At 37.7% G+C, this 72,089-nt stretch overlaps 3 protein-coding genes and 1 non-coding gene across 17 annotated transcripts; 1 reads left to right on the forward strand and 3 right to left on the reverse strand.

Annotated features, from left to right (window-relative positions):
* Window positions 1-16,363: 16,363 nt before the first annotated feature.
* Window positions 16,364-27,486, reverse strand: LOC113742316 (DEAD-box ATP-dependent RNA helicase 35-like). 13 transcript variants are annotated; one of them, XM_072047816.1, is made up of 6 exons: window positions 27,339-27,485; window positions 26,692-26,754; window positions 26,543-26,594; window positions 22,412-22,501; window positions 19,211-20,133; window positions 16,364-17,379 (listed from the first exon to the last, which is right to left on the reverse strand). In XM_072047816.1, the coding sequence occupies exons 5-6, from the start codon at window positions 20,116-20,118 to the stop codon at window positions 16,515-16,517; spliced, it is 1,773 nt and encodes a 590-aa protein (XP_071903917.1). In that variant the 5' UTR covers window positions 20,119-20,133; window positions 22,412-22,501; window positions 26,543-26,594; window positions 26,692-26,754; window positions 27,339-27,485; the 3' UTR covers window positions 16,364-16,514. The 13 variants fall into 13 exon arrangements, with proteins under 13 accessions (XP_071903917.1, XP_071903923.1, XP_071903921.1 ...); XM_072047822.1 differs by lacking the exon at window positions 22,412-22,501 and having other exon boundaries at window positions 19,211-20,124; window positions 27,339-27,486; XM_072047820.1 differs by lacking the exon at window positions 22,412-22,501 and having other exon boundaries at window positions 27,339-27,486.
* Window positions 27,487-27,936: 450 nt separating this feature from the next.
* LOC140005557 (uncharacterized) lies at window positions 27,937-30,035 on the reverse strand. The gene is made up of 3 exons (XM_072046564.1): window positions 29,652-30,035; window positions 29,113-29,240; window positions 27,937-28,892 (listed from the first exon to the last, which is right to left on the reverse strand). Exons 2-3 carry the CDS (start codon window positions 29,225-29,227, stop codon window positions 27,937-27,939), a joined length of 1,071 nt encoding a protein of 356 aa, XP_071902665.1. The 5' UTR covers window positions 29,228-29,240; window positions 29,652-30,035.
* Window positions 30,036-33,788: 3,753 nt separating this feature from the next.
* On the reverse strand, window positions 33,789-40,801 carry LOC113742551 (phytochrome-associated serine/threonine-protein phosphatase). 2 transcript variants are annotated; one of them, XM_027270406.2, is made up of 10 exons: window positions 40,495-40,801; window positions 39,053-39,199; window positions 38,889-38,956; window positions 37,920-37,977; window positions 36,980-37,090; window positions 36,818-36,868; window positions 35,496-35,639; window positions 35,335-35,430; window positions 35,170-35,241; window positions 33,789-34,185 (listed from the first exon to the last, which is right to left on the reverse strand). In XM_027270406.2, exons 1-10 carry the CDS (start codon window positions 40,582-40,584, stop codon window positions 34,102-34,104), a joined length of 921 nt encoding a protein of 306 aa, XP_027126207.1. In that variant the 5' UTR covers window positions 40,585-40,801; the 3' UTR covers window positions 33,789-34,101. The 2 variants fall into 2 exon arrangements, with proteins under 2 accessions (XP_027126207.1, XP_027126208.2); XM_027270407.2 differs by lacking the exons at window positions 33,789-34,185; window positions 35,170-35,241; window positions 35,335-35,430; window positions 35,496-35,639 and adding an exon at window positions 36,103-36,467 and having other exon boundaries at window positions 40,495-40,721.
* Window positions 40,802-62,534: 21,733 nt separating this feature from the next.
* LOC113743102 (small nucleolar RNA R71) lies at window positions 62,535-62,641 on the forward strand. Its single transcript, XR_003460988.1, has one exon. It is a non-coding gene; the product is annotated as a small nucleolar RNA R71 (small nucleolar RNA).
* Window positions 62,642-72,089: the final 9,448 nt, after the last annotated feature.

A 72,089-nucleotide genomic window follows, 5' to 3' on the forward strand; every position in this document is an offset into this window, starting at 1 on the left:
TAAATAATTATGAAATAATTATTTTAGAAATAAAACATAAGTTCTCACAAATATTACTTCCTCAAGTCTCCAATTTGTCACGCGGTACGACTTTTGAGAAACCATCGACGCACGAGCAATAAGAGCTTTAATTAACTTAATCACATCGAATCTCTCAATTAACTCTTCTTAGTCCACTATTGCTCATCCTTATTCTCTAAGGTAATTACACTCTCGAATCGAAGTTTATCTCAAAAAATGTATACTCGTTATTCCTTACTAAACGAGCTTTCGAAAAATAAAATTTTCTAACGAAACGTTTAAAAACACAAGGAAGACATTGTTCCATACAAATGGACTTAAAATAGTTGAAATAAATTATTAGGGGTAAACGGGTGAATAAATAATTAATTAATCCGGTAAAATAACATTAAAATAAGTAAAATTTCGGGTCCTCACTGTGAGAACCCGTGGATTTTCTTATTTTCTAGACTTTATTTTATTTAATTGCATGCCTTTTCAATATTTTCTTTATTAGAAAAATTTTTTAGATAATTTTTATGAGTAAATATAGTTCTAAAATTATTTTCCTAGTATTAGTTAGTTTTTGAGAAATTAAGAGTGTATACCGGACGTGGGACCCGCTAGAGCGAAAAGTTCGGTAAAATTCGGCCAATTAGGTTAAGTTTGGGATACTGGAATTGATTGACTAGGTGCTAAGAGATAATTAGAGGTTGTTATATGGATGAGAGTGGAGAGACAAAAGGATAACCTAGCATTAAAGAGAGGGACAAATGTCACTTTGCTATTGGACTTGGAAGTTGACCATAAGACCATCTTACCACCTTAACCAAATAAATACCAAAAATTGACCAAAAATTCATCAAAAATTTCATCCTCTTGGCCGAACTTCTTGTTGGAAAAGAAGAGAAAAACCTCCAACTTTTTTCTTCAATTTCTTGCTTGAATCTCACAAACCAACCGTTAAAACTTGGCTTTGCTCCATAAAAACCTTTCTCTTGGTAGGATTAAGATGATTGGTGAAGTGGTTTGAGAAGGAAAGGTGCTAAGTTACCTCTTTTCTTGAGTTTACAAGGTAAGTAACCAAGAGCTTCTTCCTTTGTTCATGTTATTGTTAAATTAATGACTTGTGGTGGCTAAAGAGATGTTTTAGTGGAAGATTTTATGATTTTTGGTGGAGATTGATGAATTTTTATTTTATGCTTGATTTTTATGATTTTATATGTTTAGTGTTGGTTAGTCATGGATTGTTGGTTAGTTATGGTGTAAAATGGAGTTGATATATGTTGGATATGATTGATGGTGCAAAAATTCTGGTTTCGGGCGAAATTTCCAGATTAGGGTTTCAAACAGGCCTGTTCTATCCGAACTTATTTGAGCAGGTTAGAGGCCGAATTAGCCTAAGGTTAAAACATGAAAGTTGTAAAAAATGGTGTTAAATAGCTTCATGTAAAATTTCAGCTTAATCGAAGCAACGTAGCCTGTGAAAGACCGAAATTTCCCTGCTACCCTGTTTCTGTCCGAACCTGATAATCAGCTGCTGTAATTGGTTAATTTGACTGGGAATACTACTGATTTGGTTGTTGATGCCTTCTTAAGAATTATAACCTTGTAGCTTAGCTTTCAAATGGATTTGGAATTACCTGAATCGGAGTTGTGTGTGCTGAGATATGATTGAATGAATCAGGACTGCTAGTTGAACTGCGAACTGGAAAATCTGGGGTTGTTTTGGTAAATTTGACCTAGATACATTGCAAACTGGACTGAGTGGCCTTCTTCAACATTGTAGCCCTTTCTCTTAGCTTCGAAACGGTGTTAATTTCACCTCAATTTGACTAGTGTCACTTCAGTTGTGTTAATTCCGCTAAGCAACAGCAAATCTGCCTTTTGTTTTCCAACCCAAACTTCGTTTCCGCATATGTCCAAGTTTGATTTTGCACTTATACGTTCCATATGATTTTACTCTAGTGCTATGTGGATTTGGTTTACGACTCGTATTCGAGCCTTATGGTGGCTCTAATTAAAGATGTTTGATAGCTTGTGATTTGTGGATGTTAAGGTTTGGTTGGAAAGTAAAGAAAGACAAGGGAAATGCTGTCAAAATTTTCGCGGAGCTTCTACGCAGTCTCGGGAAATTTACTATATCTTGATGTAGGAATGTCGGAATTGAGTTCTGTTTATTAAGTTTTAAACTAGATTCATAGGGATATAAACCGTGTAAATTTCAGACCCTGTTTCTGTCTGTGAAATTTATGGTGATTTTTCAAAATTGACTGAAATATTGTACCTGTTCTGTCTTTCACTGGTTGAAGCAACAACTTAAGACTCGAATTTGACTGCCTTTTGTTTTGAATCTTTCAATGGTGTTTTCTGGAAAGTTATAACCCTTTGAATGTATTTTCCAACGGTATAAATTTTATCAATTTTGGACTTACAAAACTTGAGATATGATTTTTCTTATAGGGTTGTGCAAACTGGAAAATCCTAATTTCCTAGTATTGATCTTACTTTCATTAGCTACTTCCAATTTGGATTTGGTCAGTCATTGTAGGTAGGGATTTGAGGTTGTTCATGCCTTTAAGACTAATCGATACCTTTTCACTCCGAGGTCACCTCTTCGTTTTGCATTAATGGTTCTTTTGACTAGGCATATGGCTCGTAACCGAGTCTCACTTGCGAATTCCATACTAGGTCTTGGAGTCGAGTCTTAAGTGTTTGCCTTGATTGTTCTAGGAGGTGCCGACGATTAAAGCCACACTTGGGAAGGAAACTTTTGAAGTTATCCTTATTTGAACTGGTGAGTGTACCACTCCCTTGCATTGTCGCTATTTGAGTTATCTGTACTTGAAATCTATGACATGAATGACTATGAATCCTGTTTAGTTTGATTGAGACGAGGGTATACTTTATCACACTCGTTCTCTTGCCTGTGTTGTACAAACTGGAATCTATTACTTGTACTTGTTATGAACTTGAGCCTGTTACCTGCACTTGTTATAATGTCGTTTGGAAGTGTGTCCAACGACCTCCTTGTTAAACCTGAGCTCAACCTCATGGGGAGTTAATTAAATCGAGCCATGCAAGGGCTTGGTCGAGGAAATTGACAATCCGTGGGTGCCTATTTTTATGGAATTTTTGAGTATTGAGACTCTTGATTCCGGTATACTCGAGTATTATCATTCCTGTTTCTATTTGGCGTTCGGGCCCGGTAAGGGGGTATGTTTGGTGAACGAGATTTGGCGTTAAAGTGGTGTTCTACTGGACTGGTTTCCTTATTTGGAAGTTGACGGAGGGTCAACGTAGTCGGATCAAGTACTGCAACGAGGATTTGGCTCCTGAGAGCCACATGTATCCTTTCTATCTAAGTTATTTTGCTCATCTCCTTATTTGATACACCTATGTGATTAATTGAGCATGAAGTTCCTTGGTTCTTGACTATTATTATTTTGATACCTCATTGAGCTTCTAACTCACCCCGTTCCGTTATCCTTATTTTCCTTACAGGAAACCACCTTTTGGAGACTCTGATATTTTGAAGCATGAGTTGAGCTAGTTTTAATCTTCTTTTGTGTAGCTCCTCGATGTATGGAAAATCCTAAATGTATTTTAATACAATGTTTTTGTTTTGGATCTGTAAACTTACTAATATGTAGATTTTGAAGTGTTTCCTCATGTTTATGTAACATATGTATTCGGGAATGTACCTACTTTCATGGCGAACAAAGTTTCCTTGTACTTGGTTGGATCCTGCATGGCGGCGGCCCTTCCATTTCGTTTTGATTCTTGCAGTTTTATTCCAGTTTTGATGGAGGTATGACTGAGTCCCAGCGAGAGATGGGCAGGTGGTCCGCCGAACCCTTTGGTTCGCCTTTGGGTGAAGTGAGGCTGTCACACTCACATCCTCCCCTCCTTAAAAGAATTTCGCCCTCGAAATTCACACCTAAGACAATATCATTCCCTTAATGGTTAAGTCTACCAGATCAGTCACTAACTCACGTTTTTCAACCCATACTTCACAATTTCTATTCATCCCACTAGCAATTAAACCTTGATTTTCCTCAATAGGCATTTTAACTTCCAAATCATATGGCAGCTTAATCGGCTTCATGTCTACCTCATATAAGTAATGTTTTCACTTCTTTAAAGCAAATATTATAGCTACTAACCCCAAATCATGAGTTGGCTACTTTCTCTCGTGATATTTTAACTTCCTAAGGGCATATACAATCACCTCATCAAGTATTATTAATATATATTCTAAACCATCCTTTGAAGCATCTGTATAAATCACAAAACTACTTCATCCGCTCAGTAAGGCTAACACAGGTGCATCGGTTCAACATTTTTCACTTTCAAAATTCTTCCTCACATTTAGAATTCCGAATAACTTGCCAAGTCTTGTACTCTTAGAAAAATTCCTTGATAAACCAAAGGTAATATTTGGCTAACTCTAAGAACTCCAAGTTTTGGTAGGATTTTCTGGTCGTTTTCTCTTAAACAGCTTCCACTTTAGCCGAGTCAATAACAATTCCTTCCTTAGATATTGTATAACCTAGAAAGGCTACTTCTTTCAATCGAATTCACATTTATTGAACTTAACGAAAGCTGGCGCTCTCTCGAGGTTTGTAAAACTATCATCACGTGTTTTTCATGATCTTCTCAAACCTTAGAGTATACCGATATATCATCAATAAATGCCACCACAGATTAATCCAAATACGGTTTAAAACCCCGATGCATTAAGGCCATAATTGCTGCCAGTGCATTAGTTAACCCAAAGGACGTAACTGAAAATTCAAAGTGTCCCCATCTTGAATTGGGAGTGGTTTTAAACACATCAGTTTCTAAGATCCTCAACTGGTAATAGCTCTATTTTAATTTCAACTTGAATAATACCACGGCCCCTTGCCATTGATCAAAATTCTCGTTTATGTCAGGTGACGGAACATTTGTTCTTACTAGTCACATCGTTCAAGTCTCGATAGTCTATGTACAGTCTCAAACTTCCATTCCAAATATCATATCCTATCCCTTCATTGTTAGGCTCATCAAATCTATCAAAGTTTTTTTTTTCTACTAACCAGAACTCACAAGATTTCCTTGTCACCTCCAAGACCTCGGGGTTACATATGCTCTCAAGTACGATCTCGACTGCATCTACTACTATTTATGTCTTAGTATAAATCTAAAAGTGTGGGGCAAATTTTAAATATACATGTAAGTCATAAAATCAATTTTTCATATGTCATAAAAATCATAATAATTACATCTAGTTGGAAGAGATTTATCAAATCATTTCAAAAGGAAAAGGGGAAACAACAAGATTATAACAAAACATGCCAAGTTGCCAAGATACAAAATAACAAAAGACTTTTCCTTATACAAAAGATTAAATCTCCAATAGTGCCAGTCTAGTATAGGGTAAAACTACAACCGCTATCCCTCGAGTGGAGTTAACCACCCCAACTCGTAAAACTTCCAGCGCTTAGACCCCTTCTGGCTCTCGATTGCTTGGTGGCGGATCTAGCTAGCCGCTGAGTATTTTCTCTTTCTAGAGGTACCAGGGCAATTCGAAAGCTTATGTTCGGTACCACCGCACCTCAGACACTTTCCTTGCTTTATCCAGCACTTGGCCTCAGTGTGGTTAATCTTGCTACAGTATCCACAATTTGCGTGAGAAGTAACGGCTTGACCAATTCGAGGATTTCCTTTGTATTTCTTCTCCAGTTCTACGTTCTTACGTAGCAACTCAGTTTTCTCGGCATATTCTTGTTTCCACCGTCCTTCCCAGTAGTCAGCCAGTTTTCTTTGAAATTCTACCTCATTTCAAAGAATGTCCATTTCCTTACGCATTTCTTCCAAAGTTGTCATCTTACCGGTTGGCTTAAGTCAAATGCCAGCCTTCCAGGTAAATCAAAGGATCGAAATGAGTAGCCATTTATAATGGAAGCTCGAGCCCTATTACTCTTGCATTCTTTTGCTTATAGGTTGCTTCGGAATATAAATCTTAACTATTCTCTGCTTAATACGGGCGAGCTCTTGAGTCTCCACGAGATTACTATCATTACTTACGAACACAACAAAATACGGGAACCTTATTCCTTAATATAAAAAATTTCATGTCTTAGTTCACTCTCCAATACTTAACTACAAAGTTGTTCAAGAAGAAACCATAATATCTTGCTTTCATTAGCACCTTATTTTATCCCCTCAAATCAATTCTACTATTTTGAGGTTAGATCTTCCATGAAACTCAAATGGGCGAACTTCAAGAATTGCTCAATTCCTCACACCTTTCTTGGTCCCCAAGTTGGTTGGTTTAGAGCTTTAGTGCCCAGCTAATCGTGCTCGGACATCAATCATCTGGTCAATAGCAATAGCTATGCGATTGTTTTCTTTCATTTCTAGGGTTTTGGTTCGGTCCAACAGTTATTCCCTAATCATCCCCTTGAGCTTGGGTTGCTCAACCCCTCGCCCTCGGTCCCTTTTTACTTCTTTGGCTGCTCATAAATTTAACATTTATAAAGACATGACATAAAATGAGTGCACATAAACGAAGTTTGAAAAGTGGCACCTTGATCACGCCAAACAAATACAAGAATAAAAGGGAAGACACCGAAATAATTGCAAATGTGTACAACCCAATAATAGATTTGAAGTCATAAAATAATAAAATCAAGCATCTCATGAGTAACGTTTAATTGCTTCAAAAAGGTAGGAAACATAGTGAAACAAAATACAAAATGCAATGGTCTTTTAGCGAGCACCGCCCCCTCTATCTTTGGCAAAACTATTAAAGTAGTTTAAATCACTAACTTAGTGATTGGCAAAGCCAAAAGTCTCTACTACCTCCGTAGGATCATTTTCATTTCCAGCACTGGGAGTTTTAATCTCATGTCCCTTATCGAGTATCTTGTCATTCTCCTCGTGTTCGACTAAGGTAACACACCCAACTATCGACTTATCCGTCCGGTCTCTAATTCCATATACTACACTTGCAAGTCGGTTCTCAGCTTTTTTTGAAGCTGCTCACTAGGAGCCTTTGTCTCTTCCTCGCTCCTTAAGTACCTCAGTCTCCACTTTAAAAATTCTAATAGTCTGGGCATCGACAATTGTCCTCGGTCCTCGATTATCCTCTTGAACTACCCTAGTTTCCTCGAATAGCCACTTCCAATGATCGGCCACTATTAACACCCCATTATTTGGGCACGAGTAAGTCCTTTGGAAATCACATAAAGTCCTAGTTCGGCAAGTTGGGTTATACCTCCAGCGAGCTCCCCTAGGCCCTTCTCGACAATGGCCACCATCATGCGTCCCCGAGATGGTTCAATACCACTGTTATCTTTCGTAACTTACAATTAAAATTAAAAACTTAAATGGGTCCAAGAATACTAAATAAACTGGATTTGATCATCTCATACCATCCCACATATCTCTTACAAAATCGATACTCCCAATTGTCCATTAATTCAAACCTAGGTCCTAATTTTCATCCCCACAAGCGGTCACTTAACTTCCCAACCAGTTCCACAGTCCAGCATCCTAAACTTCAAGCCTTGGATATACTACGGAGATCTGAAGCCTAAACTCTGATACCAACTGTGACGCCCCCACTTCTCTCTAAGGCGAACCAAAGGGTATCCGCGAGAAACCTGCTCAGCTCTCGTCAGGTCTCAAGACAAATCGATTCAAGCTTAACGATACATAACAATTAATATAAGCCTAATAAAGAAAAGTCGCTTCCATAATCGAATATCCAAGTCTTACACCACGAGTTCAAGATCATCAACTATCCAATTCTTACATTAGGTTCCCAAAAGATACATCAATTCCCAAAAATATACAACAGCCACAATGTCTAGTCAATTACGTTTAAAACCCTAATACAAAAGTACATCCAAAGGATTTCTCCAAGTTTCGCTCCATGTCCATACCTGTCAAGAAAAACAAATCTACGGGGTGACCAATCGCTCGTGAGGCCAAGAACACTCATGCAAGCACGTTGTCTAAGTAACAATCCCAATTAACAAGTAAAACAATAATTTTCAAGTAAATGACAATTCGAGCGAGAATAGTAGACGGAAACAATTCAAGGATATAGGAGCTCTCAGGAGCCATTTTTCACTTGCACGATCAAGAACCTCCACGAATTGACACTCCATCAATCGGCTAGGCTATAGTCCGTAGAACTTCACTTATCATGTCCCCGTTCACCGTTACATACCCCTATACCGGGCCTGCCTGTCGCTTGTTTGAGGTGATACTGCTCGAGTATGCCAAACAAGAGCTCTCAATAGGTCAAGCTTTTTTTTTTTCTCATGGTTTACCAAGGAGCCCGACCAAACCCATGCCGGCTCGAGTCCAAGGTTAGCCAGTGAGAATTGGGCGTCCCTCACTTAAAATTTATGAGTCGAGGAGATTCACTCCAATCGATTTATGCAGCCATAGCATAAATAGTCATTTAAACAATTCATTTAATTCACTTAACAAGTCACTTCAAGCAATTCAAGCATTTCATGTCAAGTAATTCAAGTACACTTCACTTAAATGAGAACGAGTGCGATAAAGTACACATTCGACTCAGCATTTTCAAAATATTCGATTATCAATAACAATTAACACGTAACACGTTTTTCACACACTCGACACTCACCAAGTAATTCAAGAAGTAAAACACACTTGAAGGTTCAGGCGTCCACCGTGGGATTCTCTTGAAGGTCCTCTTGAGTGCCTGAGCAATTAATAATGAACTACCACTTAGAAACCCCATTTATCACGGAAGATTGCACACTTGTACAATTTAGAAAAATATCATGAAAATGAGCCTTAATTACTCGTAAATCGAGACTCAAAAGGGGGTTTAATAATACAAGAAAAAATCTAATTTTCATCTCGAAATCAAGTGCAAAATGGTCAAGCAATCTAGAAGGAAAAAGGTGAGTTATAAAAACTCAATTTCCTTTAAGTTCGGAAATTTCAGATTTGAAAAACAATCTTTGGAAAATCGTATCTCACTCTCTGTAGGTCCAAAATTGGAAAACTTGGTACCGTTGAAAATTAATTCTAGAGTACTAAAAGTTACTAGAAGGCACTTTTCCATGATTCCAAATGGAAGACATTCAAATTTCGGCTTCAAGTTGCTGTTTTGGAATACCAAGACAGTTTTGGGGTTAGTTTTTGGCAAACTTTGAAAATTCAGTAAAATTCATAGAATCCGAACTAGCCTTTGAAATTTGGAAATCAATTAGATTTACAATCAAAGTTTAAAACACAATAAATGGAACAAGAATCAGAGTTTTGAGCGCCAAGATATAGCAGCTCAAAGTTGCTGAAAATTTCTCACTGAACAAGGGTTTTCCAGATTTGAAACATGAACTTTGAGACTTTGGTTGGGCATCGAAATGGACTTGGAATGACACCCGGTAGTATTACCCTACCATATAGGGGCTATTCCTCTGTCAAATTTCATGTAAAAATTCGTACGGAAGGTCAGTTAACAAAGCCACTAAAGTTTCAAGAATTTCCAAGGCAAATCTGCCTTGTACTTCAATTTTCCTTTTTCTAACTTTTGGGTCAATGAAATCATCTCAAACATGGTTCAATTATGAAGACAAGGTCTAATAAACATCCAAGATACTTTTGATAGGTGGTTAACACCAAGAATTTCAAAATAACAAGTCCTAATTCAAATTAAGGCATTCAACTAGCCAAAAAGAGGGTTTTCCATCACTAAGACAGTTTCGCAATTCGGCCACAACTCACTCAATTCAACTTGGAATTGAGTGTAGTTGATGGCGTTGGAAACTACATTCATAAGGATACAATTTCTCAGAAGAAATATTTTAGAAATTCTGTCCATAACTTGCTCATATTCGAGCAACAAGTAGCACCACATAACAGGTTCTCTAACACAGTCGAGAAACAGGGCAAGTGAGTTTGAAAGGCTGGTACGGTTCACTCAAGTGGAATCAGGGAATGAATTTTATACCATTCGAAAACTAGAAGTGTCTCGTTTCTAATGCCACAAACAGCACTGGATTTTGATGTCGGAGCAAAGAGTTATGGTCGATTCAAAATCGCTGTCAGAGCAACTCTGGACAGTTTTCCAGCCATGAACTTAATTCGAAATTTCAACTTTTGGACAACCAAATCAAGTGATTTTTGGTGGAAACTTTCCACACGACCTATACAACATATCTACATCAAAATCAAGCCAATTGGACTACAAAAATTTGCACCAAGAGGCGCGGCAATGGACAGGGCAGATCTGGCCCCTTCCTCCATTTTGTTTCCTTTAAGTTTTCTTTCTACTTTTCAACTTATAATCACTAGTTTAACCACTAAATCAACATAAACAACACCAAACATCATCACATCAGTTCATCAAGTCCATTGTGGGATTTCATAGAGCCCACTCACAAGATTTCCAACAATATAGAGGTACCCACATGAATCTATAAGCTTCCAAGTGCAATATAACTTACATAAACTAAGATTCAAGGGTTTGATCGTTAGTTACCTCCTTAGATGATTAAACCAGAAATTTTTGGCCTATTGAACTCAAGAAAACCGTGAGAGTGCAGCTCCTTTCCTAGCTTAAGATGATCTCCAAGTTATTTGCAAGGTGTAGTGTGATTTTGAAAAGATTTGGTCAAGAAAATGAAGAGCTTTTGGTTCTTCTTCCTCCTAATGTTGCATGGATGCTTTGAGGAGAGAAAGAGAGAGTGTTTTGCTGATAATGAAGCTTCTTGAGGAAGCTTAAAAGTGTGTGGCCAAAAGTGCTTCAAAAGTCAACTAGGAATAGTGCGCGTTCGCGCTTGTTTCGTGCTGGAGAGAAAGAGAGAGTGTTTTGCTGATAATGAAGCTTCTTGAGGAAGCTTAAAAGTGTGTGGCCAAAAGTGCTTCAAAAGTCAACTAGGAATAGTGCGCGTTCGCGCTTGTTTCGTGCTCGATTCCTCTCAGGTTTGTTTCACTTGTGCACTAAACCTCTAATGTATTTCCATTGATACTATTATTATTCACTCTGAATAGTCTAAAAATAAAGGTCTAAAGTCCCTCAATTAGTCACGCGCGCGAAAACACGAACTCCCGACTCGCGCGCGGTAAAGCGAAATTTCTAAAAAATTCCTATAACGATAGTATAATTAACTACTACTATGGTAAATAATTATGAAATAATTATTTTAGAAATAAAACATGAGTTCTCACAAATATTACTTTCTCAAGTCTCCAATTTGTCGTGCAGTACGACTTTTGAGAAACCATCGACGCGTGAAAAATAAGAGCTATAATTAACTTAATCACATCGAATCTCTCAATTAACTCTTCTTAGTCCACTATTGCTCATCCTTAATTCTCCAAGGTAATTACACTCTCGAATCGAAGTTTACCTCGAAAAACGTATACTCGTTATTCCTTACTAAACGAGCTTTCAAAAAATAAATTTTTCTAACGAAACGTTTTAAAACACAAAGAAGACATTGTTCCATACAAATGGACTTAAAATGGTTGAAATAAATTATTAGGGGTAAACGGGTGAATATATAATTAATTAAGCCGGTAAAATAACATTAAAATAAGTAAAATTTCGGGTCCTCACAGTTTAACTGTCTGTAGTCAACACAATCCTCCAAGACCCATCCTTCTTTTTAACCAACACCACAGGGGAGGAAAAAGGACTTGAACTAGGTCTAATAAATACCACAAGCTAACATTTCAGCTACCAATTTTTCAATTTCACCTTTCTGAAAAACAGGGTACCTGTAAGGTCTCACATTGATAGGTTTTGGCCCCTTTTTAAGGATAATTTTTTGATCATGCAATCTCTCTGGAGGTAGTCCACTAGGTTCTTGAAACACATCATCATAATCATTCAATAGCTGTTCAAGTTCTACTGAACTACTAACCTGATCTCCACCTATTTCAGCAGTAATAGCATAAAGAGATAGGGGTTCTGAGCTGGGGTTTTGCACCACCTTGATTAGGCAAAGTTGTGCTGTCATGATTTGTTTAGGTTTCTGAAGGATCCTTTGCATCTTCTTCCTTTTCACTAACTGCAGCCCTTGTTGTTTCATTCCCCTCAAGACCACCTTATGTTCATTCCATATGAACTCCATTCTGAGCTCCTAGAAATTCCACTTTACATCTCCAAGAGTTGTCAACCATTGCATACCAAGAACCAGCTCAGACCCTCCCACTAGTAATACCAATAGGTCTGCCTTGAATTCCTGCCCTTGCATCTTCCAAGTGAACCCAGGACAGAGGTCTTGGGTGGTTAATTTGTTCCCGTCTACTACTTCTTCCACTAATGGTTCAACCCTCATGATATTGACCCCCAGTTTATGCACCACCCTAGGATGAATGAAATTGTGTGAACTGCCATAGTCTATGAAAATGTTCACAGTTTGTTTCTCAACATGTCCAGTGACCCTCATGGTTCTGAAGTTTGGCACAGTCATGCTGGTCATGGCATTGAGGGATATGTGGGCTAGTTTGCCTTCATCTACTGTTTCTTCTTGCTCAGCTGACTCACTCTCTTCCTCATCCACCAATTCATCCCAGACTTCCAACCTGTGGAACTGCTTATTACCACACCTATGCCCAGCCACAAACCTGTTATCACACCAGAAACAAAGTCCCCTTGCTTCTTTTTTTCATCCATTTCTGCTCTACTCAGCCTCCTGAAGAGCCTCTTATGAACCACATCCTTCTGCCTTTCCTTGCAGGGTAATGCATGGAGAGTAGGTGAGGGCAATAAGGGCCTAGAATCTGCCTTCCATTTATTACCAGAAACAGTAGCATGGGATTGTGAAGTGCTAGCATGATCTTGGTAACTCATGGAGAATCTGGGAGGCACCGTCCCCTTCTGATGCATCACCACCTTGGCCTCTTCGATCTTGGCCAAGACCCTGGCATGCTGTACATTTTTGGGCATAAACATCCTGACAGATAGTTGAATGTCTGGCTTCAATCCACTTATGAAACAACTCGTAGCATAGTCCTCAGGAAGGTCCACCCTGTTGAGGAGTTCCTCAAACAGATCATGATACTCTTGTACAGAACCTGTTTGTCTGAGGCTCTTGAGTTCTCCCATAGGATCATCATACAATGAGTCCCCAAACCTTGAAGATAACTCTTTCACATACTCATCTCATGACGGTGTTTCACGTGTCAATCTGGATTTCATGAAGATTTGATGCCATTGGAGAGCCTTGCCCTTCAGATTCATGGCAGCTATCTTGACCTTCATATAACTAGGAGTTTCATCTACCTCAAAAAATTGTTCACTCTTGTACAGCCATCCTCTAAAATCTTCTCCATTAAATCTGAGGAAATCTACCCGTGATAACCGAGATGGAATCTGATAACCTCCTCCATTATTTATATGAGTATCTGAATTGTGAGGTGAATCATTTCCTTCAGCCTAAGCCTTCTGTGTGTGTAGTTCTATCACCAAGTTCAGTAGCGCGGCCATTTCTTTCTCAAATTGCTCCTGCTGCTCCCATAACATTGCTCGAACATGTTCTTCCATTTTCCTAACATCCTGAGACCTAGTGCCCTCTGCCATTAATGATCTGAGCCAGCGAAAACCTTGCTCTAATACCACTGATGCGGAGGCCAGTGGAGTTCCAGGTTCCTTGATCAAGGAATTACAGAGATTGTGGAGAAATAATTCGTAGACCATGGAGATGAATATCTGATTTATTGGATTAGAGAAGAAGTAGGTAAAATAATGAATTGTAGATTTTACAAATGAATGATCATGATACTGTTCTGCGTGAGTAGCTTCCTATTTATAGGTTCATTAAGTCGGCTGCCTCTAACTAACTAACTAACTAACTGATGACCTCAGCTGACATAAGCAAGATTCTTGCCAACCGTCTAACTAACTGCATTGCTACAAAATTGATCACTGATCAAGTGTAATAACAATCAAAACAAGATAAAGTCGATGCAGAGAATTCCGGTGCATCATACTTGTACTTCCCTGACATGGTAACAACCAATTACTTGATACCCATGTTATATTTAGCTGTCTCACTTGGGGCCGCTGCTTGTTTTATTGCCGACTACCATTAGTCCGTTTTCTCAAAATCATCATTAACTGCTTTTGTGTCAAGTATTTTGATCATGCTAATCTGAAGATGGCGGTGGAAGTTCCGGTCAACTAGCAAAGCTTGCAGTCTATGTTCTTCTGTAGCTTAATTCAAGACGACCCTACGAAGTACACCCAGCTGTCCCTTGCAAAACCACAAGCCTGTATTAAGTCATTTGTCGGTGTTTTTTTCTGGATGATGGTCTTGAAGTATATAGGTTGAAAAGTGAAAGAATCACCTAAGGACTTGTATTTAGAATAAAACCTGTGCAAATCTGTAGCTTAGTCATATATTTCTTGTACAGCCACTTATCTCTATATCTTCACCTTCTTTTTTCCTCTCCCTTAGTGTCACGTGTGCTTCATTACATGCATAGCGTCGTACTTGAAGATACAGATACTCTGCCATTTCATTCCCTTTTCTGCTCTTTTTTTAGTCTGCATAGTGCAGCAACTTTTTGAAGAAGTTGCAAGGGTTTATTACATATACTTCAAAGTTATACTACAATCATGACTCTCTTTTTTCAATTTTTTTGGATAAATTAGACCAAGCTCCCGTTAGTTTGTCAAAGAGATGAAGCCCTCCCTTCTAGATTTGAAAATAACACAAACCTCCCCTCTAGGTTGTCAGACAAAATTACAAACCTCCCTTAGGTGTAAACTGAGGTTCGTGATCACTTTGAAGATATGCATTATTATTTTGATTTTAATAGCGAAGAATGCAGAGATATTTCCTCCTATGGGCTTTAGCCATTGAACCTATTAAGGTAATGATGCCTCAGGGTTTTCCTTACCGTTCCTATGTCTTGCAAATTGATGCTTGGTCTTTTCTTTTACCCAAACAATAAGTAATTTTAGGTTGTTCTTCGTCATGCACAGAAGGAGAGGACTGGCCTTTTACAAGTACTGTGCCAAGATTTTGATCCATCACTTTTGACCAGAACCCTGAGTGCTCCAACAAGGCCTAGCTAAATATATGACTAGCTCCCGGGCATATAAATTTGAGGAATCTTGTCGAAGGCCATGGAATTTTACTAAGCTTAGATCTCAAGTTTCTTTCCAGGTCTCTCCTTTCTATCCGTTGTACCTATAATGGACTTATTAATTAACAATCTGATCAAGTAATTATGCTCCTTAAACGTATAGGTAGCAAATCAATTCATTTAACTAAATTTACCCATACCCGCCCATGAATAGATGGGTATGGGTATCTTAAATTTTTGTATATGGGTAACCAATCAAACTCAATTAACTCATTTAAAATTTTCTTCCCCAAGTCTCCTCTCTTCCCCCACCCCTTTTTTTTTCAAATTTTTTATTTTGTCATGATGTTAACTACTTTTGTTTCATTATTATTATTATTTGTTGGTTTTATCTTATCATTTTATTTTATCTTAGTTTGTTAACTTACTCATTTTTCAGCATTACTAATTTATGATAAGTTTTAACCTCTTTTCTTATCTTTCCAAAATGAAATTTTGAATTTATTTATGAAAAAAATGTTAGGGGTTCAAAATTTTTGGATTAAGTTTTTATATTAACTTTTATAGTACTTAGTTCAAATGTTTATATTCTTATTATTCAATTATTAAATAATATGTAATTTTGCGACATAGAGTATGGATGGAAAAAAAATAGTAATTAGGCTTATTGAGCATTATAAGTAAATATTTAAAACTAATGATGGGTGCAAAGAGCAGTATAAATTGATAACTTAGTTTGCAAAAATGAATTTAAATGAGTTTACAAAAAGTTAAAATAAATGAGTTATAAATGGGTAATTGAGTTATCCAATTCATTTTTTAACTTACCTATTTATACCCATCTAATTTACCCATTACCCATTTTACCCAATTCAAATCCGCCCAAGTCACCCATTTTAACACCTCTACTTAAACGTCTCATAATGCGCCTAAAAGATGTGTTTCGCATAAAGTTCACATAATGAAACTGTAGGCACATATTCCAAAGCAGAGCAAAACCGCCCGAGTTCAGCATGCCCCATAATTCAGAGATGATCTTCATCAAGGAGTCAGGAACGAGATCAGCTGAATGTCTAGTGGCCTTACCTCGTGTGTAATAAAAAAGTGACATTTTACACCTAAGTCACGTAACGTTCACCTGTACAAGAACAGCAAGGGAGTATATGATTGTCCGTGACGCCATGTAAAGGAGGGCGAGTGCATAACCGTTCCCAAATATTATCCCTCAACGGATTTGCAACATGGTCTTCTACCATTTGACAATAAAAGGAAAAGGAAATAAAGATGCACCAATGTCTAGGGCTTCCACAATATTAATCGCAAAAAAGAGAAGGAAAATTGTCATACATCATTACGTTAACAACTACAACAAAATATATTCTACCTTCAAACAGTTTCCATTTACAAACTCATTGGCACAATCCAAAGGAAAAAACTCAAATTTCCCCGCGATAGCCCCCAGATCCATAGTAGTCTCTTCTTGAACTTGCTATTTGTGTGCTCCTTTGATGTTCCAACTTGGGACAATCACGGATCCGATGACCAAGTCCGCCACAGTAAGCACAGCCTTTGACTCCACTAGCATTTGTGATTGCATCAACATCCTCCATTGGATCATTCAATTCTGCCAGCACTGGAGGTATTCTCTGTTTTGCCTCCTGTAGCAAATGCTTCAAATCTAGAAGTGTAGTTTCACTCTGATTTTTGTTGATAAATGTCGTTGCAATTCCTGTTTTCCCACATCTTCCAGTACGACCAATCCTGTGAACGTAATTTTCTATTTCTGCTGGCATGTCATAATTAATCACGTGCTGAATATCTGGAAAGTCCAAACCCTTTGAGGCAACATCAGTGGCAACCAACACATCTTTCTTGCCTTCTTTAAAGGACTTGATAGCATACTCTCTCTCTTCTTGATCTTTTCCTCCATGAATTGCAACTGCTTCAACGCCCTTTAACAGAAGATATTCGTGAATGTCATCAACGTCAGCTTTATTCTCACAGAATATCAGAACAGGAGGAGGTGTCTTCTGCAAGCACTCAAGGAGGTAAACAATCTTTGCCTCTTGCTTAACATACTCCACCTCTTGAATCACATCAAGGTTTGCCGCTCCAGCCCTTCCCACATTAACCACAACGGGTTTAACCAATGCGCTTCTTGCAAACTTTTGGATCTTTGTGGGCATTGTGGCAGAAAACAAAAGAGTTTGACGCTGAGCTTTAAAGTGATCAAAGACTTCTCTTATGTCATCTTCAAAACCCAAATCCACCAACCTATCTGCTTCATCTAATGTTAAATACCTGCATACGAAACAAAGTGGTAAGTTTGAGGTCCAATATTTAAGAGAATAGAAAAGTAGAAAGAAGCAGCTAACAATGGTGTAAAACATAACTCTGTATGTTCTTGCTAGTTTAAGTGCCATCAGAATAAATAGCACAGATCCAAAGAGCAAAAACTACACCCATTTGAAATTATGAATTCTACTCTTTCAAAAACTTAGATCCTAAATCAGCACCACACCCAATAAATAAGAAAGTTATATTTGCTTAACCACCAGCACCCCACATCAATGTCAGTTGAACTCATTCTTCAACCATACACACCATCAGTTATAAACGTAGCAACAAGTACAAGTTTCAGCTTCCATACACCTAGTTTTTGTCGTTAGACATCTCTAAGATCCATTGGAGTTGCAAGCAACAGGTATACTCCCTTGACAGACATGAAAATTTAAATTCTCCAGAAATCAAGAAAAACATCATATTAGTTAGCTCGTTGATCTTCTAAAATCATATGCAGCCACCAGTGTCTAAAACATCAGGTAGAAGTTTTAGTTAAATAGTCTAAAGCTGCTGAAGGATTACATGTTGGTCAGATTCCAACTCCAACTACTTGCACCAGTATTATGTCATTGTCTATTGATTACTTACTAACTTTTTATAGAAATTTTCAAACTGGAGAACCAGGAACAGAGAGCTCCCCCCCCCACCCCCCGCGTCTCTTCTTCCACCCGACTCAGGTCTAATTCCAGCATTGAATAGATTGGCGGAGAGCGCAATCCCCAACTCAACAGATCATTCCTTTTTAGGCAGAAAGGCTTATTCCGTCAGGTGGATTAACAACTCTACCTAATTGTCAGCTCTCAGATGACCACTACCTAAGTAGGACCTCTTTTTCTGTTTTCATAAGTCAAATGCTGCTGTATTATACCAAAATAGTTTTTTAATGACACAAAAATTTTGGTCTCAAATCTTTCTTCCAGTTCCCAGTAATTCTCCAATGATGTCCAGAATACATTATCTATACCAACTTTGAAGATCATATTGTAGCTTTATATTGTGTATTTACCTCCAAATCCAGATACTAGCAGTAGCATCTTGTGTAGATAATGATGATATCAACATATACTCTTCCTAAGCAGTCCATTATTTCAAGAAACAAGCTTTTTGGGGAAAAAAAAAAAAAAGTAACAACACTACAACATAAACATTCTTTTTACTATCATTTAATTCATCACTTGGATTCAGAATAGAAACTTTTGCAACATAGTGAAAACCAATAAGAAATTGGTCATAACTTGCATTAACATCCCAATCAGGCCCTTTACAGATGTAAATGGTCACTAGATATTAAATAGACTCTGCTATAAACCAGAAAGTTTCATATAACACAAAAACTGAAAGTGAAACACAGGTAACCAGTCTAGAAAGTCCTAATGGTTGTATGTCCAATTGATGTCTACACATTCTACATTTAACCAAAGCATGCATTCATACATAACAATATCTGAAAAGAAATTATGCTCTTCTATTTTCCAATAGAACACAGAGATCACAAATCCTCTCAACACTTAAGATTGACCTCTAACATGGAAAAGTATCATGCAAATCAAAAACTAATAGATGACATTAAAGAGCATATACTTCTCACAGAACCAGTCATCATCACAAGGACTAAGAACAGACACCAATTATATTTGGTGCCAAATATAACACAAAAAATACAGATAATATTAGCTTGGTACTTAGAAAGAAAACAGCTTCATAATATGTGATTCACAAGGCAAACAGAGAGAGCAAAAAATACCAAGCACAACATACAACTAGTTAAGTCCAAGGAGAACAAAGTTACCTGCAACTGTCAAGATTCATTTTCTTCTTTGCAAGCATATCTTTGAGTCTTCCTGGCGTAGCAACCACAATGTGAACTCCTTTCTTCACAACCTCCAACTGAGACTTCATGTCAACTCCACCAATGCAAAGCAATGGCCTTAACTCTGGATAACCGTACTCCCTCATGGGTGCAAGAAACTGCTCCACAACTTCATAAGTTTGTCTTGCAAGTTCTCGTGATGGACAGACAATTAAACCAAATGGCCCTTCTCCAGGGGCAATTGGCATCATTATTTCTTCTTGAAGTGCCACCATGATCAGTGGCAAAACAAACACCAGTGTCTTACCAGAACCCGTAAATGCTATGCCTATCATATCCCTTCCTGCTAATATAACAGGAAGACCTTGAACCTGAATAGGGGTTGGTTGCACAATCCCCTTCGCTTTCAGCTTCTTCAAAATCGGGTCAGGAAATCTCATATCCTTAAAATTCTTAATTGGTGCAGGAATATCTTCGCCATCCACAATAATATGCCACTGCTTCCTTATTGCATCACACACTTTCTTAGACAGCCTCCTTATATTCAACGGCGGTTTCCACCCCGTAAACAATGGTTCCGTGTAAGTAATCCCTTTAGCCAACTCCCGAACAGACATCAAAGTTTTGCGATCAGAGAGATGCTCAATCATCTCTTTCTCCTGCTGTACCATTTGTTCAGTAGGGCTAATTTCAGGTTGTTCTTTTTTCAACTGTGAGGCCTTTACTAGCAAACTAGGCTTTGCTTCTACAAGCTTCAATTTTTCAGCTTCCTCTTCTTCCAGGGTAGAAGATTTACCTTTCCGTTGCAATATTTTCTGGACTTCTAATGCCCTCCTCTTTGCAACTGGGATGTACTCAACATAATCATCATCTTCCTCCGTCATCATTATCTCCTGTGGAGTCTAAAATAGGCTAAATAAGTGAAAGAATTTGCGAAACAACAATGGAGTGTTTTATAAAAGGAAAGAAAAAAAAATGTTGGCTTTTCTATCTAATTCACTATTCTTCATAGGGCTCTACCTCCCTCCAAGGACGATTAGAGGAATAGCATTCCGATTTCCATTAAGATAAGACAGCTGTTCTGAATATCAGCAGTGAACATGGAGTGTTATATAAATGACCTCAGTAACACTTTAGCACACGCTGTAAAATATCACCATAGAAAAACTAAACACGCTGTAAAATATCACCATACAGAAACTAAAATGACACCATGCAACCCATGCCAATCATGAATAAGAAAATCCAGACTACTGTCGTCATGGCACTTGATAGCTTTGTCAGATGGATTTTTCTTTTATAAGTCAAACTATTGTAAAAAGAAAGCTCAACTAGTAGCCAAAAAACCTCACCATTGTTGTAAATCCAGCTTGCCCAAACTGTGAAGTGTTTTGTTTAAAGATCAAACTTCTTAAGTAAGAAACTAAACGATCTTATCCTACCTTCCTACCTAAATGCCCATGGAAGTAGGGATGTACTCGAGCCAAGTCGAGCTCGAGTAGAAACTAAACGATCTTATCATACCTTCCTACCTAAATGCCCATGGAAGTAGGGATGTACTCGAGCCAAGTCGAGCTCGAGTATTGCTATACTCGAGCTCAACTCGACTCATATGTACCTAGGCTCGAGCTCGGCTCAAGCTCGACCGAGTCCAAACAAACGATACTCGAGGCTTGACTCGAGGTACTCCCTTTAAGCTCGAGACTCAACTCAATAAGGCTCGACCTTTAGTCAAGCCTTATCAAGTCGAGTCTAATCAAGCTTTTTGACTCGATTCGACCAATGCCGTCTGCTTCTTGCTTAATATCAAGCTTATATGAACTACTACTGGGGAAAATTCTAGCTGACTGGTAGACTGGAAAAGGGGCACCACTAGAATTGGAGTTTGCAACAATAGAGTTCCCCTGACCTTTCACAGCAACTGAAGATTGAACTGAATCAGGAACATAAGTCTGACCAAAAAAGGTGACGTTTTGGGAAGATCCACAGGCAAGCAAGTAGCTATCAGTTGGAGTAAATGAGGCATATAATCCATGATTCATCAATACAAATACAACCAAAAGTATCCACATTCTACCTCCCACAGTTAGCATCTTTAACACCCCTAAGTCCTGCGAAAGTACCCAAACTAACCAAAATTCCCCACAAAATTCCAAAATTCAGCAAAACATGAGCTGAGCCACCAAATTGAGAGACAAACAATTATCTCAAACAGCCACAATATCCCAACTACCACAAGCTCAATTCAAGAAACTAATGCCAAGATCTATCCAGAAATTCCTTTTCCCCACAAATATCACTAATTTTACAAGTGCTTTTTCAATTAAAAGATAAATGGAAGGTATGACATAGTGAAAACAGAAAATTTCATGTGCTTCGGCCCCTTGGCGTTGTGTACTGTAGAACAGAATAAATAAGAAAGCAAAGGAGCAAATGAAAAGTAAGCATAAAAATGATGGACCCATTTGTTGCAAACTGATCCAATGATCACAACCAACATCAAAGTTACAAGCAACGCCAAAAAAGGTCAATTAAAACTAGGTTGGCTAAATTGACACTTGGCTAAAGAAAAAGAAGCCCCCCTTGCCAGATTGTCCCCTTTCCTTTCCTTTCTATTGGAAAAAGCCATAATCAAAACTTGCAAAAATTAAACCAAAAAAAAGGAAGAAGAAATGAAAAAGAAAAGGCCAGCTTTCATCCCATAATGATTTACGCCCAAGGAAAATCTGCCATCATTCAGGATTCAGCTGCTTCTCCGCACAATAAGTTAGATAGCAGTCAGCTCATAGGGTCTCCCCGGTCACTTGGTTTAAGCAAACATCACAAGTGATTTTCTGTGATTCTTACCAAAAAAAAAAACAAGTGATTTTCTGTGACATGTATCAGTCTTTCCAGAGCTAATAAGGTTCGTTCTGTCATCTCTTACACATTTTGACAAACATGTAGCATGCATCCCAGTCATCTTAAATTTACCCATAAACAAGATTGGTGCTTGTTCCCTATGTTAAGGCTATCAAAATCACCAATATCCAACAGAAGCCAAAAAGGAGTATTCCTATCAAGATTCCTCTTCTGGACTCAAACACGGTACATGAATATTTGTCAGGGGGCATCACAATATGATTGGAGTAACCAGATGCGGTAATCAATCATACTACATTAGAGCAGAGGCAGACATACCAGTAACCAGATGCGGCGAGCTCACTCTGTAGCGATGGCGATGGAGTTTGACAGATGCGGCGAGCAACGGCGTCGGCGACGAGCGAGAGACTGAGAGTAACGGAGATAGGGTTTAGATCTAAATCACTCAGAGTCAGTGGTTGGTAGTGATGTACTTCGAACAGAAAGTGAATTTTTTCTCAACTTTCTTCGAACAGAGAAGAAAGTAGAAACTAAAGTCTGGAATTTTTCACAATTTTTTGACACACTTTCCATCTTTTCTTCCCTTTTTCTAGACATTTTTTCTTTTTAGGTCTTTTTACAATTATGTTATTACTTTTTTGCCATTATAAAATTTTATTATAAAGAAAAGTATATCATAAATTCAGTATAACTTATACCCATAACGGTCATTTTATAATTATAATACATATATATTTTTTAAATTATAAATATATTATTTAAATAAACCTTCGACTCGTCGAGTAGCTCGACAAGCCACGAGCCTCAAAATATTGGCTCGAAACTCAACTCGAATGACAATCAAGTAGCTCGAGACTCGGCTCGAACTCGGTCAACCCGAGTTCAAGCCAACCCGTTGACCCCGAGCTACTCGCAAGTAGCTCGGCTCGCATACATCCCTACATGGAAGATAATGTGGAAGGGCAGAAGGGACAAATAAGGCAAGTAACAATCAAACCCCTCTCTCTCTCTCTCTCTCTCTCTCTCTCTCTTAAGGCAGGAAAACACAGCTAGCACTCTCGAATGTGCTCTACCAGTTCATTAGCAATGTCTGCTTTCTTGTTGCCACCAAACCACAGAAGGGAGCCACAGAAACAACACAACAATTGTCTATTGAGTCATAAGCTACTATTTTTTTGCTAAATTTTTGGCTATTTTATCGAATTCAGTTCTCGAAAAGTAATTCATACTCGAAACAGATACTAAAGTGTAAAATCCCAGCCAAAAAAAAAAAATCATCCCAAACATCGACCTAGATAAAAGACTAGAAAAAGAAAGATTATGCGTATAGCGCTTCACAACCAAGAGATCAAACGCCAAATTTCTAAAATTTGATAAACATAGGTGATCACATGAACTGAAAATAGAGGTCAAATGAAATCAAAAAAAAAATCAGAAGCTAACAAAACCCATCAATAAAAGTACAATTTTCAGTCTAATTCACTCAAGAATCAGCTGTAACAAGTAAAGATTAAATCTTTTAAACAAATTTATCAATGCATGCATAAAGAATTTTGCACACTTCAACACTGATTTAAACCCTGACCTAATGCTCAACAAAAAGGGAATAAAACAAATAATTATTTACATACGAATGGGAGAAGCGATATAGAGGCGTCTGACTGAAGGAAAAGTAAAGTGAGGAAGAAAATTACCAGAAAGGCATAGCGAATTGAACGTAAAACCTAGAATTTGGGGCTGTTTCGGAAATAGGGAGAAAAAGGGGGAATGATACAAGAGATAACAGCCACAAGGGAGAGGAAGGCAATTGAAGAAGTGTAGCGTCTGAATAAATTATGTGCGGAGAGCTGAAAATTCTTTGAGAAAGAAGTGGAAAAATTATTAAAGAAGGTGAGATTTCTACGAAAACGAAAAAAAAAAAAAAAGAGAGAGAGAAGAAAAGAAAAGGGAGGGAAACGTTATGTTTGGGACCTTCAAGTGAGACGGAAAAGAAATGGAACGAACGAATTTTGAAGCATCCCAAGTGCGGAAAGTAAAGGAAAATGAATTTGTAAATCTTTTTCCGACCAAAAAGGGGCGGAAGGCAAAGGAAAACGCATGGGAAGCTTACAGAACTTTCTTTCAAATTGTCCATTTTATCCTCACGAAACTTTATTGATATGTATACCCAAAATCGTTCCCTTCTAAAAACTCTCAAATAATATCAAAATTTCTTCTCCTTTCCCTTCTTTTGTTTTCTTTAATAACTTATCATTACATTACTCTTCTTTTCTTTTTTATCATAAACTCCCAAACTAGTCTAGGGTTATAATGAGGCTCGACAGTGATTTACTATATTATGAGGGGTGGGCTTTATTGAAATTTCTGGAAATTTAATTAATATACAATTGAAGGACGTGGTAATTTGGATTAGACATCATTTACTCGTAGATTGAATTGAATTTCGTACTCTACCTCTTCCCTTTTTCTTTTTATCTTTTTTTTTCCTCAGCTTTGAAATTAAAAGTTTTAGCAAGAACAATCATTGGATTAAGTGGTTAAACTCATTATATTTTCTCAAGAATTTGATCTTTGCTTTGCGCAAGGTATTGTAGGTAAACATTACATTTGTAAAGTAAAAGACGTTAGCTAGTATAATCAGTCTTTAAAAAGTTAACTATATTTCAAATAGTCAAACTTTTAGGAATAAAATTCAGATGACATAAAAGTTTATTCATTTTTTAGAATACCCCCCCTACAAACAAAAAATTGCTATTTTCATGTTCTTTAAAATAGTAAATTCTAAGTTTTATGAGATAAATTCTGTTTGTGGTGTTCTCATTTACTTTTCTATGTCTTATTTTTAAGCTCAAAAGTTTATTTAATAACTTATGAGAGAGTACATCTCAAATGGCTTTTTCATAAAAAAAAATAAAAAATAAAAAATAAAAAGCTGAAGCAAAAGAAACACACTTGCATTTATAAGTAAAATAGAAATTTTCTGGCTCTGCAAGGCACAGCCAATGCACAATTTGTTGTGTAAAAAATATTGAAAAATTCCCTATAACTCTCAATTTTAAAATTAATAGAACAAGGAAGATCTTAATTGTCATCATGTTGAGAAACCATGTCCATGTGCAAACTATTATAGCAGTAGGGTAATTAAAGCAATGCCCATGTCCATGCGCAAAACCAGAGAAACTAATATAACAAGGAAGCTGCAAAATAATTGAAGACTGAGGTATGTTAAAAGTCTCTGTCCCCCCAAGTTAGGATCCGTCCATTGAACAATCCCCTTTCAATGAACCAAGGTATGGAACTCAGAAGTGGTTATCTGTGCCAGGAATTATTCAGTGCATGACCAGTCCCTAAAACCAAAATTTAAGCAGAAATCAAATTATATAAAACAAATCGTGATTTGAGTGCAGATTCTACTTGCTGAGCCCCATAACATGTGGAAAATTAGAACCAAGACAGTAGAAGCTGGGGAAATACTCTTTAACTGGTCTGGTCCTAAGTATGATAGTCACTAAAATGACAATGCAGTAAAAGTCAAAAACAATCGATGAAATTAATGTTTCTAGGTCTATCAAAGTATTATTTCCAATGGAATTTAAAGATAGTTCGAGCCATTGCAAGACATTAAAGGATCATTCAGCATACAAACACAAAGGGAAAAGTAAAATCATTTTTGTTTAGGACCGAACAGTAAGCTAAAGAACATCTCTCAAATCATCTAATACTCCATAACAATGGGACACGTAAATTTTCAGAAAACTAAACCAGTGTAATGGTAAAGCTACCTTTAGAAGCAAATCATCAAACACAAAGCATGCTACTATTGTAAGAGATGATCACACACCTTAAACACTGGATGTTTACTTTGCTGTGCTTCTTCTTGATTCTTTCAAACTTACAAAACAATCAATAATAAAAAAAGCAAACATTTCGGCTAGGAGGTCAATTTTGGGGGAAAAAAGGCTAGAAAAACTCAACAATAAATTCATCAAATGGCTGAAAATTGATGTGAAAGTGTGAGTTTTTCTTCATGTTTTTGGCTAGGAAGGCAAATAGGGGTGGGGAGGGGAGATGTATAGTGCTTTCCCCTCTTTGATTCTCTCCTTTTTCTGGGAAAAAAAAGAATTGCATGGTTGGGAGATGAGATAGTGTACATAGAAGGTAAATCGGAAGGCCAAGCATAAATTGGGGAGGAAAATCACTAATTTTTTTGGCCAATAAGAATGTTTTTTAAAATACACTTTATTAATATTTCGATGCCTTAAAATACCACATAAAACCAGTAACGCGCGGCTATATCTTCTTAAGAAGCATAAGCAAAAACTTATCATAAGAGTAAATAGCCAAACATATAGGCACATAACACTAATATTACAATATTTAAAATATCAGACCATATAATATTAACAAAAATTTCAGCAAATTAATGATACAAATCAGAGGTAAACTAACCTGGAATGAACAGAAATTTTACTGCAAAACCTTTTCTATTTTCGGACCAAAGCTGAAAATTACAAAAAAAAAAAAAATATTACTGATCAGTATATATATCCGTGGTGAAAAAAAATAAAGAAAAAAAGAATGGCAAGAAATGTATTTACCAGGATGCAAGGGAACAAAAGGCACCAAACCACTTGCGAGGATTTTCCACTTTCCAAACAAAGCTGAAAATACCAAAAAAAAAAAAAACACTAATTGTGTAGCATTCGTGTGTCTGCTATGCGAAGAAGAAAAAAGCAAACAAGTTTTAAAATTTTCTTTACCATAGAGGAATACACCAAAAGGCAAGAAACCTCTCTATTTTTCTTTTCACCTATGAGAAAATGAAATAAGATGTATATCCTATAAAGCCTCTAACCTCAAGCGCCCTTTTCTATTCCTCCGGTTTTTAATACTGATTCTACTTCCCTCTTACTAAGCAGCCATCAAATCGAAGCCGAGAGAGTAAAATTTAGAGTCAGAAATTGTTGACAAAGATCTGAAGGTTGAGAAATAAGGGTTCGTACGGGCTTAGTGAATCAGACAAGGGACCATTTTTTGAGCAAAAAATCCCTGAATTTTAGGGTAAAAGTATACACTTAATCTATGAAAAATTTTGTGGGTTTCATGTCTGCAAGTACAAATACCTAAAAGGAAAAAATCTACAGTGAAAATAAGAAAGAAATTGCGGTGATTGTCAGGCATAAAAAGGGAAGAGAAAGGAAAGAAGAAATAGAGAAGCCAGAGAGAGAAGAGAGGGGAGACTTACCCAAAAAAGAGAAGAGACGGGAGAAGGAAGATAACAATCATCAGTTCGTGCAAACTCTCCAGGTAAGGAAAACAATCAATTCTTTAATCATCATTAGGAATGATCCAACGGTTCTTAGGCATCAATCTTAGATTAAGACACGATCCAACAGCAGAAAGTTGCCAGAAAAATCTTTATTACCCTAACAAATGCAACTAAGGGGGAGATATGATTCGAAATTACAATAGTACCCCCCAACAGTTAGGAACTATTCTGGCCTCCTTTTATTCCTGAAGGGCTTAGTGGACATTTAACACTTGGATAGACAAAAATGCCCATGAATAGTAGAGCACTATTTGCCAAAGCAATCAAAACTCAAGGGCTTAGTTGACATTCGCCATAATTTCAACACAAATTTTTTAAAGTCCCTCAGTCTCCTTCGAACATGTGGCACAATGTGGTGCAAAGTCTTAACTCGAGATTTTCTTACTGAAAAAGGGCATTTGAGCTTGTTTAGCGTCCGAGACATCAACCAAAAGGAAATCTCCAAGCCAAAGAAGACTGACTTCTTACCAACCCGCGAAGAGTTGTGAGGCTGAACCAGGTACGAAGAATGAATCTATATCTGATCTGGCTGTAAGCCTCGAAAAAAAGCAGAATAAGGATTAATCTTCAAGATCTCTTCCAATTTAGTAATTAGGCTTTGCCGAAATCTATTAGAGATGGATAACCGATTTACCGTTTCATGATCAGTATCAAAAAAATATAACTGCACATTCCTTGCTTTTTCACCATCATTAGGGATTAACTGATTTATAAAGTGGTACATCTGACCTTGGATTCTAAAGGTGTATATTCCATTATAAGACTCATTCAATGACTTGTCACAGTTCACTCCAATAGACGTAAATGCAAACATGTTATTATAACTTCTAACACATTTGCGGAATTCAATAGCTTCTTCAGAATCCTCAAGATACAACATCATCAGTTTTCTCGGCATTTCAGTAGGAAGTAATTGGATTTCACCAGAAGAACAGCAAAACCCAAGTGGTTCAAACTGAAATTTCTTTGCTTTGCAATGCTGGCAATCCGAAATATTTGGCAATATATCAGGCTCAGTGGCGACCACGCTCAATGGATCCGTTGCTAACATCTTACGCCGTTCCTGCCCTGCATCACTCCGGCGAACTGATCTACACTTTTTGCTTGCTGGCGTAGACAAAGCACCACCGTCAGCAATGATAGGCCCTGAGCATCCATCCCTTGAATAACCAGCAATATTACTGGCAGAAGTCAACGGCAAAGCTGTTGATTCTGCGTGCGATTCTTCTACATATTCATGCATTCGTCTAACTGATGTTTCTGCACAATCTTGTCCCGTTCTTTTGTTACCTACATGACTGATAGAACTACCATTTGAATGCAAACAGGTCGATCCAACGTGATGTCCATCTCGATTGTTTATTCCTTCAGTATTGATACCAACCGTCCCCTTATAGCTCAATTCCACAGATGAAAGGCCGCTAGAAGGTTGCTCGATAGGTACAGAAAGTCTTGTCCTCGCAGCAGTATCTGTTCAAAGGAATAAATATTTCACTAATCTTTGAATTAGCATCGTTAATACATCTAAAGTCCAGCATTCCTCACACCAATCGTAATTTTCGAAAACCTCAACAAATCAGCAGAACAGAAGCATTATGAGGAAAGAGCGATATATGCTAAATACTCCAAGATAACTAATATGCTAAATACTCCAAGATAACTAATATATGAATAATCATAGTACACACACCTCGGCATTCTCCAGAACTGTCATTAGCACTCGCATTGCCACGCTGCCGTCGTCTCCTCGCATTCCTCTCTCTAGTCGCCTCTTCCAAGCTTGCATATTTCCGTGGACGACCCATTAAAGAAGCTCAGCTATATACAAGTAAGAAGGTTTCAATAAGAGTAGTACCATAACTTTTGATTCACCTAACCACAAACAAAGCTTACTCCCATGCGCATGCTCCATAAGAATTGAAAGGAAATAGGCCAAAGTACAGCATATAAAATACCGGTCACGTTCTAATTTATATAAACCTCTATATAAACCTCAATGATTGGAGAACAGACATGCACGACAATCAACAAAAGCAGAATAATACCAGACCAATTATACCTTATATCTAACACAAGATAAGTTCAAAGCAGCGAAGATTAGGGGAGAGTCCCAAAACCGAGACTGGTTGGGCATTAAGTCTCATAAGATCCAGAGAAAGGATTGAATTAACAAAATCAAATTGTTCGGTGGAGGGAATTAAATATAAGATAGGTATATATCTTTACTACAAAATCAGATTGCCCTCGGCGGAGGAGATGGATATAAGATGGGTATATAACAAACAAAACCGATGAGGCTGGCACTTCCAACTCTGCCGATCACAGCAAAATCGCAGAGCTAGTGTTGCACAGGCTAAGAAACGAACGAGATTGGTGGAGGGAATTAAATATAAGATAGATATATATCTTTACTACAAAATCAGATTGCCCTCAGTGGAGGAGATGGATAGAAGATGGGTATATGACAAACAAAACCGATGAGGTTGGCACTTCAAACTCTGCCGATCACAGGAAAATCGGAGAGCTAGTTTTGCACAGGCTAAGAAACGAACGAGACACAGTAATGGAGATTGCAAAGCCTGCGCGCACCGATTCTTGCACTTTGTCCAGAACACTTACATTTAACTACTTCGCTAAGAATGAGCAAGAACACAGCCACCGCGCGGACAACGGCAAATCGAAGGCCATGCAGACAGCTCATAGCGGCAAACTCACCGGCCACAAGAAAGCCATGCGGACAGCATTGAAGTTCCAAAGCCATGCAGACAGCTGATAGCAACAAACTCACCGCCCACAACAAAGCCACGCGGATAGCAGGAAATTTCCAGCAAAGCCACCACCACTGAATGGCAAAAGACCAAACCGCCGCTCAAGCTCACACAAATCACGCTATAACCGGCCCATTTTCACTGTAGCTAAGCCAACTGACGCTTTTAGTATAGTAAAGATGTAACTAGAGGTACTTGAGCTGTGCAAAGCACAGCTTGGGCCCCCTAGAAATTTAGTCAAACACATAACATCAAATTATTTTGGCACATGATAAATCAATAGAAATATAGAAGAAAATTGGGCCTCAAAACAATTAAAATTAACAAATGTTATTTGAACTCTCATTTTTGTTAATCACATTTTCACTATTATTTTTATCATATTGTAGGAATACAATTAATAAAATATGGAGTATAAATAAAATTTCCCTCAAAATTTGTTGTGAAGAGAAATTCCATCTATGAAGTCAATACCCCTATTTATTGTGATTTGAATAGAGATTTTTGAACTATTATTATGATAATACCCACAGAAGAGAGAAAATCAATACACTACAAGTGCATTGCTGTATTAATTAGCAGCATAGTCTTAGTTGTAACTAAATCAAAAGCAGTCATAATGCTTCTAGTATTTTAATAATGAGAAAAAGTTTAGAAAGCCACTAAGACATGTCACAATCTTCAACATCAATATAACTTACTCTAAAGTTTCACATTTTTCTTTCTTTATTTATTTAAATCCCGTTTAAAGGTGACAACATTATCCTGCAGCTCCAAAATATAAATAGCAAGGTTAGATAAAAAAATATGAATTGCTACGTTTCCAGATCTACATATACAAATTAGAATTGAACCATTTTTTTTTATTGCAAAAATATCTTCCTAATCAAAATTTAATTTTCTAACAATTTTTAATTGTGACTTCTACCACCAACTACAATTTTTATATGCCAACCCAATTGATACTACAGAACCTGAATAATTAAAAAACAAACAAAAATTAACGTTAGTTTAAATATATACAAAATCTTATAGAACACAGAGGTAGAAGAATGCCTAACTAGATTTATCTTGGTGGAAGCATCACATGATATATCTTTTCTCTTTAAAAAATACACAAAATTGTAGATAATTACAAAATGTAACCAAAAAACAAGAAAAAGAAAAAAAATGTGAAGTAAGAAATCAAATCATGGGAGTAGAAAAGAAAAGAAAGAATTATTGTTCTATTCTTCATAGAAAATGATCATTGGTATAAAATGAATTCTAAGATCTTTTTACATATTTTAATATTTCACCTTTTATCCATGAAAAATACCAAATAATAGCATCATCCTATAAATTTAACAAACAAATGCCAGTTGACTATAACATTATGATCGAAGAATAGAGCAAATATGAGAGATTAGACATGAAGAAAAAAAAGGAAGAAAAGAAAATGTAAAATGGGATAAAAAAATAATAAAAACTTCTCTTTGTTAAGTAGCTAATCATCTCGACGAAAAAAAAAGAACATGGCAACAATTTTAGTTAGATTAGTTTTAAAAAATAAAAAATAACAGCACTTGCCGCAAGAAGAAGAAGAAGCGACACAGTTGATTTTCTGAAGGAGAAAAAAAATTTAATTATTTTGGTCCAATTGAATCAAAAAAGGGAAGGAAAAGTTTAGCTAAATTGACCAAGAATCCACTTGTCAAAAATATGTGCAATACATGTGTAAAAAAGATGGGGTGCTATAGTAACTTGGGTCAGAGAAAAAATATTTTAATTATTTTGGCCCAATTGAATCAAAAAAGGGAAGAAAAAGTTTAGCTAAAATGACCAAGAATCCACTTGTCAAAAATATGTGCAATACATGTGTCAAAAAGATGGGGTACTATAGTAACTTGGCTTTTTTCTTATATAATAGGTAGAGATATTTTATTTTGTCAGTTATTTGTGTGCATAATACATTTCAAAATAGTTCATCAAGAATACTATGATCTATCTCCAAAGTAGAGTACAAATTACACCACTTGTCTTAAAATTTTAATAAAATATTAACAATCTCAAGACTTGAAAATTCCATGTTGAATTTCTTTTCTCTAACATCTAAGAACATCACTAATTTGAGGAAGATTCAGAAAAAAAAAAAAATGTTGCCTCGATATGGGCGGGTTATGTTCAAGTGGCCAATTACTCCAATTTTAAGAAAATGTAATTTAAATTGTTGAATTCTCCTTTACAATCTTTTTGGATAAAATTCTCTTTGTGTCCAGGCGTAACCTACCACCCTTTAATTTTCTAGTTCATGCTCTTCAACAGAGCTAAGAAACAAGTGAATCTTAGGCTTTGTTACCTGGACAGCTTGAACAAGTCAATGGGTTATCACATGTGGGCTACCTTATTTTCTTTCTCGTTCATACTTCTTAATTTTGAGTTTTCAAACAAAGAAACAATTAGGTTTTTTTCTCTACCCTCACTTCTTGATGTATATGATGAATCAACAAAAGCTATGGCTGACCATAAAATACAATAAAATTGGCGCGGAAAAACTAGGGTAGACGTGAATCGGATACCCCTCTCGTCCACCATTTTGGCTGATCTAACCCGCACCTTATGGGTCAACCATTTTTTGGCCCTTTCCCGCTTCGTACATCAACAGGTACCCAATTGTAGGGTACTGGGTACCCGTTGAAATGGGTCAACGAATATTCGCTCCGCTTCATTTATTATTTAATTTTTAAAAAATATGATTTATACTAATTTAATTTTGTATTTTACACATTTATCTAACATTTAATAAAAAAAATTTTCTCAAAAAAAGTCTCCCACCAAGAAACAAGCATGTGAAGAATATACAAGAAAAAGGAAAAAAATAATAAACAATTCAAAATCAATAAAAAATTTGAAATAAGTAACACATTTTTTAAATATATGTTCCACATTAATTAAACTCTTTTCTATAAAATATAAGATCATGACTTCTACAAATGAATCTTGTAAATAAACTATGATCTTTCATATTTGTAACGTAATTTATTCAATGAAATTGTTTATTTAGGTTTAAAAATATTATTTTATAATGTATATAAAAATAATATATATATATTTATATATATACGCGCAAAGCGAATCGTGTACCCACAAATTTTTAATTATATGACCATAACCCTCCGCACATCTAAGTGAGTACTCAATTCTCTTTTGACCCAATCAAATAATACAGATTAGATATCCTAATTTATGGATCGAATGAATACGGTTGATTTTCAAGTTAGTGAGTAATTTTGCTCACCCCTAAGAAAAATGTATCTGTAGACAATTAAAATTGTTTATCTATTGTGTATCTGCAGCCGCAGGAGTGAAACTGCAAACTTAACTAAAAACAAAGAAAAGTTTTAGTCAAGGAAAACGCACATGCAGATATATAGACACGAAAAGAGGGGAAGAAAAAATAAATAACAATGAACAATCGAAACTTTACAGAAATTAAGTCCAGATATGGATCCTCTCAAAATGATAAGATCAACAACAAAACATTGGTCACTGAAGAAGAAATTATTGCTCTCCTATAGGCAACTTATCACCAGCCTAAAACCAAAGCTTTGGAAAACTATTAGTCTAAGCCACAAAGGCAAACAATTAGTCTAGCTCACATATGGAAACAACGTACCAATCATCTTACATATTTTTTAATTATAAAGATCGAAAAGTAACAATCTCCAAGCATCTCTAATACACAACACAAACTATGCAAATGCAATTTCGGCCTAATAATCACCTAGGTGCGTAGCCGTCTTCTGAGAATTACCATCCTCGCCACTTGAGAAACATTCTTACCATTTTTCTTCGTAATCCCCACAGGGAAAATCACACCACCACCTCTTAAAAATATTCTCATTATCAATAAACCAAGCACTACTATCCAACTACAAGAAGTAAGGTACTCCTGTCCTGGGTCCTCTCATTTGGTTGTTTTCCTCAGTTTCAGTGAAGAACTTCACTTCTCTCTCCTGGAAACACAAATCAAGAACAGTTGTGGAGAAAAACGAGAAGCTCATTAAGTTTTGACCAGTTAAAAAAAGCATTAGATAGAAACAACAATCTAAACAATGATTTGCATAATAGTAACACATTTTTTTATTATTAAAACAGCCTACATTCTAATTAACAGCAAAACCTCCCCCTGCCTATCCTCATACTGGGTAGTGGGTTCTACCATGGGCCGATTTTTAACTACCCTGCAATCCCGTATCAGAATATAAAGTATCCCCTTTCTCCTATGATTGTTGTATTGCAGGGGATTGTTAGAAACTATCTTCCCGTTATACGCAAAGAAAGTCTCTATTTATGTGTCAACTGCTGATAGTCTATATACAAATAGCTTTTCTTATTTTCCGAGTACGTTTCTCAACTCTCTTTGTTTTCTCAATTTTGAACAAATGTATGATTCAAGTATTCAAAGTGATATCACATGTTTTGCCTTTACATCTGCTTTCTATAAATCATGCTCCACTTCATTAAATCACCAAATTTCTTTTATCCTTTTAACAATTTCCATAGCTCCTTTGGTTCTAACGAAGAAAAATTACTCCCTCTTATATCATTTCTGTTGTCCAGAGTCCTTTCTAACAAGTCTCCAAAATATTCACCACTATCATAAGTCAAGTTCATTATCACCAAATTTTCTATACCCCCCCCCCCCCCCCCCCAAAAAAAAAACTTCTTTCGAATGTTCATTAGAGTCGAGAATCAAAGTTCAATATATGTAAAAGAAGGGGAAACTTCGGCATTGTTTGGAAAAAAAAAATTACACATACAAGTTAAATCACTTTTCATTGCCTATGCATTTGGTCGAAAAGCCGAAAGAAAATGGATCTTAGAAAGAAAAAATGACCACTTTGATCCAATCTTATGACCAAAAACATGTATCACTAAAATGGACAGTCACAGAGAAAAGAGAGGTGGAAACAAGCATAAGAAGTTGGATTTGGTACCATATTCTCATTGAAGCTCAAAATTGATGCTACATTTCCACAACGATAGCAGTAATTTGGTGCAGACCATACCTGCAAACAAATATATTGGATGACGTAAAGACACGAGTCTAAACTACGGAATCAAGTCAAAATTTCAGTGGCAGAAATGAGAAAAGAACTCACAGTAACTAGTCCTTTATCTTGAAACATGTATTTTAGGCCTTCCTGCACTAGTTGGTGGGCCCGACAAACTAGATCAAGCTTGTTAATATGATTGAACTGGAGAAAGAGACAAACAGTTAGCACAAGATGAATGATAAAGTGCACACATTCACACGACTTACCTCAGAAGTAACCCTGGATCCAAAGAGCCAGCCTGCTCCTCTTGGACTGACTGCCCATGTTTCAATATCTTCAGGGTCACTCCACATGAGGTCACAGAAGGGCCCTTCATGGGGAATTTCACAATTCCTTTCAATGACCCTAATCTGCCAGGCCAATAACAAAACAAAATGTCAGTTCTTTAAGCATACCATAGTTATGAGAAGGAGAAAAGTTTCAGGAACTCGTACTTCAATAATAAAAAGGTTAGGGAAAAATATCAACCACTGTTGTCAAGATCAGTTTATCAGCAATCCTATAGTCCTAAAGTTCCAAAAGAATCCCCATACCACAAAAAACTACTACAAGTACGTAAACAAAGCAGAGAATAGGTAAAATGTCATTAACAGACTGCTAAAATTCCATGGTTACCATAAACTTCAACAGGAAAGGACTTGAAAGGCTGTAAAGCGATTAACTTCCTAGTTTTGTATGAAAAGTGGCAAAAAAGTTGTAGCTGTTGACTCAAGGGCAAGCTCTGGAGAAAGAAAGCATTTATCTTTGACTATTGCACAAGACAGAACAAAAGCCCATTGAACACCTTCTGCTCCATTGCCAAATTACTTCATCTTTTGGAGTCGATTGGTGGTAAGTTTGGTCTGAACCAGCCCTTTACCAATAACTGCAAGAATACAGTCCAACAATTCGGACCTTATGAAAACAAAGAGAGGGGCAGAGTTTCACAATCCTCCCTTTCAGTAGATTTATGAAAGGTCCGCCTTGTTGACATGTCTATGAAGAGAAGAACAAGCCCAGAAAATAACTAGACTTTGCCCTGTATCATTATTGGGTTGCTGATCATATTATCACGAAAGTACAAGTGGCATGATCACAAACAATGTAACAATATACCATTTCATAATCAGTACAATTTTCTCTTTCTGTTCTCTGCAGGATTGGCAGCTTAATGATGCCCTAGTAATGTCTAAAACATCCTACATAAGATAACAACTGGATCGTGAGGATATAGAGCAAGACAAAGAGCAAGAAAATATGACAGGATTATCAATAATTTCTGTAGTTATTTCTTGTGGATTGGGGTGGATCATCAAACTAAAGTAATCTATTTCCTAAATAAGCAAGATTTCCAAGATACTTCAAAGCATGGTAAAACAAAAGTTGCACAAATATCATGTGCTATACGTGCAAATTGCCAAGTATTTTTTTCTGGCTTAAAAAACCAAGAAAATATTTCTCATCAAAAAAGATGCATGACATGCCTAGTGCAGCATGAAGCTGCAGGAAAATATGCACAATAAGTATGATGAGTTTGCAGAACCCAAACCTGGTCAATAGTTCTAATGTCCGGAGAAAGGCCACCATGGACGCATAGTACCTGGGATTCATGAAAACTCTCAGTAGAGTAGAAATCATAATCAATATACATTAAGCAGTAACAGGCAGACCCCCACAAAGACAGTGAGGGAGAGAGATGCAGCCAGCTTACTGTTCCATCTATAATAGCTGACAGTGTTAGATAGTCAAAAACATCAGTGCAATACCGCCATGCATTAGCATTTCCATACTTTCTCTGGCATTCATCATAGAATCCATACACCTATAAAGATGGTAAATGAATGTCCTCAGAACTTTGCACTAAAGGAAGGTGAAATACCTATAAATAGGGTGTACGTGTTTTAGAAGCACTAATTAACATGCATCTCAGATTAACAACGAAGGAAACACTTTCCATGATAAATTTAATGAACAAGCTATCAGGATAGAAAGCACAACTTGATTAATCATCTATTTGGAGCCTTGAAGCCACCATCCTAACCAAATAAAGATAACTCTTTTCATCAGAGAAAGCGAAACAAAGTGCCAGGCCAATTACACCAGATAACCCAAACAATTTCTCAAAAAGTTCTAGTATTTGTACCCAATGTTCCTCAATGACTTTAGTTCAGAAATGGACCCTAAAAAACTAGAAGAGAGGGGGAAAAAACCAAAATCTCTCTGAGATATAAGACTTTACTTCAGAAATTGACCATAAAAAACTAGAAAAGAGGGAAAAAAATCATAATCTCCCTCAGATATAAGGTTTCTGTCTTCCAAGAACTTTAAAAAGCTCAAAAGGAGCATAACTCTAAAGCATATCAAGCAGATCCAGGATTACATACAACAAAATCATATCATGAGACACCAATGGAATTCATTCCATCTATCCACTGTCATAGGATGAATAACACTGGAGAACTAACGACCTCTCAAACAAAGATTTTTTCTTTTTTTTTTTTGGAAAAAGGGGGGGGGGGGGGGGGTTATACATTCAAGCCAATAATTCAACTAGACATCTTGCATGGATGTGGTTCAAGAACAGGGGCTGCAATCCATGCTTCTAGATTGTGGAAACATACATGTTGAGAGAGAGACAGAGAGAGAGAGACCTGGGTTAGTTGTCTGCTTTCATGGTTTCCACGTAGTAGTGTAATATTAGCAGGGTATCTGGCAGCAAAATAAAAATCATGCCAATGCATAAGTAACATGTCATAGTCAAAAACTAAGTCAAGCAGTAACTACAGGAACACTGAAATAGAATTTACTACAGCAACTTACTTAGAAGGATAAAGTGTCCACTTGTTTTTTTGTTGTTTGGGTTTTTGGGGGGGGGGGGGGGGGGGGGGCGTGCATGAAGGAAAAAGAAAACATTACCTGACATAACTCAAACCCTTATTAAACCCAGAATGAAAAATCTTGTCTATGACTTTTCCAGTAATCCTTTTCGTATGAGTCAAATCTTTCAGAGTTAGTCAAAACTGTCTCTGGTGGTACCACTTTAGGGTATTCGCAGTTTTTTGACAAAGCTAGACAGAAAATCAGTAAAATTATTGTAGAAAAGCTTTAGCAATTCTTGGGAAAATTGGCAAATTCCTCAGCTGAAGCTAAACATAATACTCAAACTAATGTTTCGGCATGAGTTATGAACTCATTATTGAAATCGTTAGTAGTTACTTTTCACAATATAATAATCCCAATGGCTGATGAAAGCTAATATGTACAAATACTCAGAAATATTTCATGTATTCACAATTGCTAGACATCAATCATCAGAGTACTGGCATCAACATAATCATAAAATTTCATTCTGTTCCTTAAAACTAGTTAGCAACGCTAAGTACCACATGATTGATATCTAAGACTACTAAAACCAATTTCTCAGTCCACAATATACACATCTCCCGTCATAATCACTAACATCAATCCATTAATCTCAAATCAAACCCTTACTTTAGTATGCAAATATAAAATAATTGAGTACTTTATTACAAGGTAAATTGATTTGATCTCAACTAAAAAACCAAAAACCAAAAGCATCATACAGAAGAGTCAATGGCTACCACTGTATTTGCACATACCTTGCTTTTAGGAGCAACAGAATAGTGAAAACTTCTAGACTATTATATCCACGGTCCACAAAATCTCCCTAATAATGCACAAGATTGTTTATAAAGTCATTAAATCACTAAAGAATAACCACAAACCAAGAATAACATACACCACATATTCTGCACAAACTTACCATAAAAATGTAATTTGTCTCTGGCACATGACCTCCGGTTTGGAAAAGTTTCATTAAATCATGAAATTGGCCATGAATGTCACCACAAACTGTCACTGGACTATTGACAGGCTGCACATTTGACTCCTCAATCAAGATTTCCTTCACCTGAAAAGTTTCAGTGTTCAAGGACAGTGTAGCAAACAAACTGAAACAGGTGATTCATTTCAAACATCAAATTCCTGTTATATTAGAAAGTTTGACAGCAAACTTAATAAGAAACTTAGCACATAATCAACTGTACAGAGGCACCTAAACAGCGGCAGGGAGCTCCATTATATACAGCATTTATTACCAGATCTTTAGCAAAGTTTACATGCTAGATGTACACTCTGAGAATGAGCCTGCACTTCATTAATGTCTCATGGCCTTCTATAGCTTGATCTCCATATAAATATGTAAAACATATATGCGTAATTGCACTTATTTACATATCATGCATTGCATTATTCTGATAACAATATAACAGGGGTACCCTGATGTCACAAGGTTGCAAACCACATGCAGCCTTAATAATGAGCATTGAAAAGCAATAGGACCCTGCAGGTCCTTTTCTTGGAAGAATTAGAAGCTGCTATAATAATAAGTTACATAAACATACGCAACTGACAAGTGGTCAGGTATAAGGACTAGTAAACAGAAAGACCTGATATCCACAGGATGTGGCAAACACCATTACTTGATTGGTGAACATGTAAGTTTTTATAAGTTTAAAGCATTTTGTCACCTACCCACAGCCAAACCATCAACAACTCATCATCCTTCTTCAGCTGACAAGATCTATCCATCTTTCTTCTTCTTCCTCCTCCTCCCCGGCAGCGATGTTACCTAGAAAGTAAACCCATCAACAACTAATCATGCTTCGTCATTCAACTTTCTTCTCTACTTCTTCCTCTTCCCTGGTTCCCATATTCCCAACTAAGCCAACTCATTATAACCAACGAATTTTTCTCTTTCACTTCTCTAAATCTGAGTGGACATAATTCCTCATCAACCAATCTTAATAACATCTATTGAAAATCAAATTGAACATGTCCACAAACCAATTTTCAAGTTCTAATTCGAGTAGAATATCATGTCCCCTAATGCGCTAAGCTATTCCTCTTCTCCTTCTGCTTCCACTACCGCTACTACTTATAATAATAATTCTTGCAGAATAATAGTTACCAAAAGCCACCAACTAAAATCATATCCTTATCGACCCTACCAAGAAACCTAAAACCTAAAACCCGAGTCTTGACAAAAAATCCACCTTAAAAAAATCGACGAAAATTCAACTAATTGCAGCAAAAAGTAACCACAACAAAAAAAAAATAGTGAAAAATGCATCTTTTGCCCTAAAAAGAAGGCAATCAACGACAAGAGATTCACCAAAAAAAGAAAAGAAAAGAAAAAGGAAATACGTATTCGCAGAGAAGCTGGAGCTCGTCCTCCGACAAGTGTTGTCCCTCTTTAACCTTTGCTATCCACTGATCCAAATCCATCACCGTCATCTTCTTCGATTTCAATTCCGTTTTTTCCTCTTTTCTTGAAAAGAAAATCAGAAATGCGAAGAGTAGGCGAGGGCAACCGCAGCGCAACGACGGAGAAAAAAAATATGAGAAAGCAAATGGAAAAATGAATAATTAAAAAAAAAAAGGCCTTAACGAAGTATAGAAAGTCGACGCAATGAAGCTTTCGACTGGAGAATGGACCGGACGGGGAAAATCTAAAGATTTTTCTTTTTCTTTTTGCCTTTTTATTTCTCTCCTTTTTTATTTTATTTTTTTCCTCCTTTGGTATTTTGCTCTTGTTTTGTCACTGGGCGGAATAGTTTTTGATTTCACATTTTCAAAGTCCACTTAAATCTTTAACACGAAAAACAATGGTGAAAGGAAATTCTTGATGTATGACATTGGTAGCACCTAGCAATAATAAAAAGAGAAATTGTAGCTTTGATTAGTTCTTAAAATTTGCACGAAAAGCAAATGTAGTACCAAATGTTAAGTTTCTATATCCATTTTGATTTTCTTCTGTTACTATGGAAATCAGATCACGTGCAACTAATTTTTATAAAATTTAAAAGTAAGTTTGTCACATATTGATCACTTGAATAATTAGTCTTTAACCTAAAAATTTTTTGTCAACCAAATTTTTGTATCTTTAGGCTAGAGAATAATTACTCATGTGATCAGTATGCCAATCAACAATTCTCATTCACTACAAATTTGTCTAATAATAATATTTCATTTTTTTTAATTTTTAAAAAATACTTGCTAGTATGAAACAACACGTGATGAGATGAGATTCTTGTAGCAATTTACAAAACAATCCATAAGACTAAATGTGCTAAGCTATTGAAACATTTAGAACTATATTTGCTTTTGCCCAAACTTTAAGGACTAGAAGCACTCATGCCCCAAACATTTGAGACTAAAACTACATTTCTTTATAATAAAAACTTCAAAGATGAATACAAACATTAGGATCAAAAGTCTCTATGATTACTAGACAAATGTCTTGGCGTAGTTTACAGTCAAGATTACTTTAGTGTCTTGCATCATTTTAGTGTTCTTGTGCTACAAGATTCAATCCATAAGACTAAATGTGCGTAGATATTGAACATTTAGAACTATATTTACTTTTGCCCAAACTTTAAAGACTAGAAGCACTCATGCGCCAAACATTTGAGACTAAAACTGCATTTCTCTCTAATAAAAACTTGAAAAATGAATACAGACATTAGGATCAAGAGCCCTTATGATTACCAGACAAATGTCTTGGCATAGTTTATAGTCAGGATGAAATCGTGCCACATGAATGGCTAAGAAGGACTCTACCTAACTTGCATCATTTTAGTGTTCTTGTGCAGAAAAAAAATGAAAAATTAGCATATTAGTTTAGTGTTCATGTGTCCAAAAAAAGTTGAAAATTAGCATATTAGCAAAGGATGCTACTCCTGCTCTCCAACTTGCCCAAACCATCCCCACCAATTTCCTTTCCATCTAAATCATAATAGAAGGCGAGATCTTTCCCCAAATTCTGAAAAACAAACACTAAATATTTTCTTCATGCTAGCATCTCTTTTCATTCTCCTGGAGTTGAGAGGGGAGGAATAGTTAAAAACTTAAACAACCACACAAGAAATTGTGTTGGAAAAATTATTATGATTTCTCACTCTTCATGTGCTTGATTGAAAAAGTTAACTTTTTTTTGGAAAAAAAATAATCTAAGATTAAGATTTAATTCAAGTAAATCCCTTGCATGAAAATATTAGTGATATTCCAAAAAGAAAATTGTAAAATTGTGGAATTGCAATGGGTGTGATGAAGAAAATTTGGGTGGATTTTTTTTTTTTTGCTTTAATGTAGGTTATAAATGAGAAAAGTAGAAAGGAAAGACAACGATAGTTTGAATTTGCACCGAAACGGCCACAAACAACCCCCCCCCCCGAAGCCTCCGACCCTTTCCCTCTTGCTTCTCTTGTTTCTTATGGAGTCTTTGTCGGTCCTAGTAGTCTTTGACACTTGAGGCTATGGCGGTTGTTCAGCCGCTGCACCTTACAGGAGGCGGCAGTCCTCTCCCTCCCAAATCTTTTGTAGTGGTAGTCACTTCAAGCACGATGTCTTCTGCTTCTTCTATGCTAGACATTGGCGCTATTACGTCCTATAGGGGGAGCCTGCGTTAAGGTTGTCTCGTCAAGAGATGTTGTTGATTTCTAAACCCTTCAAGAATGCATTGGTGGGTAGGTTTGCTTATCGTAGGCCTTCTATGGATGTAGTCAGGAAATTTTTTCTTTCCCTTGGTTTGAAGGGTCAGTGATATTCTCATCCGACCGGTGTTAGAAGAGGACTATACTAGAATTTTTGTTCGCAAGACTTGGTTTGTTCAGAATTCTCCCATTGTTGCATCCAAGTGAATGCTAGATTTCAAGGCTTCGCAAGAATCCTCTATTGCTCCTGTTTGGGCTTGCTTTCCCCTCCTTTGAAAGGAAATACCTTGAGAAACTGGCCTCTATTCTTGGTCACCCTTTACGTCTTGATGGTGCCACAGGAACTTTGAAGTGCCCCTCAGTGACTAGGGTATTAATCGAGTTGGACATGGCTTGTGCCCCTATTAAGCGTGTCTGGTTAGGTGATGATGACTTCGGTTTCTAACAATATGTGGTGTATGAGAACTGGCCCACATATTGTTCCCACTATTCGTGGGTTGGTCACTTCATTGAAAGTGGCATCAATGATACACTTGCACCTAAATCACATAAAGTATTAGTGAAATTCAAATATCGAATTGTACAAGCTATAGTGAAACTCCCCGAATCTTTAAACTTTTTTGGAAGGTTGTGTACACTTGCACCTAAATCATATAAAGTATTAGTGAAATTCAAATGTCCAATGGTACAAGGTATAGTGAAACTCCCCAAATCTTTAAACTTTGTTGGAAGTTTGTGTTGAACGCATGCCTAGCATTCCTCCGTTGATGCTATTGTCTCATGATCTTTAATTTTCCTCTTTCTTGACATAAATCATTCAAGAAACGAGCATAAAAGGGAATTTGGAAGATAGCATCAACAAAAGGAATATAAATCCTAATTTGTTTAAACATTTGAGCAAATTTCTTAAATTTCTTCTCCTTATTGGTTTGTTTCAACCTATCGGGGAAAAGAACGGAGTTTGTAGCATTCTTATGAGAAATATGAGAAGAAGGCATATCAAACTCAATTGAAACATGATCCTTTTTACCGTCTTGTTCATTATTACCCCTATTTTCATCATTTTTTTACTTTTACCAAGGTGATTATCATCTAATTGTTTGCCACTTCTAAGAGTGATTTCATTCACATGTTCTCTAGGATTCATTTCGATTTTACTTGAAAATTCACCCGGTTGCCCAAATTAATGGAATTAGCTATATTGCCTAATTGGTCTTGCATATCCCTAATCACGGTCATATATTGTTCATACTTGTTTTAACATCATCAAATCTTTCTTTTGTTTCATGAATATATTTTTCAAAATTGACCTCCAAAATTGAAACACACGAGACAAGTGGCCTTGTTGAAAATCGGGTGGATTGATAGGTTTTTGTGAATTTGATTGGTCTCTCCACACTAAATTGGGATGGTTTTTCCAACTAGGGTTGTAAGTGCTTGAAAAAGAATTATTTTGAGGTGACTAATTGTAGTTGTTAACTGATGTGTGCACGGACCTTAGCCCACACAATGATCCAAATGATCCAGTTCGAGTGCTGTTAGGCCTAGTCACACGTGCACGGGCTAAGCAATTCAAGAAATCACTTCAAACCCTTGTGCGAAATGTTCAAGACCAACAAGGAGTCCATCGGACGATTGAAGGCTTGGAAAGTGATAATCAAGTTGTCTACACATTGCTCGAAGCCCATGAAGAGCCAAGTGGAGTCCACGGGTCCCCTGAGTAGAATCAACCAACTGTTGGGCCTTCAAAGTCTTGAGTTGTCAAGTCATTGTTTAGATTAGCTACTAGTTGAGTCATGGATTCGGCCCACCTAGTCCAAGGGATGGCCGAACCTCCCTTTCCCTTTTCCCCCTAGCATTAGGGTTTCTTAGTCGTGAGTCTATATAAAGGGTTACTTTGTACGAGTTGAGGGTTAGACGTTTTATCAATAAAATTCATTGTTTCGATTCTTTCTAGTGTGAGAAACTCGATCCTCTACTTGCTTTTGGCAAGGGTTCTTGAGTAATCTCGTGATTGTTCTTGATTGTTCTACCGACCTATCCACTAGAGTATTCACCTCGATTGGAATCGTCGTTCTACCACCTTCAATCAAGTCGTGTCGTCCGTCTTGGTTTTGGGTTTCGCAAACCAAACGTTGGACAATCTCGCTAGATCCTTGGGCAAACGTGCTATGTGTCTCGAAACGCGTTGATCGAGGAGCGTATTAGTTGGCTTCAGAGATTAGGTTGAGGTATCTTCTGTATATCCGTTTCCTTGTTCATCTAGTTCGTCTAGGGTTTGATATTTTCGCTGCCTTGTTATAAAAAAAATTTCTGTCCGCACCTTTTGCTGTTCCTTGTCACGTCAATCTCTGTTCGTGTGTTGTGTCGTGCATGCTGTCCGTGTAGTCTTCACGTGTTGCTGCAATTTGTTCTTGTATTGAGTCGCTAGTGTTCATCAAATTCTATCCGCAACTTGTTCTAGTTATTGGTCGAAGTTGCTCATCAAGTCTGTCCGTAGTCTTGCTCATTGTTTTGTGTCAAATCTGTCGTGGTTCGTGTACACTTGGAATGTACAAAAATTCTGGTTGAGTTCCCAAATCTATCTTGGTCGTTAGTCATCGCCTAAGCAACAAGAAAACCACTTGGGCGGTGGCTAGGGTTTCGTTTCGCGCTAGGGTGTCTTTCTCTCAAATCTGTCCAAGTCGTTTGAAGGTCATCCAAGTTGTTTTACTTGTTTTCCAAATCTGATTTGTGGTTAAATTCGTTGGTGTTTGTGAATCTTGAGGAGAACCTACAAGAATCTAGGGTTTCTTGAATTTCTTGATCACAATCTTGAAGTACTTGAAACTTACTTGGACGTTCTTGAGGGATCTTGATTGATTACGTGTGTTGTTGTTTGGCCGAACCAAAATACTGGAATTTTACCCTTTCGACCAAGTGCTAGTGTTGTTCCTTTAATTCAAAAATAGAATTGAAAGGAAAAGAAAGAAAGAAACTCGGGTGGCAAGAAAAACAAGAAGGGAATCGCACTTTTATTGCCCAAATCAGTTTGAATACATCTTGTTCCTACCCAAAAACAGAAAAATAAAACAAAGGAAAGACTCAAAAGTTTTGATCTACCACTTCTTGAAGTTCTTGAACATCTTGTTTCTTGGGAACTTGTTTCACCCTTCTAGCAAACATCTTCTTGTACTCTCTAGCGGTGGTGAAAGGTTTCCTCGGTGTTGGTGTGAATTTCTTGGGAGTATCTTGGGTAACCTGTTGGGGGGGAGCCCGAGGAGGGTTAGTTCCTTTACTTGGTTGAGCATCCATTATCTTGACACCAAGAACCAAAATTGCCTTGTTCTTGAAAAAAAAAGAAAATAAAAGAGAGCACCGAAGCTGCCTTGTTGAAACGATTGCTCTTGTGTGTGTGAGGGAGTTGCGGATTGGCCGTGAACTTTATAGCTTGGTGCCAACCGAGTTGAACAAGGGTTTGTGGGCAAGAAGACCGAAATCTGATTTTCTAAACCTAATTGGGAAGGAATTTGGGAGGTTTCTAAAGGTTGTTTCCAAGAGGAAACGGGTTTTCTAAAAGTTTCCAAAACTAACTTGTTTCCCAAAATCAACTAGGAAACTAAGTAGATAGCTTGGGTACTTCTTTCACTTCCACTTGGACACACTCCTACATTTTAAGAACTAGGGTTTCGGTTGTTTCCCTTTCACACTAGTGCACCATTCCATTTCTGTCCGCCACTAGTACACTTCCAAAAGCGTCCATTCTTGTTTCCTTTTACATCCACATTCGTGTCTTGCCTTCTTGATTACTTTTGTGGATAATTGGTGACAATTATTGGACTTTGCGCTGCATTCCTCAACTACTCAACCCGATAGGTAAAGGAATTTTTGGTAAGAACATTAGAGTGTTTTGAGTGAAAATACAAGAGTGACCGAAACACTAAGGGAGTGAAATGAGGTTATATTTGTCCTATTTTCTTGTTCACTAACCTTTTGCAGGTAAGGCGAAAGGCATGGAGTAGGCTCAACCGGCCACTGACTATTCATTGATATTCACTGCTATGAAAAATAAGCTTAAGCGGATTAGTGAGCAACAAATGGAGGAGATGCACACCTGTTTTGACGAGCTCTCAAAGAGCTTCACAAGAGGCTTTCGATCTAGATCTCGCAACAGAGGTAACCATGGCACCAAAGAAGCAAATTATGAGGAGTACTCGGCTAGTGAAGATGAGGAGAGAGCCGAGAGACTTAAGCGGGATACATCTAAGAATGAGCTCAAGGGACTTAAGATCCAGGTGCCTACGTTCCAAGGCAAAAGTGACCCCGAGACTTACCTGGAATGGGAAGGCCACATTGAGATGGTCTTCGACTGCGATGACTATAGCGAGGAGCAAAAGATGAAAGTAGCCACTGTTGAGTTCACCGACTACGCACTAGTTTGGTGGGACCAAGTAAGGACTAACCGAAGGACAATGGGAGAACCACGAGTCCGGACTTGGCGAGAACTCAAGGCATTAATGCGCAAGAGGTTTGTTCCTAGCTATTACAACCGCAATCTCCACTCTAAGGTTCAAACCCTCACTCAAGGCAACATGAATGTGGATGACTACTACAAGGAGATCGAGATGGCCATGATGAGGGCAAACATTCAAGAAGATAGTGAGGCTACAATGGCAAGGTTCCTTAGAGGTCTCAACCCTAGCCTTCAAGAAGCCTTGGAACTCCAACATTACTTGGACATGCATGATCTTCTCAAACTAGCCATCAAGGCCGAGAGGGGAAAGAAATTGAGGCGAGGGGCCCATACCTTCCAAACTTTCAACTCGACTTCATGGAGGGGAAACCAATCACGGAGGACAGCCCACGTGATTTGTGCACGGATCTTAGCCCAAGTAATGATCCAGTTCGAGTTCCATTGGGGCCAGTCACACGCGCACAGGCCAAGCGCTTCAAGGAATCCGTTCAAGCTCTTGTGCAAAATGTTCAAGACCAACAAGGAGTCCATCGGGATATTGAAGGCTTGGAAGGTGATAATCAAGTTGTCTATTTGATGATCCAATCCCACAAAGAGAGCCCATGAAGGGTTGGTCGACTAGGCCTCAGGCCTTAGTGTTAGGTTCAATTGTTTAGAGTTGGATTAGATTAGTTTATTTGAGTCATGGGCCGGCCCACCTTGTCCAATGAGTGGCCGACTCTCCTTAGCTAGTTTCCTAGGGTTTCATTAGCCCCTTAGCCTATATAAAGACTCACTTTGTACGGTTAACGGGTACACAATTTTCATAATAAAATTCTGATTTGTTTCTCTTCCAATTATTGAGAGCATTCGATCCTTTCACTTGCTTAGGCAAGGGTTCTTGAACAATCTCGCGACTGTCCTTGATTGTTCTATCGACCTATCCACTAGAGTAACCACCTCTGTTGGAGTTGTCGTTCTACTACCCTCCAACCAATTCGTGTCGTATGTTTTGGTTTTAGGTTCCGTAATCCAAGCGTTGGACAATCTCGCTAGATCCTTGGGCAAACGTGCTACGTGTCTCGAAACGAGTTGATCGAGGAGCGTATCAGTTGGCTTCAGAGCTTAGGTGGAGGTATCTTTCGTTATATCCTTGTTTTTCATAGTTGTGTCGTAGGGTTTTTGTGTTTTGTCCGCTGCCTTGTTTCAAAAAAAAAAAAAAACAAAATCTGTCCGCATTTGTTCTCCCTTGTCGTGTGAGTCATTTGGCTCAAATCTGTCCGGAGTCGTTTATTGCTTTGTGGCCATCAATTTCTGTTCGTAGGTTTGTGTCGTGCATGCTGTCCGTGTAATCTCCACGTGTGGCTGCACTTGTCCTTGTTATTGAGTCGCTAGTGTTCTTCAAAAGAGAAACAAAATTCTGTCAGTGTGTTGCTCGTTCATTGTCGCATCACTTATTAGGTGTTACTGGCATTGAGTCTTGTTTCTAATCTGTTCGTTATTGGTATGTCCGTTGTTGCGTCCAAAATGCTGTTTGAAGCGTGCCAAATCTGCCTTGTTAGTTAGTCATCGCTTGAGCCACAAGAAAACAAGTGAGGCGGCGGCTAGGGTTTCCTTTGGCGGCTAGGGTTTGTGTGCGCTAGGGTTCCCTTGTTTCGAATCTGCCCAAGTTGTTTGTGGGTTCATCCAAGTTGTTTTCTTAATTTTCAAATCTGATTTGTGGTTAATTTTGTTGGTACTTGTAAATCTTGAAGGAAACCTACAAGAATCTAGGGTTTCTTGAGTTTCTTGAAACCAATCTTGAAGCTCTTGAAGTTCTTGAAAGTTTCTTGGAGAGTTCTTGCAAGAACTTGCTGATTTGAACGTTGCTTGTGGGGAAAATAGAGGGCTGACCAGAATCTGGTTTTGAACCTATCGGCCAAGTGTTGTGACGTTGCTAAGTCAAAAAAAAAAAATAGAAACGAAAAAGAAAAGAGAAAAGACACTCGGGTGGCAAGAAAATAAAACCATAAGATAGAGGGAAGTGAATCTTTATTGCCGAATCAGTTTCTTACATCTTGCTCTCAATCCAAAACAGAAAATCACACAAAGGGAAAAGAAAAGTACTCAAAAGTTTTGACCTACCTCTTCTTGAGGTTCTTGATCACCTTGTGTCTTGGAAACTTGTACCACCTTTTGAATAATCTGGTCATCTTGTGTCTTGGAGACTTGTTCAACCCTTTGAATAAACATCTTTCTATACTCTCTTGAAGTGGTGAAGGGCTTCCTTGGTTTGGGAGTAAAATTCTTGGGAAATTCTTGAGCAGCCCGTTGGGGGGAAGCTTGAGTGACATTGCTTGCATCTTCTTGAGACACCATCTTCTTGTCTTGCACAATAGGCCGAACCTGTTTGAGCACTAAAACAGAAAATCTAGATTGCATTTGGTCTTGTGAGTGTGTGAGGGTGTTGGTTTTCCTTGGGCATCTTATAGAGTCCCAACCGACCTTGGTGAAGGAGTTTGGGAAGGAAAGGAAATCTGAAATTTCGGTTGGAGGAGATGGAAACCAAATCTGTTTTACAAGTCTTCTTGGAGAGGAATTTGGAAATTTCTAAAGTTATTTGAGAAAGGAAAAGGTTTTCTAAAAAGGTTCCAAAACTAACTTGCTTTCCAAAGTCAATTAGGAAACTAAGTAAAGCACTTGGATAACTCTTTTCTCACTTGGATACCCTCCTACATTCTCTCCTACATTTTAGGAACACTCTCCTACATTTTAGGGATACTCTCCTATATTCTAGGAACCTACTCATACATTTTAGGAAGCTAGGATTTCTTTCTTTTGTGTTCCTATTGGCGCACTTCCATTTCTGCCCGCCACTATTGGCCCTCCAAAGTCTTCCATTCCCACTTCATTTTGCACCCACATTTGTGTCTTACCTTCTTGGTTACTCTTGTGAAAAAAGTTGGTGACAATTATTGGACTCGAGCAGTCTTTCTCAACTACCTAACCCAACAGGTAAAGGTATTTGGTAAGCCCATTAGAGTGCTTTTGAGTGATACCCAAGAGAGTGAGTGATACACTAAGGGAGTGAAGTGAGGATATACTTGTGTTGTTTTTCTTGTTACTAACTTTTTGCAGGGCATAAAAAGGGACATGGAGCAAACTCAACCGACCACAGACTACTCGTTGATGTTCACCGCCCTGCAGAACGAGCTCAGGCGAATTAGTGAGCAACAAAAGGAGGAGTTGCACACTCGCTTTGAGTAGCTATCCAAGAGTCTCATATGAGGCTCTCGTTCTCGGTCTCACAACCGGAGTAACCATGGCACCAAGGAGGCAAATAGTGATGAATACTCGACTAGTGAAGATGACGAGAGAGCCGAGAGGCCTAAAAAGGACACGCCTAAGAACGAACTCAAGGGACTCAAAATTAAAGTGCCCACGTTCAAAGGCAAAAGTGATCCTGAGACTTACTTGGATTGGGAAGGCCGCATCGAAATGGTTTTCGATTGTTATGACTATAGCGAGGAACAAAAGGTGAAAGTTGCCACCGTTGAGTTCACCGACTACGCTCTAGTTTGGTGGGACCAAGTAAGGACCCATAGAAGGAGAATAGGAGAACCACGAGTCCGAATTTGGCGAGAACTCAAGGCATTGATGCGCAAGAGTTTTGTTCCTAGCTACTACAACCGTGATCTCCACTCCAAACTTCAAACCCTCACTCAAGGTAACATGAGTATGGAGGACTACTACAAGGAGATCGAGATGGCCATGATGAGGGCGAACCTTCAAGAAGATAGTGAAGCAACCATGACGAGGTTTCTTAGAGGTCTCAACCCTGACCTTCAAGATGCCTTGGAGTTCCAACATTATTTGGACATGCATGATCTTCTTGAACTTGCTATCAAGGCTGAGAGGGGAAAGAAACTGAGGCGAGGAGCCCGTACCTTCCAAACTTCCAACTCGACTTCATGGAGGGGCAACCAACCACGGAGAGCGACCCACGAAACTGGAAATTTGGCCACACCAACACCATCTAGCCGAATTCAAGGTAATGCTCCTAACCGAAATTCCAATTTTACCCCTAACAAAATTATTGATGCATCTAGGTCCACTTCTAAGACACCTCATGAGACTTCTAAGACTAGGAGTAGAGATATTAAGTGCTTCAAGTGCCAAGAGTTTGGACATATCCAGTCCCAATGTCCAAACCAAAGGATCATGTTAGTCACTCACAATGGAGAGATCGTGTCCGATGACGATGATTGTGAGGATATGCCTGGATTAATCAAGGGGCAATTGCTTGGAGGATGACTCGGTTGAGGAAGAATGTTCTCCTACTCAAGGGGAAATAGGGTGTTTGGTGGCATGACGGGTGCTAACCGCCAGAGTCAAGGAGGACGAGCAATTGCAAAGGGAAAAACTTATTTTACACTCGTTGTAAAGTAAGTGATAAAGTGTGCAGTCTCATCATTGATGGTGGGAGTTGCACCAATGTGGCAAGTTTACTGATGGTTGAGAGTTTGGGCCTTCCTACCAGTAGACATCCACATCCATACCGTCTCCAATGGCTAATTCAAGAAGGGGAGGTACGTGTCTACAAACAGGTACGTGTTCCTTTTTCAATTGGCAACTATATTGATGAAATTGTGTGTGATGTTGTCCCTATGCATGCAACATATATCATTCTAGGAAGATCTTGGCAATTTGATAAACATGTCACATTTGACGGTAGGGCAAACAAGTACACTCTATTGCACAATGGTAAATGCATGGTCTTGACACCACTCACACCTGCCCAAGTGTATGAGGACCAACTTAAATTGCAAAGGGAGTGTTAATTGAACGGCCAAAAGAGGAAACAAAAGGCGGCCGACCCTAGCAAGTGCTCCACTTCTACAAGTGAGCAATCGACCAAGGGTCAAGCAAGCACACCTAGTGTTACACATGACCATTCACTCATTAAACCCACCACTAGGAAGAAAAACATGGTCATTAAGGCTAAGGACGTTAGAAAGATTGTGAATTCTGATCAGCCTGTACTTCTTATGATTTGCAAACATGTGCTTTTAGATGTTGTTGAACTCGATAAGGCATTGCCTTCGAGTATAGTTGCTCTTTTGCAGGAATTCGAGAACATGTTCCTTGATGAAGTCCCTGATGGCTTACCACCCATTCGAGGGATTGAGCACCAAACCTGATTCCTAGAGCATCACTACCCAACAAACTGGCTTACCGCATGGGTCCTGAGGAGACAAAGGAGCTTCAAAGGCAAGTTGATGGCCTATTAGGTAAGGGTTGGGTAAAGGAAAGTCTAAATGCTTGTGCTGTGCCTGTGATACTTGTCCCCAAAAAGGATGGTACTTGGCGCATGTGCACTGATTGTAGAGCCGTTAATGCAATCACTGTTAAATATCGTCATCCCATTCCTAGGCTAGATGATCAGCTTGATGAACTTGATGGTGCTATTATTTTCACTAAAATTGATTTAAGGAGTGGCTATTATCAAATTAGGATGAAAGAAGGCGATGAATGGAAAACGGCATTCAAAACTAAACATGGCCTTTATGAGTGGCTAGTCATGCCCTTTGGGTTGACTAACGCCCCTAGTACATTTATGAGATTAATGAACCATGTTTTGAAACGCTTCATTGGGAAGTTTGTGATTGTCTATTTTGATGACATCTTGATATATAGTCGAAATGAGCATGAGCACATGGAGCACTTGAGATTAGTTCTTAATACACTTCGAGAGGCGCATCTATACGCCAACCTTAAGAAGTATACTTTTTGTACTAATGAGTTTGTGTTTTTAGGTTATGTTGTGAGTTCACAGGGCATCAAAGTAGACGAGTTCAAGATTGAGGCCATCAAACAATGGCCAACTCCAACATCCGCCCCTGAGGTGCGCAGCTTCCATGGATTGGCGGGCTTCTACCGGCGATTTGTCAAATATTTCAGCATTATTGCTGCTCCATTGACCGCCGTTACAAAGAAGAATGATAAATTCATTGGGGAGAAACCCAAGAACAAGCATTTTTTACCCTCAAGGACAAACTCACACATGCACCTGTTTTAGCATTACCAAATTTTAACAAGACCTTTGAAATTCAATGTGATGCTTTTGGTGTAAGTATTGGCGCCGTCCTCATGCAAGCCAAGAGGCCTTGTGCCTTCTTTAGCGAGAAACTGAGAGGTGCTACCTTAAACTACCCCACGTACGACAAGGAGTTGTATGCACTGGTGAGGGCTTTAGAGACCTGGCAACACTATCTCCGCCCTAGGGAGTTCGTGATACACACTGATCACGAGTCATTGAAGTTTCTCAAGGGGCAACCAAAATTGAGTAAAAGACATGCCAAGTGGGTAAGCTTCATTGACACCTTCTCTTATGTCATTAAGTACAAAACTGGCAAATCGAATGTGGTAGCTGATGCCTTATCACGTAGACATTCCTTGCTTATTTTTCTTGATGCTAAGTTATTAGGGTTTGAAATGATTAAGGAAGTCTATGCACATGATCAAGATTTTGGTGACATATATGCTGCTTGTGTTAAGAACCCGCATGGAAAATACTTTTTGCATGATAGATTCCTATTCCATGTAGATAAGTTGTGTGTGCCTAATTCTTCCATTCGTGATCTTTTAGTTAGAGAGGCACATAGCGGTGGTCTCATGGGACATTTTGGTGTTGTTAAGACTTTAGCAATGTTGCAAGAACACTTCTACTGGCCTCATATGCGTAGGGATATTGAGGACATGGTTGGTAGATGTGCCACTTGTCACAAGACCAAATCTAAAACAAACCCATATGGCTTGTATACCCCATTGTCCATTCCACATCATCCTTGGGTAGACTTGTCTATAGACTTTGTTTTGGGACTACCTAGGTCACCAAGGGGTAATGACTCCATCTATGTGGTAGTTGATAGATTCTCTAAGATGGCTCATTTCATTCCTTGTCGTAAAACTGATGATGCATCTCACATTGCTACCTTGTTCTTTAAAGAAATTGTTCGTTTGCATGGTATGCCTCAAACCATTGTTAGCGATCGAGATGTGAAATTTTTGAGTTATTTTTGGAAGATTTTGTGGTCTAAACTCGGCACTAGATTGTTGTTTTCAACCACAAGTCATCCACAAAGCGATGGACAAACTGAAGTTGTCAATCGCACACTGGGGACTTTACTCAGGGTTTTGATTAAAAAGAATCTTAAATCTTGAGAAGAGTGTTTGCAACATGTGGAATTTGCTTACAATAGAACTGTTCATAGTGCAACACACTACTCACCATTTGAGATTGTATATGGTTTTAACCCCTTGACTTCCCTTGATTTGGCACCCTTACCCTCCTCTGAGCACACAAGCTTAGATGGGAAAAAGAAAGCTGATTTTGTGCGCAGGTTACATGAAACTGCTCGTGCAAATATTGAGAAGCGTACGCAGCAATACATCCAGCAAGCTAACAAGCACCGTCGCAAGATGACCTTTGAACCTGGCGACTGGGTGTGACTATACTTGCGAAAAGAAAGATTTTCTAAGCAACGCCAAGGGAAACTATCCCCAAGGGGTGATGGATCCTTTCAAGTGCTCCAACGCGTCAATGACAATGCCTACAAATTGGAGCTACCAGGGGAGTACAATGTTAGCGCGATCTTTAATGTCGTCGACTTGAGCCCATTCCTTGGCAAGGAGGACCCAGATTTGAGGACAAATCCTTTTCAAGTGGAGGAGACTGATGTGTGCACGGACCTTAACCCAAGTAATGATCCAGTTCGAGTTCCATTGGGCCCAGTCACACGCGCACGGGCCAAGCGCTTCAAGGAATCCCGTCAAACTCTTGTGCGAAATGTTCAAGACCAACAAGGAGTCCATCGGGATATTGAAGGCTTGGAAGGTGATAATCAAGTTGTCTACATGATGATCCAAGCCTATGAAGGGTTGGTCGACTAGGCCTTAGGCCTTAGTGTTAGGTTCAATTGTTTAGAGTTGGATTAGATTAGTTTATTTGAGTCATGGGCCGGTCCACCTTGTCCAAGGAGTGTTCTGGTTTGTTTCTCTTCCAATTATTGAGAGCATTCGATCATTTCACTTGCTTAGGCAATGGTTCTTAAGTAATCTCGCGACTGTCCTTGATTGTTCTACCAACCTATCCACTAGAATAATCACCTCTGTTGGAGTCGTCGTTCTACTACCCTCCAACCAATTCGTGTCGTCCATTTTGGTTTTAGGTTTCGCAATCCAAGCGTTGGACAACCTCGCTAGATCCTTGGGCAAACATGTTACGTGTCTCGAAACGAGTTGATCGAGGAGCGTATCACCATGAAGCTGGAACTTCGGCTACACCAACTTCTTCTAGTCGAATTCAAGGTAGTGCTCCTAACCGAAATTCTCAATTTACCCCTAACAAGCTAGTTGATGCATCCAGGTCCACTTCTAAGACCCCTCATGAGACTCCTAAGACTAGGAGTAGAGATATAAAGTGCTTCAAGTGCCAAGAGTTTAGACACATTAGTCCCAATGTCCAAACCAAAGGGTCATGTTAGTTACTCACAATGGAGAAATTGTGTCCGATGATGATGATTGTGAGGATATGCCTGGATTGATCATGGGTGATTGCTTTGAGGACGACTCGGCTGAGGAAGAATGCTCTCCTACGCAAGGAAAAATCGATTGTTTGGTGGCAGGACGTGTGCTCACCGCCCGAATCAAGGAGGACGAGCAATTGCAAAGGGAGAACTTATTTTACACTCGATGTAAAGTAAGTGATAAGGTGTGCAGTCTCATCATTGATGGTGGGAGTTGCACCAATGTTGCAAGCTTACTCATGGTTGAAAGTTTGGGCCTTCCTACAACTAAACATCCACACCCATACCGCCTTCAATGGCTCAGTGAAGAAGGAGAGGTGCGTATCTACAAACAGGTACGTGTTCCCTTTTCAATTGGCAACTACATCGATGAACTTGTGTGTGATGTTGTCCCCATGCATGCGACACATGTCATTTTAGGAAGACCTTGGCAATTTGATAAACATGTCACATTTGATGGTAGGGCAAACAAGTACACTCTTTTGCACAATGGTAAACGTTGATCCTAACACCACTTACACCTGCACAAGTCTATGAGGACCAACTAAAATTGCAAAGAGAATGTGACTTAGACCGTTAAAAGAGTAAGCAAAGGACGGTCGATCCTGGCACTTGCTCCACTTCCACAAGTGAGCAATCGACCAAGGGTCAAGTGAGCACACCTAGTGTACCATATGACCATGCATTGACTAAAACAAACACTAGGAAGCAAAACATGATAATTAAGGTTAAGAATGTTTGAAAACTTGTGAATGCTGACCAGCTTGTATTACTCATGATTTGTAAACACGTGCTGCTAAATGTTGATGAGCTCGATAAGGCATTGCCTTCGAGTGTAGTTGCTCTTTTGCAGGAATTCGAGGACGTGTTCTTTGATGAGATCCCTGATAGCTTACCACCCATTCGAGGGATTGAGCACCAGATAGACCTGATTCCTGGAGCACCACTACCCAACAAACCCGCTTACCGCATGGGTCCTGAGGAAATAAAGGAGTTTCAAAGGCAAGTCGATGGCCTATTAGGTAAACGTTGGGTAAAGGAAAGTCTGAGTCCGTGTGTTGTGCCCGTGATACTTGTCCCTAAAAAGGATGGTACTTGGCGCATGTGCACTGACTGCCGAGCCGTTAATGCTATTACTGTTAAATATATTCATCCATTCCTAGGCTAGATGATATGCTTGATGAACTTGATGGTGCTGTTATTTTCACTAAAATTGATTTAAGGAGTGGCTATCATCAAATTATTATGAAAGAAGGCGATGAGTGGAAAACGACCTTTAAAACAAAATATGGTCTTTATGAGTGGCTAGTCATGCCTTTTGGGTTGACTAAGACCCCTAGTACGTTCATGAGATTAATGAATCATGTTTTGAGACATTTCATTGACAGGTTTGTGATTGTCTATTTTGATGACATTTTGATTTATAGTCGCAACATACAAGAACACATGGAGCATTTGAGATTAGTTCTTAATACACTTCGAGAGGCGCGTTTATACGCTAATCTTAAGAAGTGCACCTTTTGTACTAACGAGCTTGTGTTTTTAGAATATGTTGTGAGTTCACAGGGCATCAAGGTAGATGAATCTAAGATCGTGGCCATCAAGCAATGGCTGACACCAAAATCCGTCCCTGAGCTGTGCAGCTTCCATGGATTGGCAGGTTTCTACCGGCGATTTGTCAAAAACTTTAGCACTATTGCTGCTCCATTGACCGCCGTGACAAAGAAGAACAATAAATTTCATTGGGGAGAAACCCAAGAACAAGCATCCCTTACTCTCAAGGACAAACTCACACATGCACCTGTTTTAGCATTACCAAATTTTAACAAGACCTTTGAAATTGAATGTGATGCTTCTGGTGTAGGTATTGGCGCTATTCTCATGCGAAACAAGAGGCCTTGTGCATTCTTTAGCGAGAAATTAGGAGGTGCTGCCTTGAACTATCCCATGTATGACAAGGAGTTGTACGCACTTGTGAGAGCATTGGCGACATGGCAACACTACCTCCGCCCAAGAGAATTCGTGATACACACTGATCACGAGTCATTGAAGTTTCTCAAGAGGCAACCAAAGTTGAGCAAGAGACATGCCAAATGGGTAAGTTTCATTGATACCTTCTCTTATGTCATTAAGTACAAGACTGGCAAAACGAATGTAGTAGCTGATGCCTTATCACGTAGACATTCCTTGCTTGTTTTCCTTGATGCTAAGTTGTTAGGGTTTGGGATGATTAAGGAACTGTATGCACATGATCTTGATTTTGGTGATATATATGCTTCCTGTGCTAAGAGTCCACATGAAAAGTACTTTTTGCATGATGGTTTCCTGTTCTATGTGGATAAATTGTGTGTGCCTAATTCGTCTATTCGTGATCTTTTGGTTCGAGAGGCACATAGTAGTGGTCTCATGGGACATTTTAGCATTGTTAAAACTTTAGCAATGTTGCAAGAGCATTTTTACTGGCCTCATATGCATAGGGATGTTGAACGCATGGTTGGTAGATGTGCCACTTGCCACAAAGCCAAGTCTAAAACAAATCCATATGACTTGTATACCCCATTGCCCATTCCACATTATCCTTGGGTAGACTTGTCTATGGACTTTGTCTTGGACCTACCTAGATCACCAAGGGGTAATGATTCTATCTATGTAGTAGTCGATAGATTCTCTAAAATGGCTCATTTCATCCCTTGTCACAAAACTGATGATGCATCTCACATTGCTAACTTGTTCTTAACTGTTCATAGTGCAACATACTACTCACCATTTGGGATTGTTAATGATTTTAACCCCCTGACCCCTCTTGACCTAGCACCATTACCTTCCTCTGAGCATACAAGCTTAGATGGGAAAAAGAAAGCTGATTTTGTGCCCAGGTTACATGAACCTGTTCGAGCAAACATCGAAAGGCGTACTCAGCAATACACCCAGCAAGCTAACAAGCATCGTCGTAAGATGACTTTCGAGCCTGGAGATTGGGTTTGGCTATGTGACGGCCCCACCTCCCCCTAAGGCGAACCAGAGGGTTCGACGGACCGCCTGCCCAACTCTCGCCGGGACTCAGTCGTTTCCTCAAACAGATTACAAGATAAAACTCAAATATTATATCAAATGTTCCAACATTTACATATCAAAAGCGAAGCGTCCACGCTTCCACTGCGCCACTCTGATCCATGATCCCAATTCTTATACAAGAGGAATTCCACAACAATAAAATCACAACAAGCCTTCCTTCGCCACGAGCCCTGTGGAGGGGAATAAAATATTTTTGGGGTGAGCTAGAAGCTCAGCGAGTAACCAGTAAAATCAGAAATCAAATATATTTCACAATAATGCATTTCGATCATTTCGATGATGTCATGATTCAGAAATCAAATGTACGTTTATTGCTCTCATGAGCCGGTGAAATCATTGCACTTGAACACCCAACGCTCAAATAGATCATTTAACATTAACATTAACATTAAGAGGGTGCCCCTTTTGAGCTCCAGATGAACATGAACATAAACACACGGAGGAGACGTTGGTGTTCAGCACAAGACTCCCCAAGTACTCATTTCAAGCCAAAACATGTCATGAACTCACATGCAAGCACGCATGATATGCAGTCGAGTAAATAATGCAAGAAACATTTCATAAGAAGCTTTAACAATAGTTTGGGGTCACTCACCTCCACGGCTCAGAAATCATCCAGCATATAACATTGCCTTGCTCAAATCCAAGTCTTAGATCACAAATTCAATGCAAACAAATCCCTTCAAAGTTCGGACAGCACTTCCCCTGAATTTGCTAACTTTTCCAGCCATCATGGCTTCATTATTTCCTCATTCCAACCCAAAGGTACACACACAACAACAAGTTCATTCAATAGCCATTCAGCAAGCTCCAAGTAGTACTAGTACAAGTCAAGCTAGGGAAAAGTCCGGAAATGAAAGTTAAGCTCAAAACCAGAAAAATAGGTTTTGACGTCATTTTACGGTAATGGTACCAAAGGCGCTACGATTGTCGGATGAAGGTACAAGACCCACCGTTTCGAAGCTAAGAGACAGGGCTACAATATTTCAGAAGGTCACTCAACCCAGTTTCGAGTGTAACCAGGTCAAAAATGCAAGATACCATACCAGAATCACAAAAACAGATTCACAGAACGCATTCTAGCGGAAACATCATAAAGCAGGCTATCCAAGTCCAAATCCAGAAATTCCAAAACCACCTGAAAGCTAAGAAACAGGGATAAATTTTATCAGAAGGCCTCAACAACCAATTCGGAAGCAATTCCAGCCAAAACAACCAATTACAGGCGCAATTCTTACATTCGGGTAAAACCAGAACAGCAATAGTAATTTTGACTTTTCTCACTCTACATTACTCCGATTGACCTGAAATTTTGTAGGCACCTCTAAAATATCATTCTATACAACTTTCATGTTTTAAGCCAAGGCCAATTCGGCCTCTATCTATGAGCTAAAAATTCAGACAGAATGAAGAACATTGAAACCTAGTTTTCCACTTTTCCTTCCAAAACAGAAATTGATTGTAATTAATCACCTTTTCCACCTCCTAGAGTCATTAAACATCATTTCCAATCATCATACATGACCCCATAATCATATCCATATGAAAACAGAAAAATCCCCAAAAATTATAAAACTTCACCAATTCAACCAAAATCAAGATATAATCCATAAAAGTGCATCTTATACCACCACCAATCATGAATTGAACATCAATTAAGGGAGGAGAGTGGTTCTTCGCAACTCACCTTAGCCATACAAGAGATAGAGTAACAAATCACCTTAGCTTTCCAAACAACTCCACAAAACACCTCAAGACCACTTAGCAAAGAGATTTTATGGAATGATTTGGAGTTTTATTGGTTGGATTTGAAGATTGAGCAAGAAATAGAAGGAAGAAATTGAGAGCTTTTCTTTCTTTCTTGAGCAAGAACATTCGGCCAAGAAGCTTCCAAAATGAAGCTTATTTTGATCAATTTTTTTTCGTATTTATTTGGTAAAGGTAAAGGTAAAGTCAAATGGTCAAAGTCCAAGATTAAATCACAAGGTGACACTTGTCACCTTTTTGGTTTAAAACTTATCTTTTTGTCTCTCCAATACAAATATCTTAACACTTTGTAAAATAATATCACTTAATACAAAATTCCAACAAGTTGTCAAAAATATAATGCATTTACCGCACTTGCGGGTCCCACGTTCAAAATACGCTCTTAATTTCTCAAAAACTAACCGATACTAGAAAAATCATTTTTAAACTATCTTTGCTCATAAACTTTATCTGGGGAATTTTTCTAATAAAGAAAATGTAGAAAAGGCGGGCGATTAAATAAAATAAACCCTAGAAAATTAGAAAATTTTCGGGTTCTCACACTCATTCTTTTCGGGGCGTCACAGGCTACACTTAAGGAAGGAACGATTTCCTAAGCAACAACAAAGCAAGCTATCCCCAAAGGGTGATGGACCCTTCCGAGTGCTCTAACGAGTCAATGACAATGCTTACAAATTGGAGCTACCTGGGGAGTATAATGTTAGCGCGACCTTCAATGTCGCGGATTTGAGCCCGTTCCTTGAGGGAGATCATCCAGATTTTAGGACAAATCCTTCTCAAGTGGAGGGGACTGATGTGTGCAAGGACCTTATCCCACGCAATGATCCAAATGATCCAGTTCGAGTGTCGTTGGGCCCAGTCACACGTGCACGGGTTAAGCAATTCAAGGAGTCACTTCAATACCTTATGCGAAATGTTCAAGACCAACAAGGAGTCCATCGGATGATTGAAGGATTGAAAAGTGATAATCTAGTTGTCTACACATTGCTCCAAGCCCATGAAGAGCCAAGTGGAGTCCACGGGTCCCCTGAGTAGAATCGGCCAACTGTTGGGCCTTCAAAATCTTGAGTTGTCAAGTCATTGTTTAGATTAGCTACTAGTTGAGTCATGGATTCGGCCCACCTAGTCCAAGGGATGGCCGAACCTCCCTTTCCCTTTTTCCCCTAGCATTAGGGTTTCTTAGTCGTGAGTCTATATAAAGGGTTACTTTGTATGAGTTGAGGGTTAGACGTTTTATCAATAAAATTCATTATTTCGATTCTCTCTAGTGTGAGAAACTTGATCCTCTACTTGCTTTTGGCAAGGGTTCTTGAGCAATTTCGTGATTATCCTTGATTGTTCTACCGACCTATCCACTAGAGTATTCATCTCGATTGGAGTCGTTGTTCTACCACCTTCAATCAAGTCGTGTCGTCCGTCTTGGTTTTGGGTTTCACAAACCAAACGTTGGACAACCTCGCTAGATCCTTGGGCAAACGTGCTACGTGTCTCGAAACGCGTTGATCGAGGAGCATATCATTACCATTATAGATATGCTCCATGTGAAAACAATTAGTACTATCATGATTACCATCGTATGTTGAACAATAAGCAACACTTACATGAGAAGTTGACCCATTTTTTCCTTGTTTATTTAGCAACCTCTCAACGTTATCCATTCAAGAATTAAATATTTTTTCTAATTTAGCACTTAAAAAGTTGAAAGTGTCAATCTCATACATACCGGCCGCTCTTCTTGAGTTATCTTTTTCATTTGCCTATTAATAGTTGTTAGAAGTCATTTTCTCTATCAAAACTTGAGCATTCTCGGTTGAGTTTTTCATTAAAACTCCACTTGCGGCGGCATCTATGTTGATTTGGGTTGGGTATTTGAGTCCATTATAGAAAGTTCGAACAACCAACCAATCGGGGAGGCTATGATGGGGACATCTTCTTTGAAGATCCTTGAATCTCTCCCAAGTTTCATATAACAACTCGCCTTTATATTGAGTAAAACTTGTAATATCCATACGAAGTTTAGCCATTTTTTCAAGCGGAAAATATTTATTCAAGAATGCTTTTATCACTTTACCCCAAAAAGTGAAAGTATTAGGTGAATAAGAATTAAGCCATACCTTCGCTTTATCATAAAGTGAAAAGGAAACAACCTTAGTTTAATTGCACCATCACTTACTCTATTTATTTTAATTGTACCACATAATCCATGAAGTTGATTAGATGAGTGTAGGGATCCTCCACTGCATTTCCTCCAAATTGACTTTGTTGAACCATTTGTATGAGTGAGTGCTTGATTTCAAAGTTGTTTGCATTAATTGCTGGCCTTGTGATGCTACTTTGTGCTCCCGATTCATTTGGCAATGCACAATCCCTCAAAGGTCTTAGCCTTTGCTCCTCCATTTTGAAGAAAGTTTCACCCATATTTTCCACCTCAATTTCTTCTTGTTGGGCACGTCTTCTTCCATTTCTCACCGTGTTTAATTTTTGAAGGCAAATTGTGCCTTTCATGAAGAATTTAGTACCTACAAATAACCAAAATTACAACTAAAACATAGAAACTATAAAATTAGCAAAATAAAGAGAAAGTAACGAAGTCCAGATTAATAAAAATTTAACTCTAGTGTTGCACCTAAGTGCCCGACAACGGCGCCAAAAATTGATAAGGTCTTTCTGCACTCTACAAATTTTAAAACCTTATTATCCCATTTTTTCCAACTGCACAGTTCATTTCTTGAGTATAGGGATAATAGGTGTCAATGCCCCAGGGACAGAATATGGCAATCACTTGAGTTTAATTGCTTACTTTATTATCTAGACAATCAAAGTTTTAAGAAAGTAAAAACTAAGAAAGTGAACTAGGTGGTAAACTCGGCCATAGCAAATGTTAGCTTAGGTGGCACAATCGACCATAGAAAATGTTAGTTTAGGTGGTACAACCGGCCATATGACATAAGTAATAAATATAAAACTGACCATTGGTGGTAAAACCAATCATATAGGCAGTATGTTGCAAGAAAGTAAATAAAAGTAAAGACAAGTTAGATCAGAATTGTTTAAAGATTTAGAGAGAGAATCCTAGGGATTAGAATCTCTTGTTATATCAAGATTAAAAGTTAGTTAAGGTGATTATATTTATTCTTCCATGAATTGTCAAGGAATAACTTCCAAATGGATGTTCTTGCTTTCACCAATAGACATTCTAGAGAGAAACCGCCTTGACTAATTTCTCTAGAAATTATTTTCATCAATTTCTTTAACTCCTTGAATCATCCTTCACCTACGTTCGTAGTGAAAAATGTAAGAAACAAGTTAAATAAGCTCAATGAAGTTATTATATGAATTCAACCAACCATTATTCACTACTTTGGTGAGAATAAAGCTAACATTTAAGAATTTAGATATATTTGAAGGCAACTTTCATTGCTCAACAATTATCAAATCATTCATAGTTGATGGCCAAACAACTATAAAGCATAAGCACAAGTTTTCAAACTAACAAATCATGAAAAAACATAATCAACCCCTAACTACTTCAAATCAAAACTATAACAAGTTCATCTTTACCCTAAGATAGGAAAAAGTTTAGTTACACATCATATTAAGAACATATAAGCATGAATCAAACTTGTAACAAAACATGACAAATAAGAATAAGAGACAGTTTAGGAAGAAAAATTCTTATTCAATGTCTTGAAGTTTGAATCTTTGAATTCTTTCACAAGTTGATCTCTCAAATAAGCTTGATACAAGAGTGTTTTCACCTTTCTCTCAAAGTTCTCAAACTAAGAAAGAAGCTCTCAATATAAAACTAAAGCTAAACTACTTCTACCTCTACTTCTACTCTACTCTACTTCAAACTACAAGATGCTAAAAGATTGCAAAAGATTACTGAAATGAATGAGATACAAGGGGTATTTATAGATGTTTTTTGATGAGAAAATGTGCTCATAATGTGGTTATAAAATTATTCTTCACTTTTACAACTCAAGATTAGCTGGTTCTAATCATATTCTATCATAAAAATTGGTCCACAAAGCAGTGTGAAATGAGTGTAAGTTGCAAAATCAAGTTGTAGCTATTTTTCAAGGATCTACGAGCCTAGATCCATGAGGTTCTGCTTTGTACTCAGTTTTGCACTTTCTACTCCAATCTGAACTTTGCTCTGTTTTTGTACCAAATTCAATTGGATTTTTCTTAATGATATAAGCCGAATTAGTCTTACACAAGACATTAAAGTTATATCTCTTTGAGTTATCTTTCCAATGAATCAAGAATCATCTCATTTGAATCTCTGTATACTGAGAAATGACAAAACTACCCCTAATTGGTTGATGCTGTGTTTCAGATTTTGACAAAAATTTTTCTGACTATATTTCAATGACCGAGCAAATAAAAGAATAGGATTTCAATGTCTTATAGGAATTGTAGAGCTATGTTCTAGCTTCAAAATGGCTTAAAAATCATCTCAATTCGATACATGTAGCTAAAGATACAGCCAAAATATCAAGATGTGTCAAAGCTATCAATCTCTTCTTGTCTTGAATCAATTTAAAGGATACCAAAACCTACAAAAACAACACAAATTTGCATATTAACCCACACTTTTACATGTTTTGGTTAACTAACATTACTTGCATGATAAGCAACTTATAAAACAATTCAATTCTTTCATTTTAACTTAAAACACACCAAAAACTTACCTAAAACGTAACTAGGATTAGGTAAAATAAATGCTAATCACTAGTGTATTTGTGGAGCATGTTAGTGATGAAAGCACTGGCTGAAACCTATGCTATGGCTAAGTAGTCACTGAGTTCTGGCCTGGATAATTGCTTTGTGTAGTTTGCGTCTCGAGGCAGCACAGAATTGAGGAGAAGGTCTCTAGTTGTCTGCAAGTTCATGCATCGATTGCTGATGTAGAGGGCCTAAGGTGGGCAAAAATATTCCCCCATATGTCTGACCTCAATATTGGAGGGCTTCAGCGGTGGAACAGGGTACCTATTCCATAAGAAGGCCCCAATGTGACTGAGAGGAAGGATTGCAAGGATTACCCTCTTTCGTAACACGAAGAAGATATCGTAACCCTCAGGTCGAGATGCATTTTGGAATGTATATGGGGCGGGCTGAGGTTCCCTTGAAAGTAATCACCATGGGAGTAGATTGGGTAAGGGCTGAGTTGCTCTTATACTGTTTCTTCTTATCTCCAACTTGGGCAATGGCCTTGCATTTTTTGCCTCTTCACCACAGAGCCTTAGTCATTGCTGGAATACTAAAATCACTTTAGTAAAAAAAAGGAATTTACAAGTCTTGCCGAGCCTAAATGAGTGATAAGGTTTTTGCTCGGGTATATTAGGGCTAGACTGATGCCCCTATTTACTAAAACTATCTCGAGAAAGAACCAACTGTTTATCATAAGGCTCGACCCCTTGAGCTTTTGAAAGTTTGCCTCCTCAACCTCTCCTGAAGGATTAGTAGGTACATTAGTGAGCCTCCACTAGAATCCCCTAGGAAAGTCTTCAGCAGAGACGAACAAAAAATTATTTTCCCAACTCTTGATGGACGTAGGCGCATCAGTTACTAGTATTTTTATCCTATTGAATCGGGTACCAAAATAGAACAAGCCCTTCTTGTTCCCACTATTCTTCACAGTGTAGAATCTCTGGAAGGGATCTATAGTGGGAACAATTCCTGGCTCTCAACACAACATCTCAAACCCCACTAAAGCCTGAATAGCATTTGGGGTTAATTGTATGATTTGAGTCCTCTAGTATCGTAAATTGTCTCGAAACAATCAAGATACCAACATTATTAGGCCCATTTGCAATTGGTCGGCATATACGTCTACCAACCTGTCTGGAAGGATTGTGGACACTTCAACTAGTTCATCCCAAATCAGACTTCATCTTGAAATTTTCATAACTTGTCCAAGGTCACTATAATGTCATTGTCCCTTGAAATCATGGTTAGCCAAAATTGTGACCAAGGTGAATACTCCATTGATATTTGACATGATTTATATGATAGCTAGCCATCCTATGACTCAAGCCTACTTCTAATACCATTGCTCTACTCTACTCCATGAGATCAAACTATAATACTAGATCTCATGATTTCATCCCTAAGCTGCACTGATATAAATACTGGCCATTTGCTAACTTGTGATATATGTAACATTACTTATCTAAACTTACCTTTCCCAATAAGTACTTGACTTAGGTACCGGAGTGAACCCGAAGGAGAAAGCCCTGATCTCCTTTCTTTGTGATTGCTGGTGAATTGTTCTCATCATTGACCTTAGCCAGCTTGTGAAACTTTGTCTCTACATTGGCTTGATTGTTACTTGGGGATGAACATTTTCATGGGTTAATTGTTTCTTCTTTTAAGTTTGCACTTTTTACCATGGCAAAGTCAAGTAGGGCCATGAAGGCGACCAAAATTCCAGTTACACCCCCACTCCATCCGTTCTCGAACCAAAGCAATGCGAGCTCATCCAAAAGATTGCACCAACTAAAAGTACCTGTACCCAAATTTAGTGGCGAGCTTGATGACCTTCCTCTTGAGTAGAATTCCATGATGGCCCAGAACCACACCACCTGCCTTGCCCACGTTAGATTTCAGCTTCCCTTTTACCCCTCCTCAATTTTTGGTTCTATAATCAGGGGAGTCCTCTTGTTCTATTTTGCTCATTATTTTCATCCATTGAGAACAATGTCTGATTTAGGTGTGGGGAAGGGGATATTTCTATGGAATTTCTGTGAAAATTTTTTAATTTTTACAATTTCTTAGTTTTTTCATTGTTTTTGGTGAAAATGTAGTCAAAATGCAAATATAATTGGTATAATTTTGTTGGCATGAGTATTTTTTTTCTTAGCAATTAATTCAATTGATAGATGTGCCAAAATTAATACATGTTTAACCATTGAGGGAGTTTTTGAACCTGTAGAGCATTTCATTAATCATTTATGCTCATGGTTTTTTTAGTAGTTATTAACATGAACATAATATTCTAGGAGTGGCTCTGTTATGCATGTCAATACCACATTTTGTTGGATTCAATGCATTAAACAAGGGCACTTTAGGATTAACCTCTTTTGATTTTCTTAAAAAGCTCAGCATTATTCTAATTACCTTTGTTAAACCCTTTTGAGCCTTAACTTTTTTTTTGTTGTTTATTAGCCATAAATATAACCTGAACATTTTTGTTAGTGCTCTCTTTTTTGAACCTTTTATCAAATGGGTGTTTAATTTGTATGCATTAAAAGTTATGAGAACTATTGCAAGGTGAATTGGTAGAGCTACCAAGTATGTGTGTTTCAATTTCATTTATGTCTTATTGAAAAAAATGAAAAGTTTTGAATAAAATGTCAAAAAAGGAAAAAAGGAAAAAAAGGAAAAAATGTTGTGCAGTGATTCTGTAGATATTTGTGGCGTTGTGGTAGTTATGAATTGCCATGTTTGCACTTACAAGTGTAATGAAGTTTTTGAAGTGTCATGGACAATGAAGGTGTACGAAAATGATGATTGAATTTATGCAATGAATTTTAATATTCCCTTGACATATTTACACCTTTCCTTCTTTATCTAACCTTTGCCTAAGCCCCATTACAACCCACTGTAAAGACCCTTGGATTTTTGCATTTAAATTTATTATGTAGTGGCGAAGATATGATATATTTGCAAGCTTATGGTAATATCATTTCATTGTGTTGATTTGAGAGTTAATTAACCCCTAAACACTTTTGAGTGTTGTGTGTATACACTAAAATCCTTGTGAGGTTTATTAATTCTTGCACATCTTGATTTTGAAGAAATTGTGAAAGAGATGGGGAAATTGTGAAAGAGATGGGGTACTTCTGTTGGTAGAATATTCTATGAAGTACTTACTGTTTTGATTGTAATTTTTAGATTTGAGAACAAGCATTATCTAGATATGAGGGGAGTTTGATAGGGTGCTAAATTGATATATATTTTGTTCCAATTCGCTCTTTATTTTAGTAAATTATTTCGTTAGTGTATGGATTCTATTAAGGTTTTGTGTTTTATTGATATTTCAGGAATTTGGAATAAAAGAGCTTAAAAAGGGTTACTGAGAAGATTAATTGATGTGAAGCAGGGGTGCATGTGGTTCAGAATTTAGAAGTGCAAGACTCGAGACTAATATCAGAAGATCGATCGATTTTTCTCCACAACTTTGGGAAGAAACCAAGAATCCTATTTCTCATTGGAAAACTCTATTTTCATTTAAGATAATTAGTTATGATTTTCACTCCAACTTTTGCTTTAACTTAAAGAACAATATATTTCTAATAGGATAAATTATAGGAAAACTAGGAGATATCTTTTGAGTGGGAAACATCAATATAACTCTGGCTCTCTGTTTAGATTATCATCGTAGAATATTATAGTTAGTAGTTTTTTTCTCTTTTTCTCACAATAAAATAAAAACATCAATATTTTTCTTAGCCACTTTTCTCATGAGACATGGCTAAGTTCTTCTTTCCAGTCAAAGGATAAATTGAAGATTTGATTCTACAAACAACTATGAGATTGAATTTATTTTAATCGTTTCTCTTATTCATTGGTATTTGTATGTCTTCTGCTTTTCTTACATTATGATTATTGTATATTGTGAGGACCCGAAAAATTTTCTTATTTTTATCTTATTTATTGGCTTATTTAAATATTTATTCACCCGTTTTCATTGAATAGTTTATTTCAACCGTTTTAAAACCATTTATACGAAACAATGTCTCACTTACATTTTTAAAACATCCTGTTAGCAAATTTAATTTTTCGGAGGCTCGTTTAGTAAGGAATAATAAGTACACGTTTTTCGAGGCAAAATTTGATCTGAGAGTGCAATAATCTTGAAAATTTGAGGACTCATGTTTATTCTAAAAAATAGTTATTTTTATAATTATTTACCTTAGAGTTAGTTAATTATATCACCGTTACATAAATTTCTTGTAAGTTTCGCTTTATCGCACGCGAATCGGAAGTTCACGTAAATCGAGTCGGAACGGCTAAATGGAGATTTAAGAAATTTATACTAGGTTGCTAAGAGTGAATAATTACAGTGTTAAAGGAATTACAATTAAACTTTAGTGCACAAGTAAAACAAACCCGCGAGAAAACGGACACGAAACGCGCTCGTGCGAGCGCTATTCCTAGTTGATTTTTGTAGGAATTTTGGCCACCAATCACTTAAGCTTCTCAAGGAAGCTTCACAAAACACAAAACCCTCATCTTCTCTTCTCCATTTTAGCCGACCAAACAGCAAAGAAAAGAAAGGAAGAAAAGCTTCTTCATTCTTGCACCAATTTTCCTCCATTTCATCTCAAACTTTGCATCCAACTCACAAACCACTTGGGAATTCATTTAAACTAGAAGAAAGACTTCATCTTGGCAGTTTTCTTGGAGTTTTTGGTGCCAAAAAATTTCTGGTTTCTCTCAAAGCTAGGAGGTAACCATCCAACACCATCTAATCTTTCATTCTTGGCTTTAATGGGTTTTATCCTTGGCTTTGAAGCTTGTAGCTTCATTATTGTTGTTATTACTTGGATTGGATTGGTTGAAGTGGGCTCTATGAATTTCCACCTTGGTTGTATGGGCTGATATGATGATATAATGTTTGGTTTGAGTTTTTTAAGTATTGTTTAAGATGATTATGGATAGAGAAACGAAGGAAAAATCAAAGGAAGATTTCATTTGGGTGATGGCCGAATTTGTCCTGTCTTTACCGTGCCTTTATTTCGAATTTTTGATGCTCAAATGACTGTAAAACTGATGTATATATGTTGTATATGGTGTGTAGAAAGTTTCTACCAAAAATCATTTGAATTGGTTGAGTAAAACTTGAAATTTCGAAATGTGAAGAAACCTGGAAAATGTGTTCGGACAGCTTGAACAGTGTCCCTTTGATTGAACATATCTTTTTGTACAGACATCAAAATTGAGTGTCCCTGTTCTGTTGGCCTATCCGAGAGAAAGGTAGAAGCTGCACTTTGTGGCTCTATTTTCTCTCACTTATGAATTGATTTTGAAAACAATTTGTTCTAATGAAATGTAGCCTTATCATTCTAGTTCCAAAGCTATTGACCATTCTCAATTTCAAGTTGTATTGAGTAAGATATGGTTCAATTTTCAAACCGCAGCAAAGCTGGAAATCTGGAAAACTCTTCCTTCTTGCTAGCTGACTGGTCTAGTTTAACTTGGGATGTTTTGTTTCGAAAATCTTGATGTCCATTGCTTGTCAAATACATAGGAAATGTTTCTTGGACCTTGGTTTCAAAAATGAATCAAATTGGAGTTGATCTCATTGGGCAAAATGTTTGAAAAGGAAAGAAAATAAAAAAGACAGATTTGTTTTGGGAGATTTCTTGAACTTTGGTAGTTTTGTTAACTACCTTCCCATATGATTTTTTGTGTGAAAATTGATAGTGAAGTAGTTCTCATATGGAAGAGGTGTGTACCAAATTTGGTGTTATTCTAAGACCATTTCGATACCCAAATGATGTGCCAAAATTGTTCTTCAAAGCTGGAAAATTTACTGAACTGTCTTTGATTTTGGCCAACTTTGAGCAGCTATATCTTGATGCTCAAAACTCCGAATTTAGTTTCATTTGTTGTGTTTGAAAACTTGATTGGAATTCTTAATGTGTTATGAATTTTAGAGGCTAGTTCACTTCCTGTGAATTTTTCCGAATTTTCAAAGTTTGCCAAAAAACATGACTGAAACTGCCTTGTTTATTAGATTTGCTACTTTGAGCTGAAAAATCATTGTCTTCCGTTTAGAATCTTGGAAAAGCGTCTTCTAGGAACTTTTAGTACTTTGAACCAAAATTCCAACGGTGTAAGATTTTCCATTTTTGGACCTACAGAGTGCGAGTTCTGATTTTCCAAAGTTCGATGCGTAAAACTGAAATTTTCCAACTTGATGAGAAATGAGTTTTTGGAAACTTTTTTCTACCCTTTGATAATGATTAACCGTTTTAAACTTGATTTCATGAAGGAAATCAGTTTTTCTTGTATTAATAAAACCTCACTTTTGAATCTTTATTTTGAGTGGCTAAGGTTCTTTGTTTGAGGTATTGACTAGTCTAAATGAGTGTACCTTCTTTCTTGATTAATACGTGATTGTGAGTGAGAAATACTTGTTAATTGTTCAGGCGCTCAAGGAGATTTTGAAGGGAATCTCGGTGCGGACACTTAATCTTTGTTTGCTCACTTATTTTGAATCGGTGAGTGTCAAGTGCATGTTAAATGCTTATGTGATTAAAATGTGAATTGTAAAAGTGTTATACATGATACGTAAACTTATCGAGATGAGTGTGTACTTTATCTCACTCGTTCTCCCTTAAGTGATGCTACAATTGAATTGTACTATATGAATTGATATTCGAATTGTGTGAAGTGAATTGTTATGTGAGTTAAGTGAAGTGTCGCCATTGCAAATTACATTTGTGTTGA

Source organism: Coffea arabica, chromosome 4e (assembly GCF_036785885.1).
Source record: "Coffea arabica cultivar ET-39 chromosome 4e, Coffea Arabica ET-39 HiFi, whole genome shotgun sequence".
NCBI lineage: Eukaryota > Viridiplantae > Streptophyta > Magnoliopsida > Gentianales > Rubiaceae > Coffea > Coffea arabica.

What these genes read in the sequence shown, in the direction of transcription:
- LOC113742551 (XM_027270406.2), bottom strand. Translation starts at nt 40,584, where the DNA reads ATGACGGTGATGGATTTGGATCAGTGGATAGCAAAGGTTAAAGAGGGA. An exon ending in TCCAGCTTCTCTGCGAATAC is followed by an intron (nt 39,200 to 40,494) that starts GTATTTCCTTTT and finishes GAAACTTTTCAG; the next exon opens with GTGAAGGAAATCTTGATTGA. An exon ending in AGACAAATTACATTTTTATG is followed by an intron (nt 38,957 to 39,052) that starts GTAAGTTTGTGC and finishes GTGCATTATTAG; the next exon opens with GGAGATTTTGTGGACCGTGG.
- LOC113742316 (XM_072047822.1), bottom strand. Translation starts at nt 20,118, where the DNA reads ATGATGACGGAGGAAGATGATGATTATGTTGAGTACATCCCAGTTGCA. An exon ending in ATGAATCTTGACAGTTGCAG is followed by an intron (nt 17,380 to 19,210) that starts GTAACTTTGTTC and finishes TTTCGTATGCAG; the next exon opens with GTATTTAACATTAGATGAAG.
- LOC140005557 (XM_072046564.1), bottom strand. Translation starts at nt 29,227, where the DNA reads ATGGGTCGTCCACGGAAATATGCAAGCTTGGAAGAGGCGACTAGAGAG. An exon ending in CAGTTCTGGAGAATGCCGAG is followed by an intron (nt 28,893 to 29,112) that starts GTGTGTGTACTA and finishes TCCTTTGAACAG; the next exon opens with ATACTGCTGCGAGGACAAGA.